This window comes from Sciurus vulgaris (genome assembly GCF_902686455.1).
Source record: "Sciurus vulgaris genome assembly, chromosome: 14".
Lineage (NCBI taxonomy): Eukaryota > Metazoa > Chordata > Mammalia > Rodentia > Sciuridae > Sciurus > Sciurus vulgaris.
The window spans coordinates 93,815,259-93,886,888 of record NC_136475.1 but is presented as its reverse complement, the minus strand read 5'-3'; the positions used below and the strand labels follow the sequence as shown (position 1 = coordinate 93,886,888).

At 50.7% G+C, this 71,630-nt stretch overlaps 1 long non-coding RNA gene across 1 annotated transcript; it reads right to left on the bottom strand.

Moving 5' to 3' along the window:
* Positions 1–50,994: 50,994 nt before the first annotated feature.
* Positions 50,995–53,042, bottom strand: LOC306643845. Its single transcript, XR_013759079.1, has 3 exons — positions 52,839–53,042; positions 51,357–51,407; positions 50,995–51,119 (listed from the first exon to the last, which is right to left on the bottom strand). It is a non-coding gene; the product is annotated as an uncharacterized lncRNA (long non-coding RNA).
* Positions 53,043–71,630: the final 18,588 nt, after the last annotated feature.

Below are 71,630 nucleotides of genomic sequence, written 5' to 3'. Positions count from 1 at the left end.
AAAGAATGAAGGAAATTGCTTGTGTTCAAGCTGAGCCTCTGAATCACAGGGTCATTATTACACCCACTAAAGTTCCTTTTGTGCTTTGGACAAGAATTACAGGGTTGTGCACAGCAGGGGCCCTGGGAGGAGCCCACCTGGGGTGCTTGTCCAGGACCCCAGGGCGTCTCTATCCGCCTCCTTGGAAACACTATTAGGTGACTGGGTCAATTCCAAATCTGGCTGACCCAGAGTTTCAACCAAATTAAGTCACGTTAAACTAACCCGCACAAAGGGGACCTCCCTGTGTACAGGGCTCTGGGCTGCACCATGGGAGCCATAGAGCCCTGAAGGCTTCTTGGAGAGAGAAGAAACTCACGGCGCTGAGAGGTTGAATAGCATCAGCCACAGGGCGTGGGCCAAAGGCTAACTGCGCAGGACACGTGCAGCTAAGAAGTGCGAGAGGGAAAGCCCAGAGGTGGAGCAGGGAAGGCTCCGGAGAGTGGGCTTGCACTGAGCCAAGCTCCTGAAAGCTGCTCAGATGGAGAGAGGAAATTAGGCTCTCCGAAGGAGAGGAGAGGGCAGGAGGAGGCAGGGGGACACTCGCGTCCAGCCAGGGACTGGGAAAGCTCGCCATTCTCTGACTCCACTTCCAGGGCGAGCCTTGGAGGCAGGGGGCAGCAGAGGCCAAAGGCGCCCGCCCAGGTCAGGACAGCAGCCCAGAGAGCCGGGACGGGCACTGGCCAGGCAACTCTCGGGGCCTCAGTGTCCCACGCGAGAGGAGGAAGGAGGCCAGCAGCCACCCTACTTCAAGGGGTCCTTGCACAGAGGAAGAAACGGGTGAGAGGGCAGTATGACAGCAGGCCGTGTGGCTCAGGGTCGCCACCCCAGGGGCAGCAGGAGGCAGAGAGTAGCAGGGGTGGTGGGAACAGAGCCGCACAGCGTGTCCTTGCTCAGAGCACAGCCCTGAGGCGGGCAGCCAGCCCACGTGGGGTTCCCTTTACCTCCCTGTGCCTCCCGAGGAGATGGTAACAACCCCTGGGCCTCAGAGGAATTGGTGCCTCAGTACCTGTAAAGCCCGGGCAAGTGGCCCTGGGACAGTAGCTACTGGTGTGGGCCAGGGGTCTTGCTTCCGGGGGGCTGTCACCACACTGCAAGCTCAAGAACATACTGGAACTGGGAAGCCGGGCTCGGCGCCCACTTCTGCCTAAGCTCTGCCTGGCTGCGTTCTCCGGGCCTCCAGGCCTCTCCTGGGCGATCCCTCGGGCTCCGTGCGCCCCGGGCTAGTTCTGCCGGTCCTTCCAGCCCGCCTGTTGAGATGTCCCTCCTCCAGGAGGCCCCAGAGCTGGCCCTCGCCATTCCTCCCGCACGCACCTTCGTGTTCCTGCCCGCCTCTGGACAGTCCCACTGCAAGGCCAGGGCTGCTAACGGAGTGCTCCAGAGACGCACCTCTAGGGTATGGAGAGATGGAGGAACAGACACACCCGGGAGCTGGTGCCATCTGCAGGCTGGAGGCCAGGGAAGCACTGTGGCTGCGGCTCCCATCCAAAGGCCATCGCTCCTTAATTCAGGGGACCTTGCTCTTCTTCCCTTAAGGCTCTTAGCTGGTCAGTTGCGGCCTGTGCACACCGTGGAGGGGTTTCAGCTTTACGCACAGTCTTCTGGTTTAAATGTGCCTCTCATCTGCAAAATCCCTTCGCACAGAACAGGGAGGTGGCTCCGTGATAGACCAGTTGCCTAGCATGAGTGAGACCCTTGGTTTGATCCCCATGCTGTGGAATTCTTTCCCAACCACACTAGAGCAGTGTTGGATCAAACATCTGGTAAGATGGTCCAGCTGCAGGATACACACCAAGAGGCTGGGCCTCTCCTCTTCACCTCCAGTGCCTGCACTACACAGAGCGCCAGGCACTTAGAGGTGCCCAATAAATATTTGTCAAACAAATGACTAGATGAATGGATTGGTAGTCCACTTTAATCATGTAAAGAGAAACTTAGAGTTTAAAGATAATATTTTTTCTTCTTTTTTAAATCCACGTTTAACTAGTTCGAGTGCAAAACAAATGGACTTTGGAAAAAAGCATCCATTCTGTTTTGCATGTCCCCTTATGGACCCCAGAGACCAGCAGGGTTTACAGTGGAGGCCAGCTGCCCCTCCCTGCCCAGGCGCACACCTGGTATGAAGCGCACCACCACATGGATGGAGAACAGAACGGGAAAGGGCAGGAGACACCAAACTCTTGCCAAAAATACAGCTGTTGCTGCTGTGCCTCAGGAAACAGCCAAGGCCGAGAGGAAGCCCCTGCAGGTGTCTGTTCCAGGGGCCTGTGTTTACGAACATCCCCACCAACCAGGAAAAACAATGGTGCAGGCTGGGGCACTACCCCGCGCCTGACAAGTTGTTTAGAAAACACACTTGTAAATGTCTGATCAGATCCTGCACATGATGCCGTTCCCATGCAAAACCAGCCTGAGCCTGTCTGGTGCAGCCCCCCCCCCCCCCCCACGGTGTCGCTTCCAGAACCTTCTTGTAACAGCTTAGAGATCACATGGGGCGAAGCTGGGGATCTCTGAGATGTGCCTTCCAGGGAATCAGACGATTACTCAGGATGGAATTCAGGTCAGAGGAATGTAAAGTGTCTGAATTGGAAGGAACACTGATTATTCAAACACGAGAGGGAGGCCAAGGGTGGCTCAAGGTCACAGAGCCATGGGGTCCTGGGGCCTCAGCTTTTCCCAGTCCTGGCCCAGAGATTTGCTGTGTGGGCTGTGGTTTGCCATTGTTCAGGAAAGTTCTGGCCTGGGTGGACTAGGAAGCAAGCAGTTGCCTGTAACTCACAGGGATGTTAAAATTCTTGCTGGTCTAAAATTTGAAGCTCAGTTTAAATCAGAGATAAATTCCATGATTTCCCCCTTGCCAAAGCCAGCGTTTATGGCATTTGAGTGAGCAGTAAATTACCAGTTGCAAGCAAAGACTGTGCTTTCTACATGTTCCCAAACAGATCGTCACCTCCAGCACTCCCTTACTACAACGTGGCACATGGCAAATTAACTCATTATATTTGGGAAAATTTAATCAATGGTTTAATATATATTGTACCAACCCATGTACATGGCTCATAATTACGGTGAATTGACTCAAATAAATTCATAATAATGAGCCAACAAACCCCTTCAAAATGAATACCAGCCTTATCTCACGTACACATACTTATTTTATAAATTTAGGAATGTGGCCTGCCACGGAGCTGAGCATGACTCCTCTTAGCCTTTAGAGAATTCCAAAGATGTGCAGCTTCGGGAAGAGGAGCCAAGGCCTGGGGAGGCGGAGTGTGCGAAGGTCACACACAGTTAGAGCCCCGCTCTTCAGACCCACTGGGATAAGGTCTTTGCCCATCGATGACAAGATCACAGATCTCAGAAATTCAGTTTCCTAAACAGCAAAAGCTGTGCAGGGGCGTGGTGGCAGCCGGAACGCTTTCCTTTTTTGGCATCTGCCTGCTGGAAAACATTTGCCTGTGACGTCCACACATGGACAGGACTGTCCGCTCCTTGCTCCTGCACGCTGGGTCACTGGAGAGCACTTATCCCTGCAGGGAGGAGCCCTGAGCAGCCCGGAGCAGGCGCCGACCTACCTCGGCACTAGGGCCTTGGGAAGTGGCATCAGGTCAGACTTGCTCAGGACTTCCTCTTGTGTTGGGAGGACTCTGTGCTCAGAAACAACGCAGCCTGGACTGGGAAGATGGGTGCCTGAGGCTGGGCCTGGCCCTCTGTGGTCCTCCACCCTCCACCCCCTATGGCAGCTTCCTCCTCTTCAAGGACAGCACTTAGGAACAGGTGGCTTCCCTCCTCCAGTCGCCCTGCCCGCCCATTTGCTAGTTGCCTCCCTCGTCCCAGCCCGATTCTCTTGACTGGTCTTGAATTCATCTGATTGACTACAAGGATCAGGAACTGCACACCCAGCTGCTAAGGAATTGGACTAATGGCTTTGCTACAAGCGAGGCCCGAAGGGGCCAGCACATCCCTCCAGTTTTCTCAGCCGCGCCTTGCTGGAGGGCAGCAGGACCAAGCCCAGCACCTTCTCCTGGTGCCAGTCCCCCAAAGCCCCGCTGCTCAACCAGGAATAACCACTGATGCTTCTTCGCGAGAATTCTTTCTCCGCTTTTCTCGGGAACTTTATGGTTCTGAGTGCCAGGTCTTAAGAAAAATCAGTTATGAGAACAGGGAAGCCAGAGTATGATCCGCAAAAAATACATTAGCAATCAAGGCATTGATTCAGTTGAAGCCACTGATCTACGACAAAAGCGGGAGTGGGAAATGCCTGCGATGTGGAATCCATGGTTCAGGTCCAGTTCTCGGAAACCTGAACAGGGCGAAGAGAGAGATATAGCATGATCTATGAGCTGCTCTGGCTTGTCGCTCTTACCATGTCACCAACTGTGTTCCAGGCTGCTCTGGGGCCATAATTGCTAATAAAATAAATACCAATAAGTTTATACACATAAAGCCTATGAGCAGTGTTCCAAGGAATAGCAAGTTTTGGAAACAAAATAAATCCTTAAATTGGCAATAGGGATGCATGATTCTGTGCTATGCTGGTCCTCGTGCCAGGAAATCTGAGCGGAATGCAGAATGCCATATATATATATATATATATATATATATATATATATATATATATATATATAAATAAAACCAAAGGCATGAAAAGAGAAGATGTCCATGACATGGGATTCTTCCATACGAAATCAGAGGCTGAAATAAAATTCCAAGTAGCAGATGTAATATTGATTTCAATAGCAAAACCAAAATCAGGCCAAGTAGACAAGATATTTTCACTTTTTAAACAAGAAAATGAGCAACATGTACCATGATGCCCCAATCAAAAGTGCTTTCTGGTGCACATTTATAATTCCACCAGCTCAACAAAAAATGGAAGAACCCTGCATCTGGAATATCTGTTACAAAGTGAAGATCAGGGCGATTGCTCTTTGATGATTGGGAGACTTTAAAATGTTATTGTTAAGAATGTAACTTAAATATTAAGTGGCTGTCATGCTATTTTTCATTTTTAAATGATTTTTTATTTAGTGTATATTTTGGGTTAAAATTCTCTTACTTAATGTCTTCTGTAATCAAATATGTCCATCAGGAGGCAATCACTCCTACACATCATCAAAGCACGTGACCTTATCACAATATGTTGGTGCATGATAATAGACCATGCATATATTCTTACGTCTTTTGTTTACAGAAAGTCTCTGAATTTTTAGTATAGCCCTATTACAAAAAGTTTCATCATTTATCATTATAATCACTCATAATTTAAATACATATGTAAAATATGCAAGATACATATAAACTAATCTAGGATTTCAGGGATTTCCTGAAATTCTCAAGGAATTCCAATTTCTCATTCTCAAACCCCAAATCCTAATATTTGTTGGGAGCTTGGAAACACTAAGAATACTGGTTAAGGAAGAAAGGAAAAATATTTGCCATGTAGATTTTGGCAGACATCAGCATTTGCCAAAAACAATATCCTGTATTGTAATAAAAGTTAATATGTGAAGGCATCCAGAAGAAGTTTACTAAAAGATGAATAAAGTTTATAAAATGAAAGGTACATTGCTTTGATTATAAAAATACAAAGATAAACATCTCTTACAAGTGTAGCCGCTATTCAGAGCTAACTCCTATTTCACTTTAAGGAAGAGCTGTGTTCTTAAGGAGAGTTAAGTTCTATAATAATAATAATAATAATAATAATATGGCTTAAATAAAACCATAAGTCCTTTGAAACTTCAGTTATAAACTTACAAAGTGCATTATTTTACTCTAAATCATATCCATGACAGTGAGAAAAAAATAGAAAAGAGCAAAGTCTTATATTACCTCAAAGAAAAATAGATTTCCTTGAACACTGTGTTGATAGAGAAGCCTTGAGTCTGAAATACTGCAATAAAATAAACACCCTCTGAGCTAGTCTCTTGACTTGATGGCAGCTGCAGATTGGATTCTCTAGGAAGCAGACTAAGCTGGAGAACACAGTGCGTTTAATAAGACGTGACACCCGTTAAGAAAGAAGAGGCAGAAGGAGGTGGGCAGGGGGATCTGACAGATCCCAATGGCAATGATGTGAAGATCTCTAGAGACACTCAGGGTAAACATTACCCTTGGGGGAGTCCCAGGTGGGCAGCTAAGCCCTTACATCACCACCTTGTGGCATCATCAGCTAAGGCAGTAGCAAGTCCATTTTTGAAAAGGAATCTGAGAAGCACACCTCCGTGTCTGCCATATGACGAATTTAGCATAAAAAGCAAAAAGTAAAAAGTCAATAACTGTCATCCCAATCTCCTCAAAGCACCATCAACCTTTAACATTAAACTTTTTAAAAAAGAAATAAAGTACACAATAAACGTAGTAGAGGTTTACAACAAGAAGCAGGGACAGATCAGAAAGTGGACTGTGGGAATAAGTCAGTCATGCAAAGGTCCAGGTCTTCAGGAAGTTCTCTCAAAAGTGCCAAGGATCATGGAAACTGTTTAGGAATGAGCATCACTGTGGATATGTGTGTCATAATGAATGGCACAAAACGTGGATGCTGGATGCAAGCTAGATTGCCGGGTATTGACTGAATCCAATATGGTTGAATTTTTTGCTATAATGGAAGAATGCATGAGTGTTGGCACCTGGTGACTGACATTGATTTGGGTGCAGCAAGTGAAACTATTTATTTCTTACTGGAGTCATCTTATTTTTGCAAAGGCTCAAAATGAGCTAATTGGCCAGCTTTGTAAAAAGTACTTTCCGTTTTAGCCCAGACAAGTAGATGGAAACACAAGACCCTACCACTGCCTGACCCCTGGTGCAGTCAGAAGCCGGCAGGTGTAATTAGACAGGACCCTGCATTCCGGGGCTGTGAATTTATCCAAGAGCAAACACAATGATTTTCACATGCTATTTTGTTTTCAGTGCTATTTATAGATCTCAAAATGGATAAATAAAGAGAAAGATTCATGAAAATCTCTTTCCCAAACAAATTTTCATTACTAAAGAAAAGATTGGTTTGATTTTAGTCCCAGCTTGTGAACTTGGGTCAACTAAAAGCAGTCCAAGCCCTGACTTAGCCCAAATTCCTTCAGAACCCTTCAGGAAAGGGAAAATTCGGGGTGATATTTGGACCTTTGAAGGCTGCCCCTGGCCTTAGCAGACCTTTAATACTCTGCCCATCTCTACTCAGGTCATTGGGGTTAATCCAAAACTTCCCCCATAGGCATTATTTACGCAGTAAAAATGGTTGTGTCCCGGCCTACGACATAAGAGGGAACAGGATCCGATCCCTGCCAAGGAGCTCCTACTGTCACAAGACACAGAGAGAGTCACAAATGGGCAGATCTGACAAGAGGAAGAGGTGAGAGATCGGAACGGATGACAAGGTACCTCACCCTGCCTAGAGCAGACTCAGGGGACGCCTCCGGGAGAGAGGCTGAGCAGGGATCAGCAACAGGCTTCAAAGCAGAGGGCTCTCTGAGCACTCACGACAGAACCAGCCATAAATCATCCAGGAAAAAATCTCCTCATTCCACAAGTTGCCTTTAGGAAAGAAACTCCTTTCTCTCTGTCTCTCTCTCTCTCTCTCTCTCTCTCTCTCTCTCTCTCTCTCTCTCTGTCTCTTTTTAAAGATTATTTTCCTCTATTAGGTTATCTAACTGCTTCAATAAATAAACCCAAACATGTTTTGGCTTAAATGCCACAGAAATCCACTTAACAAGACAACAGATTTCAAGACAAATAATCCATAATATTATTAAATATAAATAGAACATGTACTATAAGGAAAAGACAAAAATGGTCAGACAGCTTACAAATGGCAAAATTCAATTATACTCTGCCTACTGGAGACATACCTCAAATATAAGAATACAGAAAAGTTTAGAAGTAAACAAATGAAAAAAATAGATTCCACAGAAACACCATTAAAAAGAAGTTCATTCTAACATCAGAAATATCAGTAGACAAAGAGGTTCATTCATTGTGACCACAGGCTCAACCCAATGAGAAGATGTCGCAACCCTTAGTTTAAATACATTTAATAATCTCAAGATATATAAATTTAACAAATGGTAGAAGACCAAAAAGCAAAAAAAAAGAGAAATTCACAATCCCAGAAATTGTAAAACACCTCTCTCGGTAACTCAAAGAACAAGCAGTCGTAAATACCAGTAGACACTGAAAACAACATAAATAAGAGATGATGTAATTAGCTTGTCTAGAACACTAAACCCAACAACTAAGAATACATCTTCCTCTGGAGTGTGCTTACTCCAGGGCTTGCTAAGTTCCACTACTAAGAGGTGACACCTCCATGTCTCTTAGATGCCCCAGGCACTCAGCAGGTCTGCTGACCTTGGCTGGGTGGAACTTGAATGTGTCCTAGACCAGTGTAAGTCTCAGAGATCACTCAGCTTACGGCTTCTCAGTCCTCGGCTGGCATCACAGAATTTGCCATGCTCAGTTTAGTGGTCAGCAGAGCCCCAAGGGGCAAGCCAGGGCAGACCTCTGTGCCCTCTGCAGCGCTCCCTCTGGCACCCACCAGCTCCAGCACCCTCACCTCCCTGAACCCAACTCAGCAGCAGTGCCTTCTCTACTTGGAATACTCTTCACATCGTGGTGGAGAAACAGTAGAAATTCCAGGCCAGAATCTGGGGCTGTGGTTTTACCTCACTCGGTTGCATTACCTGAAAGCTGCTCTCTGGGATCTGACAAGACTTATTCCACCCGATTGGCCCAATCTCCTGCTTTAGTATGGAAGTGTAGCAAGTTTCAGCCCTGCTTCATCATGGCGGATTTTCATCCTATGAAAATATTTTATTGGGGCAGATGTTGCTGCCCCAGATGCCACTTCCCCAGACACCGCCTCTGAGGTCACCCAGAGGTCTTCTCTCAGGGCACAGATGCCATCTACACTGCTGCTGCAGCCACAGCCACCACCACAGCCACCACCACTGCTGACTCTGACCCCCAACCTGCTGACGTGGCCACTGAGGACTCCAGCTGCTGCTGACTCCCTCCCTGCTGCCACCAACCCCCACCACTACCACTTACACCACCGCCAAGAGGTCCCCTGCCAGGGAGACTCCAGGTTTGGTTGCACAAAGCTGCATCAACCTTGAGATGCCAGCCAGAACCTGGGGCTTGGTATGCCAGCGGGTTTGCTGCCACCGCCATCTTGGGGCACAGCCACCCCTGTCTCAGAACGCCAGTCAAGACAGGTTTGGTGTCGGGGTGCCTTCAGGTTTGACCATACCTGGGAGTGTTGGGTGCCACCATCTAGTTACTATCTCTCAGGATTGCTCGTCCCTGGTGGAATATCTCCAAATTCTAGTGGCACTGAGATCTTGAGATTGCAATGTGGCTGAACCCAGGACATTTGGGGCCCAGATTGGTGGGATAGTGACTGGGTCTGCCAGGGCCTGTCTGGGCCAGGTAGTCTTGTGGGAAGTCAGAGACAGGGCTGAGAAGCTTTCAGACACTGGCAGAGACAGTTGTTAATTTTCTGCTTAGATTTATTTTATTTTTATTTTTTCTTCTCTGGCATCTCTCTTGGCCATATTTGGAGCAGGGTGCTTTTTGTGCATCAGTTTGTTGAGGATGGTGATATATGCGTGGCATTTTGCAGTTCTGTTGTATATTCCTAAATTTTTAATTTTTTTCTCTTTGTAAGTATTACTTCTCTCAATTGTCTGTTTTCTTGGATTTCCTTTCTACCTTTTCTCCGCCTAACAGCCAATCTCTGTTGGTTCCTCTTTTGCCCTTCCTGTGGATTTTTGCTTCTGGCTTCTCTCTTTCTCCCTCATAAACAGCATGTCCTGCATTGTCTCTGTTCTATCTTTGTCCCTTATTTGAGATAGTAAATCCATTTGGCAAATTTTCTGTTTATATTGTGGACAGTGATTGAACTCATCATTGTTGCTTATAACGAGAGGGCAGTGGACACCTTGGTGGGAGCTATTAGATTTGAGGCTGTATATTGTTTCCACTGGGGACTGTTGATATTGGTCTCCCTCTTAAAGGTAGTATACTGGAAATCTTCAGAGATGAAATAGGTCTATAGGGTAGAATCTGTATCACCTCATACCCTTACAACTAGATGGAAAAACACAAGCAACATGAAAAAACAAGGGAACAAAGTGTCCTAAACAAACCAAGATGCCCCAATAAGAGAAGCCACTGACAACACAAAAGAAGAAATGTCCAAGAACGAGTTTAGAATGTACATAGTTAATATGATCTGCTAAGTACAGGATGGTATAAAGAGTGAAATCAAAGCAAAAACACAGGAAGTGAAAGATCACTTCAACAAACAGAGATTGTGGGAAGGAAAAAACAAGCAGAAATCCTCAAAATGAAGAAATTAATAAACCCAATTATAAATTCAATGGAAAACATCACCAACAGAGTAGACCCAAGACAGAACCTCAGACAATGAAGACAAAATATTTACTATTGAAAATAAAGTTGACCATGCAGAGAAGAAGGTAATAATCCATGAACAGAACCTCCAAGAACTACGGGATAACATGAAAGACCAAATTTCAGAGTTATCAGGATAGAAGAAGGAGCAGAGATGCAACTCAAAGGAATGCACAATCTTTTCAATGACATCATGTCAGAACTTTTCCCAAACCTAAAGAGTGAAATAGAAAATCAAATATAGGAGGTTTATAGGACTGCAAATGTACAAAATTACCAAGAATTTATAATGAGAATGACTAAAATACAGAATAAGGATAAAATCTTAAAGGCTGTGAGAGAAAATAAGCGAAGTACAGATAGTGGAAAACCAATTCAAATCTCAGCTGATTACACCACCCAGAACTTCAAAGCTAGGAGGTCATGGAACAACATATTTCAAGCTCTGAAAGAAAATGGATGCCAACCAAGAATTTTATATCCAGCAAAATTAAGTTTCAGATTTGAAGATGAAATAAAAACCTTCCATGGTAAACAAAAGTTAAAAGAATTCACAAGTAGAAAGCCTGCGTTATAGAACATTCTCAAAAAATATTCCATGATGAAGAAACAGAAAACAAACAAGTGGAAACCAGCAAAGGGAGGAATTATACTAAAGGAATAGTCAAAGGAGACTAAATCAAATTAAAAGCTACAAAGAAACCAAAATGATCAGGAATATAAGTCATATCTCAATAATACCTTTGAATATTAATGGCCTAAACTAAATCAAAAAACATGGACTTGAATATGGGGTTAAAAAACAAGACCCAATGATATGCTGTCTCCAAGAGACTCACCTCATAGGCAGAGACATCCACAGACTGAGGGTGAAAGAATGGGAAAAAACATATCACTCATATGGACTGTGTAAACAAGCAGGGGTTTCTATCCTATATCAGATAAAGTTAATCGAGGGACAAAGAAGGTCATTTCATTCTACTGAAGGGAATTATACATCAGCAAGACATAATGATTGTGAATATTTATGCCCCAAACAATGGAGCATCTATGTAGGTCAAACAAACCCTTCTCAATTTCAAGAATCAAAAAGACCACAACACAATAATACGGGGTGACTTTAACACACCTCTGTCACTACTGGACAGATCTTTTAAACAAAAACTAAATAAAACTATAGAACTAAATAATACAATCAATAATTTAGACAGACATAAATAGACTATTTCACCCATCAAAAAGTGAATACACGTTTTCCTCTGCAGCACATGATCCTTCTCTAAAACAGAGGCTTATGGCTTAAGGCTTATGGCTGCCAAGAAGCACCTGCATTTCAATGGGGTTTCCTGAAGATCCTCTGGCTGCAGAACGGAAGGGACAGGTATGATGGACAACGGCCAGCACCAGGGCTGACGGATGGGAGAGATGACCTGCCCTAGGCCTGCCTGTCCTCAGTCCCTACTCCCCCGGGCACTCTGAGTACATCCTCATTTCAGGAGAAGCTTCAGGTTTTGCTGCTATAATCAAAGTCATTCTCATCTGAAACTGTCCTAAATAGATCCTTCTGGAATTAAGCAGTATGAAATATAAGGCTGGACCAATGACACCCACAGAAGATGTCAAATCTGTAAAGCCCCAGGAGCTAAAGCCCTGGAATGCCCGAGTCAGAACTCACCGGGGGAGGTGGCAGACAGTGTCGTATAGTTGCCCCCCTTTCTTTGCTTATGGTACCCTAAGTGTCCCAGTGATTTGTTTCCACTGGGCTCCTGGCCGAGAGAAATATCTAATGGTTCCGCATATTAAGTAATTAGGTTATGCATTTATGTCCTAGAAAGTTAGAAACCACTTAAAAACTAGCCTACACATTGAAAGAAAAGATAACGTTTCAATTTCATCCTGAAATGGCTACTTACTAACAGTTGTGTGCGTCCTTTTGACCCTATGCAACTTCTTTACTCTTAAATATTGCTACCACCATTTCCTGTCTCATCCAGAATTTACTGCAATAGTGGATTTTTATTGTAGCAACCTCTGAAAACCCAGCTTTGAAAAAATGTCATCAAAAGGAATGTAGCCTGACACGATGTTGCAACTGAACTTTCTCCAGCTTGTAGTTCACAAACTGTCTGACAAGAGTATCACTGTTTCCTTAGAAAACTGAAAATTTAAAACATCCTACAGGGCCTGAGTTTACTGCAGTGCCCTGGAATGCTTCAGAGCACAGACTGAGAATCACAAGTTCAGTAAAAGTGTCCTGGACTGGACAGTGGAAGGCCTGAATTAGAGGTAGCTGTGCAACCTTAGATCAAGTCTAAACTTCTCTGAACTTCAATTCTCCATTTATAGAAGGGAAGTGAGAATCCTTAAAAACCACAACTTACTCCAGCATTCCCTCCATGAACGAATAACACCAAACATAATTCCAAAGGTTGGAGAGAAAGCATGAGCATTGATCTGCCCTCGGGTCCCCCACATCAGTCCACAGATGTGGTGAGAACAGAAGGCACGTGCTGTGTCCGCAGGAACCCATGTTCAGGTCTGACACGGCCCTGGATGTGTGATCTTTTTCAAGTTCCTCCAGATGATTCTGTTGCCTAGATTAATTTGGGAATCATTTCCTATTTCATTTACTGACAACACAGCAAAATTGAGAGCCTCATGCTCCAAACACAAAGTCAGCACAAAATGTCTGCACATATTAAAATCTATCTCATTATTTGTTTTAATGATACTTCATTATCTTCTCTTTTCCCTTTTAATCTGATCGCATCACTCCAGTGGCTTTAATTCCCAGTTTCTTGTGGAATGACCACAAGACCACCCTAGAGCTCAGGGAGGCAGCGAGCCCAGAGGCCCCCACCTGGCTGGCTCCAGCCCCTGCTGTCCCTTTGCAGAAGACAGGAGAACACTTTCATTTTCCTGATAACTGTTTTTGAGATGATGCTTCCAGATAGCCACTTTTTCTTTGAAGTTTGACTTCTGCAACACAGAAGTTCAGGGTCATATTTCCAAGATATGATGCGACAAGGGCAAGCCCAGGCGACTTTCCTGCTGGTTAGCACAGAGGGAGGCGCCTTTCTTCCTGGACTTAGCCGTTCATCGTGAGGGACATTTGGAAAGATGACCACACATCAGGGTTTTTTAAACCTTGAAAAAGAAGAGTTTAGCAGCACCCACCGAGTTGAAGCCAGTTCTATCACTCAGCACCCCTCTTCAGCAGAGGTCGGCAGCAGAGGTCAAGGTCTGGGTTTGGGTTTGAGGGACATTTCTGGCTTTGTTTATTGCTAGTATCCCAAGACGTATTCCATGAAATACAGCAGAGACCTCCTGAGCCTCGTTCTGCATGCTTGCAAACATTTAAAATGACACTTGTGGTGCATAAAAGATTTATGATGATCTCACCCACAAATATAAAATTTGTCCCACACAGGATAGAAAGACCTAGAAGCCTGAGCAGTGAACAGCTGAATGTGAACACAGAGTCATAAATCCATAACACTCAGGGCTTTTTTACAATCCCACCATAAACATGACTGATTTCAGTTGAATTTATAGGATTTTACAGCCAGGTCCAGGAATGTCCTTTGAAAACTAAAAATGTAGAAACCACAACATATATCTGGATTTTCAAAACAACATCTATGGCGTCAGATGACCAGGACAGGACAGCTTTCAGGCAGTCCTTGGTCATGCAAAACGACCTGGGGAAATCCTTAAATCCACTGGTGCCCAGACCACACTGCAGTCAAACTGCCCCACCCGACACCCAGGCCTGCAGCGGGTTTCTGGGGAAATCATCTGGTAGAGCAGGAAGGACCTTGTCTTGTTCAAGACGCGAAGCTGGGTTCCAGTCCAGGCTGACTTACAGATGGCCACTCCAGGACGGAAGGCTTTGAAGCCCACCTCTCCCTTTGAATAAGGTATTTAAGGCTAAGCACCTCGCTAATGCTGGCAAGTAGCGCCCCATTTCTGCTCCACTCCTATGGCATGGCGCTTTCTTAAGTCCCATTTTGCAGAAGAGGAAACTGAGGCACCCAGACTGCTTCCCTTCTCCAGCAAGCAGCGGTAACATTAGTAGTCTGTCTTGATCATGAAGCTTCACTGTAAAATCCAAGCTGCTGGATCCACTTCAGAGAAGTGAATCGATGGAAGAAGTACCCAGGACAGGGTTTCTTCCTCCCTTTTGTGAGATAGCATAAGGTCTCTTCCACCGTCTCTTTCAGTGGTGCCTTGCATCTGTCCAAGCTCATGTGAGCCAAACTGTGGATCCAACTATAATGTCTTCTTCCTCTGAACCAGGCATGACCTAATCCCAGCTGGGAACCAGCACGTAGTAGCTGTGTCTCAGGCAACCCCTGCGCAGCCCCCTCCGTTCTGGGAGACTTTCAGTGTTGAATTTTTCAGGTTTACACACAGGCACGTCTCATCTTCAGGAGAGTCGGAGTGTGTCTCCTCTGGGGACACCCAGGTATGTTCAGCCAGTCGTTCCCTCCCCAGCACGCAAACCTGTGGTCCAGCTCCACTCAGGGTCAGGTACCGTGTCACCTGCCAGAAACGCCACGGCCTGCCTGGCCCAGGTATTGCTCCCACAGAGCCTCTCCTCCTGCATGCCCACAGCCAGGACGCAGCAGGGAACCAGGGGACATGGGGCTGCTGTGGGTCGGGTGCAGGGGGACAGGGAAGGGGCTCCTGGACCACGGGTGGGGGTTGAAAACTAGAGAAGTCCTCCTGGGAGAAATGACCTGGGAGCCACGTGCACCTGGAGAGAGAGGCAGGAGAAAGCCCAGGGGAGCCCTGCAGGAAGGTGAGGAGGTCAGGAGGGTCACGGGCCAGGCTCTGGACTCAGAGGAAGGGGGACACATGTTAGGGATTGCCACGGGCTGGGTCCTGGCAATGGAGAGGCCAGCATGGAGAGCAGGAATGAGGGGGGAAGATGACCGCCCTCGTGAAGGAACCCACCAGGTGCCGGCAGACTGCAGCTTCACCACCGGCCCGGAGCGCAAAGAAGTCCAGGAACAGCACGGGTCTCCCGGCTCTGCACACGACCCAGGCACAGTGCGACACAAAAGTGGGGAAGGAATCAGGGAAAATGGTTTGCGTAGTAAAACCTATGCTTCCAAGTTTGGTTTGCCGCAAAAGTTAGGCACTTCCAGTGGTCGCTGCTTCCCGCTCACCCCAATCCAGCTCGCAGGGCGAAACGTTCTGTCCTCCAGCGACAACGTTGCAAACACCCGCACACGGGTCTGCTTGACATGCCTGGGGTACACTGTGCCCGTCCCAGTCCACTGAGCCAAAGGTGTTCCATATCTTAGGATAAAAAGCAAAGCTTGATAACTTCTCTGCTCCAAGGCTGGAGTTAATTTCCATGCTGGGCGGTTTTTAATAACGTTGGAAACACCGTAGGATTCTCGTGAGTTCCTCTGCTTTTGTGCCATCTCGGTTATCATTTCCCCCCTTCTCAGATGGATCTTTTATCTGCTGTACCCTTAGCACCCCTGCTAATCTTGGTACAGAAAAGCTTCATCATTTGAAAAGGAGAAGTTTAACAAGACACGAGGCTGATTGTCGTACAATCAGGACATCTAATTGGGCTATAGTATTCCGAGCCATGCTTGTGTGCAGGGAGATAATTTTTCCTTCATTTCCTACTTTATCAGAAAATTAACCTCCATTTAAAACACCGCGGTCTGAAACACTTTTATAGCTACATTCTCTCTGCAGTTCACACGAATTTGAATTTTAAATTTGCCATTCTGGTCTTTAAAAAGGGAAAAACCGTGGCTGCTGTAGGAGCCAGGTGTTTAGGACCAAGCCGCCAGTCAAGGGGTGGCCTCGCCACCTCTCTCCCTTTTCCTAACCTGGGGACATACCGGGCGGGCTCTGCAGGCAGCCCTTCAGGCTGTTTCACCGTGTGGATGTGGAGCGTTGATGGAGCGTCTCTCGCATGTCGACAGACCTGAACCTGAGATGCTGACACAGAGCTGGCTACCATGTGAGTGAAGTTGGCTTATTCTTTCGACAAAGAGTGCGCTGAGCCCTGACCACTCATGACACGCGAGTTCATCTAGGATCACCTTGTCTTAAATGTCCCTAAATGACAGGCAACAGGCACTGGGCCTCACCACAGGGCTCTGGAAGTGGTTTACCAAGGACCTGTCACATCAGACTGGCTTGAGGGCTTGAGGAAATAGATTCCTGGGTCCCCACCTGGCCACTGAGTCACGGTTGCTGTGTGACCCGCACAGGGACAGCCAACTTTAAAACGGTGGCCCTTCCTCTCCTTCCCACAACGTGCAGCAGCAAAGGGACTTCAGTCCTCCGCACCTCACCTGAGGTGGAGACCATCTCTTCTCTCCTGTCAGTCTCTCCCTCTCAGCAGGTGGGAGGGCTCCTGGAACCCACCCTGCTGCTCTCTGCCAGCCTCTGTCTCTCAGGCAACATCGCCTTCACTATTGAACTTGATCCGCATGCCCTCCTCAATGGGCAGTCTGGACAGTCCACATCAAAAGGGGTCTGCTCCTTCACCTCTGCTCCTTCCCCTCCATCATGGCCTTGCCAGGTCACTGGGACAGGAACCAGTCTGCACATGCAGACGGCAGATGCCAACGGCAGGCCACCTGGCCTCACAGGGCCGTCCTCTTTCATGTCATTTACCGAGCAGCAATAAGATCGCCGACACATAGCTCCCACATCAATCGAAAAAATAATTCAAATCAGAACATTTGATCTTATTGGAACTTAACACTCAAAATAATCCTCACACCAAGGTCTCTGCGCCCTGCTCTGACAAATGTGGTAAGTATACAGAGGACGTCGCGCCCCACGACAGCAGCCTGCGGGGCCCTGGCTGGCTGCGCTCCTCCTCCTCCTAAGTGAGGAGCTATCACTTTCATTCAGCAAACTCTTACTGCGCTCCTCTGCTCCAGCGGACAGACGTAAATAATCGGGGACTGTGCCCCCAAGGAAGCCCTAGACTGGCGAGGAGAGAGAAGTAAACAGCAGGCCTAGGGGATATATGGACCGTGTTCCAGGGGAGCTTCGAGGAGCGACCCATGGAACCCTGACGGCCTCACCAAGAAAGACACCACAGGGGCAGCAGAACCGCCTCTTGACGCTGCTGGCTGTGAGGCCTGGGAAGGAGGGTTCCTGCCAGTTCATTTGCTCATAAGTGACAACAACTGACAATGTGCTCGGAACTCTTCAAGGTCCCACGTGACTCAGGCACCAACACGCCTACCGCACTCACCCGAGGGACATGTGTCACCTTTCCAGGCCTCAGTTTCCTCGTCTGCCACCTAAGAGTGGCGTTGTACGTGACGTGTTTAGCAAGGCACACCTGAGCTCTCAGGAACCACTCGCTATTATTGAGGGAAAGATGAGCGGGGCCAAGAGAGCCCTCAGAATGGAGGAAGACCCCAATCCAAGCCCCACAGGACCCACCAGAGCCATCCCAGCTCCAAGATTTCATCCCAGGAGCCGGAGGACCCTGATCCAGACCCTAACCCTCAGACACTCTGCACCAGGTCCCTGCAGGCTAGGGCTCAGCCCTCCAGCCGACCTCTGCAGTACAGAGGGGAGAGGTGGCGTGACCAGCTAGGCGCAGGGGCAGGTGGCAGCCAGCAGGCTCAGCCATCCCACTCTTCAAGGAGGACCAGGAAGCTGGTGGGCCACAGTCCGGGAGCACTGGAGTCGGGGTTTGCAGGTGGGGTGGAAGGATTTGGGGTTTTATACTCCAGACCCTGAGAAGTGGCTGAAGGCAGAAGAGATGGGAGAACTGAGCACGCTCCCGGGGACCCCCACCTGGATCACTGCTCAGAGGACCCCGGGAGCTCAAGTCTGTGGGGAGAGACCATCTCTGTCCCCAACCCCTGGGGAAGGTCCCACACAGCAGGCACTCTGGGGCCCTGCAGGGGGCTTCTGGCCACGCCTCTGTCAATCCTCTATGTGCCTGGGATGAAACTGCAAGACAGCCTGGATTCAAGACACAGTCTCAGTCTACTTGGCCCCCAAATTCAGTAGGATTTGGATCTTTTCAAGTGTTTTAAAAACAATCTGTGCTAATGGCACAATGTTCTTACTAATGCCCTTTAAAGGCCAAATTTTCAAAAATGGCAAATAAATTTGTTTGTCGTTTCCATGTGTGGTTTTCTGAGTGGGTATAAATACTATAGTTAAAATAACAAGCTGATTTTTTTTCTCACAAACACTTACACTCAGGACCAAATTAGGTGCAGGTGGAGAAGGGTGCCTTTGTCCTCCTCCTCTCCAAAGCATGTGAGGCCATTGCTAGCCAGGGACACACCTGGCAGCAGAGTCTGCAGGGCCAGCACTCTGACAGAGCGCTGTTTTCCCTATGCCAGCATCACCAGAAACAGGTCGGGGCTGTCTACCCAGCAGGCACAGGACATGGAATATGGCTTGTCTCCTGACTCGCCTATCCTCCTCCAGCCCCAGACTCAGTACCACCCAGACCGGCCCCAAGACCTCCTCCTCACGCACACCTCCCAAGCTCTCTGGTCCCACGGTGTGGACTCCAGCTGCCTCAGGGAGCTCCAGGGCCACCGTGCTTGAACCTGACGCGGGTGCTACCTTCCAAGCTCAGCGAGCTTCCTCCGTACATCACCCCAGGGCTCAGGTGGTCTCTGCCTGGACCTCTGAGCAGCCCAGGGATCCAGATGAGGCCTTTCCCACCAGTCTGAGCCCCTCAGCACCCCACTGCTGAGCCAGGCCACACCGCATGCTCCTGATTCCACCCTGTCCCATTCAAATGCTCAAAAGCTGGGACCCCAGCGAGCAGATGTTCTGTGTCCTCACTGCTCCTGAACTTGAAGAGTGGACATGAGAGGCTCTGGAGAAAATGGCAGCAGTAAGATGGGGGTGTGGGTCTTCATGTGCCTCCTTCCAGATAGGCTGAGCCTGCACCCAGGGTTTGCCTCCACAGGAGGTCATTGCCTTCCCCGCGGGGCTGTGCCCCCTCAGCCTGCTGTGGCCGTTGTGAGCACACCATGGCCATCCTCAGCTGGGAGAAGGGGATTCGTGAGGAATCCAGCCAGCACCATGCCCAGTTGGGGTGACAGAGGCCTGTGGATGGAGGGAAGAGGGTCAAGGACCAAGCTCCAGTGGCCTGGGCAGAAGACGAGGAACAGCGGCTGCAGGAGTTGGGCCTCTCCACCTGCTGGGTAGCCCAGGCCAGCAAGCCCGCAGGGGCTGGGGAGCGGTGCGGAGAGCCCCAGTGCTCAGGAACATGCCCCGAGGAAACCCCAGGACCTGCGGCACCTTGGTCTTCCATCTGCCATCTGCCATCTGCCTCACCCTGTCCTCCAGCACCCTGGGCAACAGGTAGCTCCATCCTCGTCCTCCAAAGCCACCCAAAGCCACACATACACCTGCCTGCCCCTCCTTGGCCACACCTCGCCAGCACAGAGAGGCCTGACCTTCCCACACCCTGCCCATCCTTCCTTCCCCTTGGGCCTAGCACAGACACTCAGTGCTTGCTGAATGAAACACAGTTCACATTCTTAAAATATTTTTTTTAGTTGCAGATGGACACAATACCTTTATTTGATTTATCTATTTTTATGTGGTGCTGAGAATCCAGCCCAGGGCCTTGTGCGAGCTAGGCTCTACCTCTGAGCCACAACCCAGCCCCAGCGCAGTTCATTTGTAATCCAGTCTGCTCCCTGCACAGAACGCGAGCAAGAGGGACAGCCGTTCCTTCACCCTCACATCCCAGGACCTGAGCAGAGCCCATCAAGAGCAAGAGCTCAATGCATATGTGTCAACAAAATAATTGAATCATCTGCTGAGACACTGAAGCTTTCCTAGGAGCAGCAGAAGCAAAAGAAAACAGAACAACAACAACCGCAAATTCTCTCACACCGTCAACACCTGACCCTCACTTCCTGGTCACCAGGAGTGCCCCACTCACTTGCATGGCCAAGACTGGAATGTGCTGGATGCCTACGCTCTGGTCAGCTCACCAAGTTACTCAACAGAGGCTGGATGAGGAGATGTGTTTAATTTGGAAGTTCCTGGCTTCCCAAAGTTAGTTTCAGACACCAGGAATTTTCCAGTATATTTTTTCTAGCTTTATATGAAAGATCAGGTCTGATCGCTATTTTCCTCTTTCCAGAGTTTCTACATTTAACTTCAGGACTTAACCAATGACACGTTCTCCAAGTAAAAAAGACTTTTCATCTGACCTTGTATTTGTTTTAGAAAGGAAAATTTGGATTTTTTTTTTTGTTGTCCTTTTTTTAAGCCATGGGGGCAGTTAGGGCTCTGGGGCTCACCATCAGCTTTTCTGGGTAGGTTTTGGGGAAAACAGTGAATTTGGATCTCATTTGCTGCCAGATCCTGGGACAAGCAGCCTGGTGGAATGCTGCCAAGGGCCATCCGTCAGGCACCATCTATTCGCCCTAATTGCTGCGCCTGTGTGTAGCCGTGCTAGCACCAGGCTGCTTCTGGCAGTGAGCTGCCCTCCTCCAGTCGGGGCTTTCCCCAGTGACCTGTGACACCCAGGAGCCGCAGAGTGAGACGTGCTGATGGACACATCACAGCCAGGCACCAGGGCTCCAGCCAGGACGAGACGCCGGGCAGTGGCTGAGGGTGACGTCAAGTGTCCCTGTGGTGAGCTGGCTTCTGACGAGGCAGCAACTCGCCTGTGGTGGGAGCACTGTGTCCCTGCTAAGCCTCAGTTTGGAGTCCTGCTGGGGACTCAGCCCCTCACTGGGTTCCCCAGAGACGTGGATAATATCTCGCCCACTGCACAGTGCTTGAACCAAGAGGGTAAACTGTTGCCTAGAAGCATGCTCACCTTGACTCTCCTTAAGTTTATGAGGCCCAGTGGAAATGTTTCTTTTATAGTTTTCATTTTATAAATAAATACCTCTGTGGCAGGTTTTTGCGCAAGGTATTGTAAGAAAAGGATGATCATTACTTCTCGTGTTTAGAAAACTGTATTTCCGTAGCTGAACTTCCTTTGCTACTGAAACAGGAAACTAAGCATCTAATGACAAACTTCTCCAAGGAAAAGTTTCACCCAAAGACGAAACTGTACGTCCTTACCCAGAGTGAACTTGGAACACCCAGATAAGTGTGGACAGAAACTGGGGAAGCAAGAACTCAGTGCCCCAAAGCAAGGCACCCTTGGGAGCCTCCCTCCGGGCCCCTGGGCGATGGCCATGTGGCACCTCAGACAGTCGTCCAGATCAATATTTTCCCGCTGTGGTGCAAGGCACAGAAGGCAGCTTCTAAGAGCCTCTGGAGATGTCGCAGCTGCAGCGCCCCGTCTCTCGACAGCCCCCGTCTCTCCACAGCGCCCTGTCTCTGCACAGCGCCCCGTCTCTCCACAGCGCCCTGTCTCTGCACAGCGCCCCGTCTCTCCACAGCGCCCCGTTTCTCCACAGTGCACGCCTCAGGCAAGCACTCCGTCCCTGGGCAAGCTCCCCCTGACTTGGCCGACTGCCCCGACCCATCCCTCCAGCCTCTGCACCCCCTCCCCCCAAGACTCAGCACCTCCACTGTCCAACCCTCTACCTGCCACCTAGGCCGAGGGGCCAGTGGAAAAGACAAAAATAAACCAGGAAAGCAAATGAGTCTGTCCAGGTGCAGGAGCCAACAGCCACGTGCCACCTGCCCTGTTGCCACTGGTTCTCCTGGTGGAGCCAACGCTAGAGGCCTCGGCCTGCTGGTTCTCATCTCAGCCTCCCTAAGACAATAACCAAGTCTCGCTCTGTGTCATGATGTCACAGGCCACACACTCTGGATGATGACTGGTTAAATAATGTTAGGAAAATGTCCTGGGCTCTTTCTCTCTCTGCTCAGCATTTTTAACTGGAAAACCCCAGGTGGGACTTGCCATTAGATCCGGGAAGCCCCACACACTACAACTAGGGGCCCAAAAAGCCCAGGCACACGATCCTCTCCCCAGAAAAGACCCTAGTACGTGACTCTTCTTGGTAAAGCTGTTTGAAACAAAATACCAGTTAAGTCACGACCGGGCTGGAGACACCTGCATCTCTGTCCCCACCGCCTCCTTGGAACCCACGCTGCTGGGAGACAGGCCCCTTCCTCTGGCATTTCTCTGCAGCGTGACCTTATGCTCACGGCCCTGTCGTGAGTGTTGGCCTGAGCATCAGAGGAAGCGTGGACAGCAGTGCGGGCTCCCTGACTCCTGCCGCGTCCCGGCTGCTGGCTGCCAGGGCCCATGCTGGAAGCCACGTGGGCAGGTAGGGAGTGCGGGGCTCCAGACGTCATGGGTCTGGTCCAGCTCAGCTCCACCCTGCCCTGTGCGCCTTTCTCCTGAGGCCTTGCCCTGCTGCGCTCAGCAGCGCACTGCATGTCACTGTGACAAAGAGGACCGTCCGGCAGCGAGTGTGCCTAGGACGCAGTCAGCGCTCCACCAACAGAAAGCAAGCCGCTGCTGAGGAAGCCGGGGCTTCCCCATCTGTGGCTCCCCTTCATTCTGATCATTTAGAGGGACTCTGATGGTCGTGGAGACACTCTGGCCTCTCTGCAGTGGGAGGGGCACAGGCCCGTGGCACCAAACGCCGAGCCCGGGGTTGCGGCTGCGCAGGTGAGGAGCTGGCTCTGCTGTGGGTGTTGCACACGCAGGAACCAGAAACGCTGGCTTCCCTGGTCCTCAAGTGCAGCTCCTCCTGGCTTCGGGGCCCCGTGTGGCTCCTCAGAGGGGTCGTGTCTCCCTATTTAACCCACTGTCACTCCTGTGGCACCTCTGTGTGGTGGGAGGGCTGGGTGGGCAGGGCCCTGCCTTCCAGGGAGCCCGGCCTGGGCCCAGGTCTGAGTCTGACGTCTCCCCTCCCTGGGACTCAGCTCTCCCAACTCCCCTACTCCTTTCCTTGGCTGCAGTTGTCCCCATCTATTTCCTGGGAGTGTGGCCCTGCACACTGCCGGCTGTCCACCTGGCCCTGTGTCCAGACCTCCGCTTGAAGAGCACACCTGTCGCTGGATTAGAGCCGTCCACCCTAGACTATTCTAACCCATTGTCCCAGCAGATCCTTTCCCCAGGCCCGTCACAGGCTGAGGTGCTGGGCTGAGGCCTCTAACGCATGAAGTTGGGGAAACACTTCGGCCCAGAGTGCCCAAGACGCAGCCTGATCGGACCTTTTTCCGGTCATTTCCACCCACTTGCCTCCACTGTGGGAGAAGCGCCAGAGTCCAGAGCCTCTTGCTGTCCCTGAAGCCTGCAGTGGTCCTCATGCCATCGCTTCAGCCCTGCGTCTTCCTCCCCGGCCTCGCCTGCACCGCGGAGCCGCTCAGCAACTCTCTGAAGACTCAGACGGAGGGCCGCCCCCTCCGAGCTCTCCTCACTGCGGGGCTCCTGCTCCGGCCTTAGCCTCAAGGCCCTGGAATCCCCTGCCTTTGTGGACCTCTGGGCTGGGCCTCCTTCCCACTGGGTCACCAGCAGGCAGGAGCAGGACAGGCGTGTCTCACCCCATCTCCCTCTGCCTGCGCCGGAGGCCATCTCACAGCGTTTGCCGTGAGATGAATGGAAGGGCTCCAGAAGCAACACCCAAATAAATCCTCGAGCAAGTCTCTCGCTTTGGCTCCAGTTGCTAATGAACAGTCAGGGAGAGAGCGTCAGTCCTGGGGTCAAGAAGACGGCACGCTGGCCTCACTCTGCTGCTCAGCAGCTCTGGCACCCTTCTTGGGAATCACCTAGAATCTGGACCTAAGGGGACCAGGAGAGAGGTGCTGAGGAGGGGAGCCGCCCAGTCTTCCCTGGGCTTGCCCTCTTGGGCTCACAGCTCACTCTCTCTGCCCCCCCAAACCCGACAACAGCACCAAGGTTGTCTTTCTAGTCCCCGAAAGCACTCAGGAAATCTCTTTGGCATCACAGAGTCAGGAAAACAACCACTGCATTCCTAGAAAGAAGGGATATCCATGGTCCCCAATGGTCCCCAAGTCCCAGCTGCTCCCAGCCTAGCCCGACACACGTTCACCAGGTGCAGCTGCTCCTTCCGGTGACCAGGTGTCTCTGAGATTTCTCCCTTAGAAGTTCATGGGCACAGAGGCAGTGGGTTCCCTTGAGGTCCAAACAATTTCTTTATGACAAAGTCTAGATTTATTTTCACCCCAACCAAGTCCCAGGGAAGTCTGTTCACTATGTCGGTCTTCCCACCCTCTTCCCTTCACACCAGGCACACATGACCCGCCTGAACAACACCTGGGGAGCATGTGGGGTCCTGATAATAAATAAATTTTTAAAACCGTAATAGGGACAATATTAGGCAGAGGGGAGTGAAGGGAGGGGAAAGAGTATGGGGTAGGAATGATGTAGAGTGAAACAGACATTATTACCTCATGTACATGTGTGACTGCATGGCTGATGTGATCCTGCAACATGTACAATCAGAAAAACGAGGGATGACACTATTTATGTATGATCTATAAAAATTTATAAATGCATTCTACTGTAATGTGAAACTAATTAGGACAAATTTTAATAATCAAAAAGAAAGTATCAATGGGACAAGTGAGAAAGGCAAAGCAGAAGCTAGGGTAGCCAGGAAGCTAGGAAAAGCAGGCAGGTGGCTGGGCGCTCGCTGGGCACATGGCCCTGGAGACAGAGCCAACGCGATTGTGATCATAATCGGCCGTGAGCCTGTCACCTGAGGACCCACAGTCTACGGCAAGTCCGTCAGAGCTGTGCCGTTCTCCTCCTCGCTCCCGCTCTTCCCAAAGGCAGACATGTCCCAGTGTCCCATGTTCCCTTTCCCAGGAGCTGGTCACTCATTGGTCACCATTTTCTTGGAAAAGGTTCTTCATGCTAGGTGAGGTCACTCTCTGTTCTTGAAAGCATGAAGGACACAGGCCGCTTCCTCTTGCTTGCCTTCCTGTTTTCTTTTGTTTCTTGCCTGGGTGCTCTTTCCAAACCCATCTTCTCGGCTGCCCCACCTTCCCTCCCTCTCCTACTCCTCCCCAGCTCTGTCCATGGTGGACTGTGCTCTCTAGATATGAAGTGCTGATATTTTGGGTGTGGGCAGAAGTCCACTCTCCACAGCATCAACCAGAGCATACGTTAGGAGCAGGATAGAAAAACAGGCTTATAAAAGGAACTCATCTGAGTTCAGAAAAACCAGATTTATTCATAGCTCTATTATAGATGTAGAGACTTCTCCCCTCCCAAATCTGCCTCTGTCATAAAGAGCTATTTTAGAGGTCATTGTGAGGAAAAATACTGCTTTTTTCCTTCTGTATTCAAGGAGGCCACAAATCTGTTTTCTGCCGGGGGGAGGTCGAAGAGGGAGCAACAACACTGCCTCTTTCTATGGGGAAAAGGCAGCTTCTTATTTTGCTGTAAAAGAGTTGTCAAGACACTTATATTTTTCATAGCATTAAAAGTTATTTTTTATTCTACTTAATTGTTCATTGAGATTTCAAAACCAAATCTGCGTCCTTGCCAAATATCTTTGTATGTGTACACTTCACACTGGCTTATTATAATAGGTTTTCTCATGGGATCGAGCTTCCCGGCATCTGCTTTGTTATGATATTATAACAATAATTAACATTTCGCACTTACTGTATAGCCAGCCTCTGATCCATATTTTTAACAAAGTGTAATAACAATGCTCTTTCACATAGCAGCTTTCATCCCCATGCCTCAGAGTAGTTGGCAGCATCGTATTATAACCCGAGAGAGTCGCATTCACTCCTGAAACCCTGCGACACCCCATGGGGTCGGCACGCGGCAGGCGTCTTCCTTGGGAAGAGGGAAGGAAGGTCCCTGGAGCCAGGAGGACACACAAGGGCAGAGAGCCTGGGACAGACGCAGACTTTGCCTTCTTGGCCAGGGATTCCAAAGCTTCAATAGCACCTATTTGTAAAATTAAGGAGATGGGGACGGTGAAGCAGGAGGAACTGAGCTTCCTGTGACTGGGGTTCTAGTTTGTTCTGAGCACCATGATACAGCTTCTAAAATGAATCCTGGGAACCGTCACCATCCCTGACTCTATCACAAGATGTCTGCTCAACAAACTTCAGTGAGCACCTTCTTTGAGCCACACTGCAGGCTGGGAGAAGGCTCCTGAGACTCCAGCAAGCCTCACGCTCAGCGTCCCTGTTTGGGGCAGTCGACAGTCGCCAGGAGGCATGGCTTGTGCTCAACTTTCTGTTGAGGAGCTGGCCAGCAGGAATCCATTCCACACAAAGTAGTTACACACTTTCTAGGGACTCTGCTTTTCTCCAGTAGCCCCCAATTCCTACCTCTCAGGACCTTTTATAGGAAAAGGAAAGTATTTCACCAAGTTAAATTTTGAAATATTTTGGAGGATGAACAAAAAGAAGTCAGTTGTCCCTCTAAAATTCAGGAGGAGGAGTGCGGCCGTCACAGGAAACTTAACTTCCAGTGGATAGGGACATTTTCCATCCTTCTCAGCTTCATTCCAATCTACAAATCCTCAGGCAAATGTGAAGACTGGGTAGATGCAGCTGGAAACTAGCATGAAAGGCAGGAGCCCGCCTGCTTGGTGCAAAGAGGAGACTCGGAAACAGACATGGGGGCAGTGGTGATGGCGAGGGGCTGAGTGGGGAACAGAAGGCCGCGGACAGCACTGCTGCCAGCCCTGGCCCCTGCTCTCCGAGCGCTTCTGCTGTCTACGTCACCAATGCTCCAGACGCCCGGGCCACTGTCCACGGCGCCTGAGGGTGCAGAGCTGGAGTTGACCGAGTTCAAGCTGTCCCCCACGAAGGGACCAGAAAGGAGGTGAGCACTCTGGCCCAAGGTGCCCGGCATCATGAATTTCTCCAGCTTCTGGGGAAAGTGCTACAGCCTCCCGAGCAGCTGAGACATGATTGATGCCCACGGAAGAGGAGCAGGAGGAGAAGGAGCACAGCAGTTGGCATGTGTTTTGCTTTGTGTGCAGGTATCGATAACACCTATCGATTATCATGGCGACAGCCCAGCGAGGTCCTCAGCCAGTGCCCCAGCACGGCTGGAGAAATCACGTCCCAGAATAAAGCAGCTAGAGAGCCGAGCCTTGAGTGGCTACATTTGCATAAAACCTTCTGCTTTGCCCACCCCCTTTTCTTTTGTCAACAAGAAGGGGAAATAGGAAAACAAAACCACTTTGTTGGAGATGATTCTGCTGAAGAAGAGAGCCCTGTGTCTGCCTGCGGATTCTGCAAACCGCATGAAACCAGAGCCCATGAAATCACACTGTTCTCCGATCACAGGGGGCCCTGGTTTCCACCTCAACTGAGTAAGCACGCAGTCAGAAAATAAGTGACTCAATAACGCACTTTCCAGGCCAGTCCATAAAGAACACATTTGCTGTTAAAGTGGATCCAGCCCCATCGATATTTCACCAAGGCTAGTGCGTCCTGCTGGGCCTTCCTTTTGGTAGATTCTTTCCACATGCAAATACAAAGAATAGCGTCCAGCAGAGCAGAACTCTGGAAGGGACACTTCTCACACAGCAAGGGTAATGCAGTTGGCTGTCCTACCACGTCCAGAGCGAGGTGAGACTGAGAAGCCAGGGTCAGTGTGAACACCACAAAGTCATGATCCCCACGCAGCCCTGGCCCCTCTAGACTGACAGCGGAGAGAACACCATATTGGGAAAACCAACTAGAATCTCATTCCTCGTACTTTGGGGCAGTAAGCTCAGAGAAGTTATAAATACATCCATCTGCAGAGAACTATCCAATGAGCCACAGCACGCTGGCCCTGCTTGGGTTGCTGAATTGAACCTGCCTTCATTTTTACAAGAATGCTTCACCACTGGATACATTTGAAAATGATTCCAACCAGCCTCATGATAGTCCTCTCACCATGTCCCGGCGGATGACATTCTCATAGTCCACCACAGCACACAGTGGCATGGAGCAGAATTTCAGAGAGGGTCTGCAGACCACTGGCTTTCTAGAAAAGAAACTGATACAATGAGCAGCGCTCGAAATGAAAGGCTTTCCAGAAAAGCCAAGGGGGAGAGCATGGGCACCCTAAGCAAGAAGCGAAGCACGCGCTTCGCACTGATGGACTGAGGGGCCCAGTCCTCGGGCACACAGATGATTAACTCAATCCGAAGAAAATAAAGCGTGCTGCAAAGTCAGATGCCGGGATGTAGGTGGTGTCCTGAGCACTGAAACATCCGAGCATCAGGTGTTGGCAGCCAAGAGCACACTCACGGCCTCGGACAGGTGCTGAGATTCTGTCCCCAAACACACCCAGCCCAGCTTCCACATGCAGTGGTCTGCTCCTTCCCTGGAGCCGCTCCCTGGGATGGAGGAGTGGAAAGATTGCTGCCGAGAGCACCGGAAACACTCAGGGTTTCTCTGACTGCTGAAAAGTTCTAGGGAAAAATGCTCCGTCTGCAGCAGGTTCTGCTGGTGATTCTACCCTGCAGCCTCCCACACCTGCCTTCCCTAAACCTCCTCTGGCATCAGGTAAAGACCCTGCAGCTTATTCCGGCAAGCAGGAAAACTTCTTTTAAGTGAAGGATGCTGCTCAGCTGTTCATGTAGACAGTAATCCGCTTGGGAATCAAGAGTTCTCCCCATGTCCCTCCTAAGCATTCCAAAGAAAAAGTCATTTGGGATTCCGAACTCCACTGCGCCACATTATTTGAGATAAAATATTGTTTAATCAAATTCATTAAGAGCTAAATGATAGAATAAAGGCAAAATCAGTTACACAGAAGCTGTCCTTGGTTTAAAGCACGCTGATCTGTAAGAAACGGGGTTTTGGCATCTTTATAGCTTCCTAAAGTCCCTTTGTTACAGATCACTGAAAACTCACAGGGCTGGGGACGGAGCTCAGAGGTACAGCATGTGCCTAGCATGTGGCTGCCCTGGGTTCGATCCCCAGTACCACCACAAAGCGAAGGGAGCAGCCCACACTGTACGAAGAAAGTCTAAGCAACCTGCAGCCCTGCCCCGTCAGACAGCTCCTCGGGCAGAGTTTACACCTGCAATTCTGTGTTCCCTCCTGAGCAGCCACGATCAGAAAGCTGAGACTTAGCTCAATATTCTGATTCAAGGTGAAGCTGCATCATTCACGTGACTTGAGATTCGAGAAGGACAAACAGACAGAGTTCCTCCTCCACCTCCTGGGCAGGTGGCAAATCTGAAGAAGCGGGTGTCAGGGTGGAGCATCGAAGGCAATCCCACCAGCTCTTCAGCACAGAACTTATTAAAGTGAAAATTAACGAATCGTAACGGGCCACTTCTTTTGACGCAGAGGAAAGAGAAGCAAGAGAGATCTTCTGCAGGATGATAAAGCTTCCCTATCTAGTTCATAACCCAAGGGAGATCTGTAAAAGTATGGATTTCGATTTGAACAATAATGAACTGGTAAGCGATAACAGCTTTCGACTGTATAATGACTGTATTAATTTGCCAGCTCTGATGTTAAACCCAAAAAGAAGCCCTGAAGAGATAGGACTGTTATCTAAGTCACAATTAATATGCTGAAAATGCTATTTAGAAATAGCCTCATAGTTCACTCTGCTATCACGGGCATGATTCTCATTCCTGGGGCATCTTCATAAATTCTCATAAAAATTTAATAAACATGGTATCTATCTCTGAAGGAGGAGAGGGTTGTGATTTACAAATAAATGCCAATTTCAATTTGAGTTTGAGATCTCAAACTTGAAAAACACATTGAAAAGGGGAAATCATTCCCAATTCCACCCTGTATCATTTCCCTGGTTTGGGAGAAAGACTTCACTGTGATAAAGAGATTGAATTTTTACCTCTGCCTGGCACAGTATGGGCAGGGAAGACACTTATCTGTTAATTGGCCAGTGAGATGATTTTTCTTTCCAACAGTACTTTTCCCTCCCCACCGTAAGAAAAATACACTTTCAAGTTGAATTTGAGGGTCGCAAGGCAGCAGAGCTTGCAACTGAACCTCACCTACCACAAGGCTCTAGCACCTGGCCAAGCTTACAGCCAGTGCAGATGGTGCTCTGGGGCCGTTTGAGATTATATAGAAGAAAGGCAGCCTGGCCAGCACAAGGGGCTGCCTGACCAGCACCTGAATTGCTGTCATAATGGTATAACTATTCTATACCGGAAGAAGAATGGGTGGGCTTCTGGCACTTTCTAGAGTGCCCTTGTATTATGTCCAGGACTGGCCTCAATAGCTAGAGCACCGTTGTGGAGAGATGCCAGCTAGGAGTGCTGGGAGGTGAGCATGAACTGGCTGACCCCTCAGCTCCTCGTGCAGCCCACCCTGGGCTTATGGCCAGGGTGCAGGTGCTTCCCCAGGTATGCTAACCCAGCCTTCCTGCGCTGTCTGAGAAAAGACCCCCATGCTAGCCTATTTCCAACGTGCCAGGTATAAGGAAGGCCAAACCAGGGGGGCCCTCAGTCTGCCAGGCTGTCCTGACCAGGGACACAGCCAGCCTCTCATCCCTTCAGTCCAAGCCCACATCCCACCCCAGAATCTGAAGCGCCAGAAGCAGGAAGGACAGGAAGGGAGGATGTCTCTCCAGGCAGTTCCCTCTCTGACTGCAGGGCACACTCTCCCAACAGGACCTGCCCTACCAGGAGCGCTGCAGCTACAAAACTCAGCAGACAGCCCCACGACCAGGACGGATCGCCTGGGAAACAACCCAGCTGCCTCTTGCTAACTGTCTGACCCGAGTCCAGATGATTTCATTTCTTCATCCTCCACTTTAAAATCTGAAAATAGGAACAGGAAGAGGATCCGCTATACAGGGCTGTTAGGAGGTGTAGACACTCAGAGGCTGCTGAGCAGCAGGACCATGCATGTCGGCAAGTTCACGGCTCCAAGGTCTGCACTCGAGTGGCCTTGGCCTTGTGGCCTTGGGATAGTGGCTATGTCTCATCTTCACGGGAGATCTTAATAAGCCCTGGAGGACCTGGCCACGGTGGCCAATTCAGACACAAAGAATCAGAACCGGGGTGGGTGGGTTCTGTCTCATGAGCAAAGTATAAACTGTGCTTCCTTCCTCTACCTCCATTTAAATCATTTAAAAAGGATATTAAAGATGGATACAAATAATACGAGCACTGAGGGCTGATGAAAGGATCCAAATGAGGCACCAAAAAATAAGCCCGTACGCTGGAAAGCACATTGCCAACGTCTATTCCTGTAACTACCCAGCCTGCAGACAGATTTGTTACCTGTTCAGATCCATGACCCCCCCTCCCCCCCAGGCAGGGCTCTCCTGGAGCCAGGAGAACGTTGCTTTGAAATAGGATACCCTCACTAAAGTCCCTGCCCAGAGCCAAACACTCAGCAAATGCGAATGGCTTCTCCTCTTCCTGCTCCTCTGCCTCCTCCTCTCCACTCTGCCCAGTCCCTCCCTGAACACTCTCACCAAGAGCATTCCTACAGAGGCACCTGAAAAAACCTCTCTCAAAGGTTTCTCACAAGCCACTTCTAGTTCCCTTGAAAGGACACACTCCAAGTGTTTCAAAGAACGTTTAAAGGAATCAAGCAGGAAAGCAGCTTCAGAGAGAAGGATCCTTTGTCACATGCAAATCAGTTCTTCTGAAAAGGCCAAAGGCATCCTCAGTCAATGACCTCGGACCCCCACCGCAAACCTAGGGGCAGAAATGATCCGCATGGCTTCACAGTGGTCAGACTGAAGAGAGGGGTTGCACGACCCACTGGTCTTCATCCCACAAAGGCCTTTTTTGTAAACTAGGAGAAGCTGATCCTGCGAACCTGTCCAGGATCCTCTGGAGAAGGGAGAGCAGTCCCTGGAGCTGGTGGGCCACATGTCTCTCCCCAAAAGTGAACAGAACAAACCAAATCTGTGTAAGGAGAGCACAAGGAGAGGGAGGAGCACGTTCCTGAGCCAAACGGGCTGTCAGTTCTCCAAGAAGAAAACAAGAGCGTGCTCTGCGATTGCAAATGGCCGTCAAGCGCCCTGTTTGGGAGCACCACTGGGCAGGAGGCGCCCTCTCCTCCACGGATGCCCCCTGGCCCGTCTGGACTCTAGTCCATGAAGCACATCTCCAGGGACAGTCCTCTGAAATAAATGTGACTTCTTTGCCTTGGTAGGCCACAGGGACTTGCCACAGCTCCCTGCTGCCCAGGGAAGCACAGGAGAGCTGAAAGGGAAAGTCGGGCCCTCGTCAGCTCCATCCCACCCAGCAGCACTGCACCTGCACCGCATATTCCATTTCTGCCAGAGAAATGGCAGAATTACCTGACCACTGCTGCCCAAACCCGTCACTCTGATTCTGAATTTCTTCTTCCAGTGGCTAAAGGAGTACCAAGGTCCCATGTTCTGCCAGGCATGCTCGATGGGAGGAACCTGCTCAGATCCTAGGCACTTTCCTGCGGCATCACAGACGATGCCAGCTCTCTTTGCGTATCAAATGCCTGCATGTGGATAATGGCACCTCCTTCCTTTGACAGCCAGGAGTCCTGGATGGCTGGATGGAGAGGTAGGGTAACGAGAACCAAGGTGGCAACAGAGCTGCAGCTCAGCATGACCCAGCAGTGGCCCAGCCACAGGGACCCACGGTCTCTCCTGCCAGGGAGCCTGGACCTCACCAGTTACAGCTCCCAAGGTGGCTGGCTGCCACTTGGCCTGCTCAGGAGCTCCTGCCTGGGTGCAGATGGACTATCAGAAACATTAAAATCACCATGGTTTGGTCATGTTGGAAGCTGAATTCAGCCATTAGAGGGGCTCATTTGGCACCCCACAGCAGGAAGGCTGTGATTGAGGGAACTGGCATCTTTCAGGAAGGTCTTCATGACTGGCATTGGATGCTTGAGATCTGGTCCGCATCTCCACAGTTCCCTCTGCGTGCAGTCTGCAGAAGACTTCCCAGCATCACACGTACAGCGCAGATGGTGGGAAGAAAATTGGCCCAGAAAGTTCTCTGCCCACAATTGCCTCCCTGTGGGCCTGGCCCCGGCTGAGATTCCACTGTTACTAACAATGCTGGGGATGTGGCAAGACGCAGTCTTCAGAGTGTAGAGGGGTTGGGTGGGATGCACCCACACAGTAAAACAAGGGACACAGTGGAAAGGGGATTTGGGGGTGACATGGAAAGGCACTTGGGGGCACCGCACTGGAGGAAGGCCTGGAATTGAAGCTTGTGCTCCTGACAGCATCAGCACCCATGGGTGGTCATTGCTGGTTCCCTTTTAACAAGGTGAGAGGTGGGCCTGGGCCGGCTCCCCCCACCCGCTGCCATCCTACAAGGTGGGGCCCACCCTTCCCACATTCAGCTTTCCCGCCTGCTGCTACTGGCTTCCGTTCCAAAACCTCGCTCCCCATGGGGTACAGCCCCTGTGTGCTCACAGCCTGGGGCCGTGGGCAGCCTGCACCCCTCTCGCTCCCTGTGCATGCGTCCCGTCCCCCCGCCAGCTTGCTGATGACCGCATGTGAGAGAGCCCGGGCACTGCTGGCTAGAGTGAGAAGGGGTGGCGGACGCTATTCAGTATGAAGCCGTCAGGACCCAACCACCTAAGGTCAGGATACCCCAGCCTCCTGGCGGCCTAGCTCAGTAGCACAGCACACCGGAGGGTTGGTGTTCCCCTCGAGGCCACGGGGCGCACAGAAGCTGGCGCTCGATGCTGCCCGGCCCACAGGAGCATCACACGGCATCACGGGCCAGGGAAAAAATGTAGGATTCAAAACATGAAGTGCAGTTTCCGTGGACCGCAGACAGCCCTCACAGCACCGTCAGGTGGGGAGTCACGGCAGGCCTCTCCCAGGTCTGCACCTCGACTGCCCGCTCAGGCCTAAGACAGGCAATGGAGCTGCGCTCCACGAGGCTCCTCTCCAGACGCTCTGATCACGCCAAGAAACTCGTCTCCCACGGTGACCACTGCCTCCCGGGGACAACGTCCAGCACTGGGAGCGTGGGGAAGCCAAGTGGGCACTCACTTCTTCTTCTTTTTCAGTAAAATGGGCTCAGAAGGCATTGTTATCTTTACCACAATATGCAAAATATACGTTTAAGCTCTAAATGAACTTGAAGGTTTGTCATGATATTATGGTGCTGATACAAGGTGTCCCCCTAAAGCTCATGTGTGGGACAATGCAGGAATTCTCAGAGGTGAACCAAATGGGTTTTTTAAGAGCCTTAACCTTACAAGTGGATTGATCCACTGGTGTTGGATTAACTGGGTGGTGGAGAGTAACTGGAGGAGGTGCATCACTGGGGGTGAGCCTTTGTGATTGTGATTTATGTTTTGTCCCTGGTGAATGGAACTCTCCCTTTGCTTCCTTGTCACCATGTCCTGAGCTGCTATCCTCCACCACACCCTTCCACCATGATGTTCTGCCTCACGTTAGGCCCAGAGCAATGGAGCTGACCATCTATGGACTGAGAACTCTGAAACTGTGAGCCCCAAATAAACTTTTCCTGCTCTACATTGTTCTTGTCCAGCTTTTTGGTCACAGAGACAAAAAAGCTGACTAAAACACATGGAATCTCAAGTTCCTCTGCCACTTGTCCTACAAGGAGAAGCCCATTAGTTGGGTCAAAATACCGAATCATCAATAAATACATGTAAAAATATGCAACGTCTCTAGCAATTAGAGAAATGCAAATCAAAACTCCTCAAAGATTCATCTCACTTCAGTCACAATGGCAATTATCAAGAATACAAGTAACAAGAAATGTTGGTGAGGATGTGGGGAAAAGGTGCACTCATACATTGCTGGTGGGAATGTAAATTGGAAAACAGTATGGAGATGCCTAAGAAAACTTGGAATGGAACCACCATTTGACCAAGATATCCCACCCATCAGTTTTTACCCAAAGGACTTAAAATCAGCATGTGATGATCCACACCAATGTTTATAGCAGCTCAACTCACAATAGCTAAACTATGGAACCAAACTAGGTGTCCTTCAACAGATGAATGGATAAAGAAAATATGATATGTGTGTGTGTGTGTGTGTGTGTGTGTATGATGGAGTAATACTCATCTTTAAAGATGAATGAAATTCTGGCATTTGCTGATAAATGGATGTAGTTGAAGAATATCATGCTAAGTGAAATAAGCCAAACCCAAAAACCAAAGGCTGAATGTTTTCTCTAATATGCAGATTCATAATTGGGGTGGTGCTAGGGAAGAATAGAGTTACTTTATATTAGGTAGAGGGGAGTGAAGGGAGGGGAAGGGGGATGGGGTAGAAAGGATAGTAGAGTGAAACAGACATTGTTACCTCATGTACATACATGATTGCATGACTGATGTGATCCTACAATATGTACAACCAGAAAAATGAGAAATTACACTCAATTATGCATGATTTATCAAAATGCATTCTACTATCATGTACAACTAATTAAAACAAATAAAAACAAAATAAAATACCTCCAAATAAAGCATAAATGGTGTTTCAATAAAAATAAAAAACAAAAAAACTCCTGGATCTTCATCATTTTCCAGAAAGCTGTCAGTTTGTTATATCTCAGAGTCTCAAGACTCTCTCCCACCCACTCTGGGGGTCAGGAGTATGGATTCTTTCTCCTGGGGTCAACCGGTCTAGTCCAATGATCATTCTCTACTACAAATGTTGGGTTTGCTTTTAATTCATTAATTAACTTTGGAAGTTGGCATGAAACCTTCAAAAACCAGGAAAGTAAATCATTGGATGAATATAATTCAAGTGCCAAGCAGAGCACAAATGTTCCCTGAAGATGGTGACAACGTTGGTTCACAACTGACCTCTTGAGAATGAGCAAACTACCACAGCAAAACACTCCTAGCTAAGCAGTGTCATCAAACACGCAGCACGCCTGTGTCCTGCAGACCACCAGAGCCTGAAGTCACTTACAGTCAATGCGTAAGGAAAGCAAAGCCACTGAGTGTCTTCCATAAGAACTGAGGTAGGCCAAGAACATCATTTTCTCCACAGAAACACAGAACTAAACAAGAACCTGAGACCACTCTGTCTTGGCTGCGTGCACAGCTGAATCGTAGGAAAGAAAAATGTAACCAGAATATGACGCTGTCAGCAATCGACTTCAGGTGCCATCTGCATACATTCCTGGCACTATTAATTTGCAATTAACAAGGGCCTTATGTTTTATCCCTTGCAACTCACTGTCTTAAAGTCGGAGGGAGGGGGCTCAGCGGAAGGGACACGCAGGTGGGTGGTGAGCTTCTCAAAAACAAATAATCCAGCTTTTCCATACTGAATCACTGGTATGTAAGCCGCTCTCTCAAACTAAGAAAAGGTTACTTGTTGAGAAATGGAATCTTTCCAGCATGCTGTGATGGGAAGCAACTCCTCCCAAGGTGGGTAGTACATCAGGGTCAAGTGCTCTGTCCTGCTATGCTGGGGTCTGGCCATCCATGTCTACACTAGACATAATCCCTCTCCAAAGTCTACACAGGGTGTGCAAACTCCTACCCTCTTGAATAGGCAGAGCAGAGCAAAATCTGCCAAAGGCCTGTGGGCACTAGAGAAAGAAGAGTGAAGATCTAGATCACCCTTCCCTGGCCTCTGAGCTCATGAACTGTATGACAAGACCCTTAACCTCTCTGTCCTCAATTTCTCATGCATATTAATAGAAAAAAAAAATTACCCCGGATTCATTGTGAGGATTAAATGAGATAATTGTGAGGTGTCTGGCAAAAAACGTAGGTCATCACCAATCAGGCACACGGCTAGACCCTTTGGTTGCCTCAAAGTTTACTCGTGGTTCAAAACATACTTCAGCCACATTTGAGGACAACCATGCCATTCCTGCCCATTTTACTGAGAAAGAATAAATTGTCTAAGTGACTTCCTCACACTGTGCAGTGTGTCCCCAGTCAGGCACAGCCTGTGGAAAACCTGGGTTTATACATGGTGGAGACGCACCTTCCTGGGCCAGCTCCTAGGACAAACTGTTTCCAGAGAGTCAAAAAGACATAGGTAGTTCCTGTGCTTTGGTGCCACTGATCACAAACTTTGTCTAACTTGTTCCTATTCTTAAAATGAACAGTACAACTTTGGGGGTAACAAAATTTTAGAGAATTCTAGGCAAAACCCAGCTAATCTATGACCTAAAACTGGAAAATAGAAACTGAATTTTTACTTTTTTTTTTTATTTTTTGCTTGACATTTGGTCATATACATAGCAACAGACAACTGCTAGAATGGATTGAATGTGATATAAAGTGAAATAATTATAAATTAGAAAATCATAACTCTATGGTTTAGACCTGGAATGTCCCTCAAGAGGTCATGTGCTAAAGACTTAGTCTCCAGTCCAGCAGGTTCCAGACATGGGGATGTTGGAAAGAGAGTGAATCTTGAGGGCTTTGACCTCATCAGTAGATTAACCCATCTGCTGGATTAATAAATAAATTGGATGGACTACGGGAGAAGGTAGAAACTGTAGGCAGGTGGGGCATTGATGGAGGAAGTAAGCCAGTAGGAGTGTGGCCTACTTGTCCCTGGCTCCTCCTCTCTCTCTCTCTCTCTCTCTCTCTCTCTCTCTCTCTCTCTCTCTCTCTCTCTCTCTCTGTCTCTCTCTCTCTGTCTCTCTCTCTCTGTCTCTCTGTCTCTCTCTCTCTCTCTCTCTCTCTCTCTCTCACTCTCTCTCTCTCTCTCTCTCTCTCCACTTCCTGTCTGCCATGAGCTGAGCAGCTGTCCTCTGCCACATCTTTCTGCCATGATGCTCTGTCCTGAAGCAGCCAACCATGGAAACTTCTGAAACCATGAGCCCAAAATAAACTTTTCCTCCTCCAAGTTATATCAGGTATTTTGATCCTAGTGACAAAAAGCTGACTAATTCAATAGCCTACACTGAAGCAACAACTAGAGCTCCTTGATAAGGCCAAAGAGCTAACCATCCAACTTCAGGCCCCGGCCCTTGGCCTCTGCTCTGTCACCATCTTGTATCAGCTATAAGCAACAACCCTGACCGCTGAGTTCAAGCTCTCTGTGACTCTCAGGAAAAGAGAGGTGCCTCCAAAGCCAGAGAAGAAATGCAGGTGTTCCGCATCACCCCCCAAATCCTACCACTTCCACAAAGAGGGTTGTGGTTGGTGGAGGCCAGGACACAATCCATGGAACACCCACTCCAGGGCCAAGACTGAGAGGCGTGACTCATCTGGAGTGAACAGGCAATTTTCTGTGGGTAAAATGTCTCTCCACCCCAGATGTCAGCCAAGTTCTGCTTAATTAGCGAGAGTCTGTGAGCCTGCACACGTAGTAGCGAGGGTTTTCAGTTCTCCTCTGACAACCGTGGGAAAGACAGTGGAGAGCCTGGGCAGCTTATGTGTTTGCACACTCACTGGAACAGAAAGCAGTGTAGATTTCAGTCATTTGCAGATTTCAATTATTTGCATGAAAATAATTGATCTGTGAGTTGCCATTAACTTTATTAAGGATTTTATACTTTGTAAAAAGTTCAATTTAATTCAAGATGTTCTGATTGTTCATCTACCCTATATAAGAAGATTCTAGAAACAAAAAATGTTTGGGGCTCGTAAGTGGGAAGGTAGGGAGTTGGGAGGAAAGGAAGTGAAGAAAAGTGTCAATGGAAACATCTCTTCCCCGCTAGGCTTTCAATTTGTCCAGGAATCTGCCATGGTGACCGTCATACAAGATAGAATAAATATGAGCTGAAGGAAAGTTAGTGAAACTTCCCACAGAAGGGCAGAGGAAGAAAGGATTGATTCTTGCTGGAAAAAGTTGGAGGAGCTTCTCAGAGAGCAGATTATAAACAATGCCTCCAGCTTTGGACGGCAAGCAAGTCACTCACTGCCACTTATTCAGACACAGCTGCTTAAAGCAGAGCAGAACCCATGACCAGGTGTTATGGTGTGAATTGTATCTCCCCACAAAGACATGTTGGAGTCCTACATTCCAGTACCTCAGAATTGGACTGTCCTTAGAGGTGACAGAGATGACGCACTAAAATGAGGTTCTCAGGGTGGGTCCTCATGCCATAGGACGCTGTCCTTGGGAGGGGGAAATCCAAAATCCACACTGAGACAGAGATGCTCAGAGGGACACACAGGGGAAAGGACACAAGAACAGCTGCTGGAGATGAAGGCAGAGACCAGGGCTGCCCCAGGTTCCAGGAACCCCCTTTTGCCATTTCTGCCCAGGTGCCCTCCGGACAGCCAGGACACAGCCCTCGCTGAACACATCCCAAGACTTTGCAGAGCAGCAGCCAAATTCTTCCCATCCTTCCTTGTCAGCCCGCCTTACTGCTGCTGCACAGGGTCACTCTCCAGCACCGCCTGTCCCCGTCCAGGCCCTAAGTACACTGTCGGGCAGAGGTCAAAGCCCTGACCAGAGCTGTCTCAGTGCCTGAGGGTTCCATGCACTTTGAATCTACAGTTGGGACCAAAAATGCAGCCCGTGGTGGTGACATGCTGGACTACTACCAAATGGGTCACAGTGTCCAGCCACATCAGCCAGATGGCCACTGTGCCCCTTGGGAACAGGGACAGTGGAGTACATTACATTTTCAGTGCTAAGCCAAGGTGAGCCTCATTCACAGGGGCCACTACAGTCTACATAGGGTCCATACTGAAACCAGCTTGGACTTGGCTCCAGGTTGAGCTAGATTCAAATTGAGTCTGACACTAATTTCATGACTTGGAGCAAGTGACCCTACCTTTCTGGGCCCGGCTTCCTTACCTGTGGCATGTGAGAGGGCTGGATGAGCTCACGTCTGTGGGCCATCCTAAGGGCTCCACGGACCCCTGACACGGGCTTTGGATATTTACCTCCAAGTCTGCTCATCATCCCCATCCCGGCCTTCCTGCCACCGAGGACCATGCTCAGAACACAGCAGTGTTGGAAACAGTGCTGGGTGGCATTTGGACAGACAGCTGTTTTTACGAAAGGAACAAAGTTTGTGGCTTTCTTCTCACGGCTTCTTCCTCCATGGTCACTGCTTTAATGACCGTTTACAGAAACAGATGGAGGCACTGCCCTGTGATCGCAGCTCCTTCCCCTGCGCCTCAGAAGAATCAGGGAGAGTTGTCTGCACCCCTGCACCTCTGATGTCAGAGCTCTCTGCCTGCACAGAGCGGTGGAGCGCAGACGCGTCAGTAATGGCAGGGCGCTGGGAGCTTGCATGGCCAGAGCAGGAGGCAGAGGGTAAGAAGTGGGAGCTCGCTCCAGCCACCAAGAAGCCAAGCATCTGAGGAAGAAAGGGGCCTGGGACTTGCCCTGGGGCCTTCGCTCCCCTGCTGGAGGGGAGGAGGGCCAAGGCTCTCTCAGAAAACCAGCCGAAGGTCTGACTCCTGGTAGCCCTTCCAGATTAGCTCAGGCCTGTGGGTCTCCTGGGGAGGGAGGTGCCTCTGGGCCACACCTGGAACGCTCTTCCTTAGCGCTGTGGTACCCACCTTAAGGAGACTGGGAGGCGCTACAGGGTGCCATTGAGTCTGGAACCGTAAGAAGACATGAGCCACAGAGTCCGCCAACAGACTGCCAAGAGAGGAAAAGGAGACAGGAACGTGACAAGTCCCACCCACACGACGAAGTTCCATCTGCACCGGGGCACCGAGTTGGCACATCCACAGGGAGCTGCTTCTCTCACCTTGCAAGGAGCCTGCCTGCCCTTGACCTGCCTCCCCGGCCGCCGTCCCTTCCTCTGCTCCCCTTTCGGGCAGATTTTCCGGAGAGCTCTGGACAAGGGCTTCGGCCCCTCCAATCCCAAGTCATCCCCTAAGTGCCCCGCTCTCAGACTCCCACCATCACACAGCTGCAGCTGCCCTGCCGGGGTCACCAAGGACCTCAGGTAAGGAGGTCTCAGGCAGCGTGTGCCTGCTGGCCGCACCCACTCGTGGACACACCTGGCTCACCTGCCCCAAGAGCTCGCATCTCGCAGCCTCCTTCCCGTCTCCCTGACTGCTCTCTTCCAGTCTCTTTTGCTGGTTTTCAATGTTTTCTCCAACCTCATCGTATAGTAGCACCCTAGGGCTCCCTCCTTGGACTTCATCTCCCTTCAGTCTACACTGGTCTTGTCCCAAGTGCAAAGGGTTCTGAACTTGTGTCCACTCTGGCCCTCTCCACAGGCTCAGAGGTGTCTGTCCACCCACCTGCTCGACAACAGAAATCTCTGGCGTAGTCTACCCAAACCAGAGGACTGCTCGTCCCCCCTCCAACATTTGATAATTTCCCCTTTGGCCGGTGGAAATTTGTCTTCCAGTTGCTCTGGTCAAAGGATCTGGATTCTCTTTCATCTCCTCTCTTTTCCCTTTATCCTCCGACCTGGCCTGGCACCAAATGCCACCTGGCATTACCTTCAAAGCACACTTACAGCAAAAGCAGCCCTCTCTGAAGGAAGGCAGCCTAGTCCAGAACTTCCACATCCTGTGGTAAGCACGGCAGTAGTTTTCTCAGGTGTGCCCCTGTTCAGTCTCCCTATCCTGTTCTCCTGGGGTCCCAAAGTCAAACACAGGAAGTCTTGTGTCAGGCCCCTATCGTTCTTACAGTCTGATCTGCTCTTTTCCTATTTTCTGCCTACTTCAGTCTGGAAATATCTTAATGACTTGCTTGGAGGACTTTGAGTCTCGTCTCTGCTGTCCCTGCATTGCTGTGGAGCCGACCGATGAGCTCTTGGACGAAGAGGTCGCCTTCTGCACTTCTAAAACTCCCATTTGACTCTTTTTTATATAGATTCTAATGTTCTCTTGGAAAAATCCCTCTCTTGATCCAGTGACTTTGAAGTCCTGTGTCCTACCTCATCCTGTGACTTCTGTGGATCATTTTCTAAACCCTAACTTTGACCCCTGCTGCTTCTCACATTCAGGAATGGGTCCCCGAGGGCTGCTCAAACTGGATGATAAGCAGGGTTTGACCATGCGTCTTCCTCGCACAGTGGGACTCGCTCTGGTAGACAGTTGATCACCAGCAGCCCGGGGAGGCTGGCTGCCATGTTTGTTGGAGGCTCCAGTTCCACTTTGGCTTTGGCAGAGAATTTGCCTTCTTTCCTAGGACATGCCTCACTGATCTTTCCTAGATTTCTGGGGTGTTCGCCAGGTCCTTATCTGTAAATTAAAGTTAACACAATCTACCTTGCACACGACAACAAAACGTAATGGGTAGAAAGATTTGTTCTAAGGCACCAGGGTCTCCAGGTCCCGCTCCCTGTTGTCCAAGCACCCACTTCTCCCAGAGCAGACACCAGCCTTCCTCTTCTGCACTCACGTGTTCAATGCTAGAGCCTGTTGGGGCTGCTTTTATAGAAATGAGCAGAGCGTCTGTGCACTTCTTCAGGAGGATCAAAGGACAGACTGCAGGATGGTCCTCGACTTCCTGAGACTCGGATTCTCCATGCAGCAGGCCGGAGTGATGCCTCCCCAGGATAAGCGTGAAGAGAGCGCATGTGAAGTACCAAACGGGGTCTGATACGCCATCGGATCTCAATTAAGGAAAGCCCTTTTAATGTGCCTATCACCCTGACAGGACATAAACCCAAAGAACAGGAAGCATGAGACTCTGCCATTAGCAAGAGATGGTTCTGCCACCTGCCCCCAAGCTGTGCTTGTCCCGGGAGATGAAGCTGAGGTCTGACAGTGGCCTGTGGCCTCCCTCTCCACTGCCTGATGCACATTCAGATGGTCCTCCAGCTTTGTCACCAACCTGTCAGAAGCGGGATTGCATGTGGGTCAGAGGGTGGGGCTCTGCATGTTCAGATCAATGTGCACTTTCTGCAGAAAGTTTGCCATCCCGAGGATATTGACGTCCCCTTTAAAAAGCTGCATTCACAATGTTCTCTGAATTTGACGTAAGTGGAACTGAATTGTGTTGTTTTTCAATGAGATTTTGGGCCAACTCATTATTTGAGAACATAAGCAAACTTTGAATTAGTTCTAAAAGACACAAACGAAGTCTTAGATTCAACATCTCAGCAGTTGCCGAGAACTGACGCTGAGCTGCATCCTAGGGAATCAAATCCGTGACTCAAAAACGGCAAGATGTAGCAGAGTAGGCGCGACGGTGACCCCTGAGGCACGCAGCTGGTCAGGGGCCGCACAAGGGCGAGAGACCTCAGGTGGCTGGAAGAAGGGGTGGACATCCAATGAGGACGATCTACCCTGAGGATCCGCTCCTAGAATGACTTTCGAGGCGAAGCCAGCTGGATCGTCAGTGCGCTCCCACCTTCCTCTCACCCTGGGGGTCAAGGCTGCCTCTGCTCGTCCCTGGGTGGCACCCACAGTGCCCTGTGACTTCCAAAGGCTGCGGTGGCCCTGGGCTCTCTGGGGAGGAAGAGTCATCAGCTCATCTCAGGGCTCCGTGGGACTCAGAATGTTCTAGACCTGTGCAGCAGCACATGAGCCACCCTGAAAGGTGCAGAACCAGTTTGCACAAACGCCTGGTGGAGGGAAGCAAGTCCGCAGCACAGGCCACGGGTCCCCGGGAGTGACTCCGGCTCCCGCAGCCTCCCTGCACCCCGCCCTCCCCTGCGCCTGGCCCACTTTGCCCGGAGCATCCATGGGAGGGTGTTCAGGGAGGACTGAGAACGCCCCTCCTGCTCCCTGCCAGGGCATTTGCATTTTTGGAAGAGATTCTTACTTCTTTTTAAGGCTCAGAGTGAGAAGCTTTTAGAAAAGCTAAAAATATCTGTTAAAGAAGAAGGCGGGCGACTATCCAGCCTTCTCTTCTTTCTGTGCAAAAGGCTCAGCCGCACCGGGGCGCAGAATCCGCTTGCAGACCCTCGCACAGGCTGGAAGTGGCTGGAGGGAGAGGTGCTGCTGGGGCCTGGATGTTTTAGGAATAAAGTTACATGGGGAGAAAGGTAAAAGAAACCCAGGAGTGCACAACAAGATCGTAGGCGCTCACAGCCGCAACGGCCTGCAGAGCTCACCAAACACAAATCCCTCCCGTTACAACAAAGGAAACCAAGGAGCAGATTAAACAGCCTCCTGAACCACAGCACCAAGGAGCTGCACCCGCTGAGAGGACAGGCTCCCTCTGCCCTGCTGGGAAGGCATCCTGTCCCCACCAAGCCCCTGTGCCCACAAGTCCACAGAGGAGCTCGGGGGCTCTGCTCTGACCACCGTGAGGATGGCGCCCCTGGTTCAAGGATACGCTGGGTTTTCTGCAGCCTGAGCCTCCAGCAGCCTGAACAAGCTGCCACCACCTGCAGCCAGGTCCAGCTTGCGTCCCTCACAGACGGGATGCTCTTCCAAGGGAGTCCCCACCGAGACCCGCAGCATCAGAAGAAGGGCCTCCAGCTCATTTGGGCACCGAAGAATCCAGTGCTCAGTGGATTTCAGAGCCATGCACAGCCTCTACCCTCCATTCCAGAGGCAGAAACAGAGGACACAAGCAGGCACAAGACATCCGTCAGCACCAGCAGGCCACTCTGCTTTCACCTCCCCCACCATTGGGTTTTCCCTTCATGTGTGGTTGTTGCTGTCACCATTTATTCTTCCCATCAACACCCTTAATCGAGGGCCCACTGTGCTCCAGGCCCATGCTATCGAGCGGTCCTTGATAGCAGAGGACCAGTGCTGAGCAGGACAGGTTCCAGCTCGGGGACTTGACTTTCCACTGATTCTATGTGGCCAGCGTCACGCATGAGACATGGGAGTCCTGCACAAATACAGGGGATGTGACTGAAACCTGGCTTCTCTTCCTTCAGCACGTGAACACCACCCTTCAGCTCCGGTCCCCCGCGAGGTGAAGCACAGAGTCTCACCAAGGCACACCACGGCCTCGGTGGCATGGCCTCGCCCCCTTCCTCGCTCTTCTTACTGGGCACAGAAGCTGGGGCAACCAGGATCCATCTGGGTCTGCCTGCCGCCCCTACTCGGGCCACTGCCTGCCTGCTGCCTCCCCCGGTCCCCTTCTTCCTCTCCCACCCTCCTGATCACCTGGACAGCTGTCATCACTGCCTGCGCTGGGGAACGCCGTGCAGATGCTACCTCACTCAGCCTCGCGGTGCCCTGTGCCTGAGCCACCGCCTCTCGGCCTTTCCTGCCCAGGAATCACCCGGGCAGCTTTAAACTATGACACCTGGCTTCCCGCCTGAGTTCCTGATGTCACTGGTCTCAGGTGCTGGAGCGTCAGACCCCTACCTGGCCCCTCAGAAGCAACGAGGCCGAGAGGCACTGCCTTAGGTAAAGTTTCCTCCACTTCACAGAAGAAAGCACCAATGCTAATTCAGTCGTTCCTACTTAAAACTAAGAAGCCATTTCTGTGTGCATGAGAGTCCCTCTTGGGCAGGTGACTGCTGTAAGCTCATAGCTCTTACCAGTACAGGGTGGCCAGATTTGGTCAATAAGCCTGCAGGATGCCCTATTGCGTTTGAGGTTCAGATCAATGACAAATTTTTAGTATAAGCATGTTTCTAATACTGCATGGCAAATACTCAGAATAAAACCTATTGTTGGTCTGAAATACAAACTGAGCTGGCGGTCTTATATTTTATCCGGTGACTCTCCTCCAGTACATCATCGAACACAGAACCGAAGAGTGCACAGTCTTATCGGGAGGAAACTTCCTACATCATATTTTCAAGTTATTACATACAATTTTACTCTTGCCCTCAATTTGCCTACAAGGTCAACACTTGCTGGGACTCACCAACAGAATGTCCGTAGTGCTAACAGTAAAACAAGGATGGTGGGCTTCCCAGGCCTCTGCACGCCTCGCCCTCCGGCATTCCTGGCAGCAGACTTCCCACCTCTTGCTTCGCACACCCCTCCTGCGAGGCTGGTATTAATTTTCCCAGGGCACAGGTGGAGGAGCCCTGACAGCGGTCACAAGGAAGCCCCATGAACTGCCAGTTAGCCCAGCCTTCAGGGCAGACACTGAGTTTTGGATCACACAGTGCTGCGGTGGGGACAGATTTACTCTAAGGTTTCAATCTCTCAACTCTGAAGTCCACAATTCTAAAACTGCAGCCAATGAATGGCTAGCTGAATGGTTAGCTAGATGACTGAACAATCCCATTTCACAAAATCCCATCCTCAGGAAAGGCAGGTCTTCAGGAACCCATGGTGGTGACCCGCGTTCAGCCAGCCCCACTCAGACAGATGAAGAGGGGCCTGGCCTTCTGCCCCCACCCTGGAAGCCACTTTCCCCCATCCAACGCCTGCATGAGAAGCACCCCCCGAGGGCTGGGGGGGAGCCCACTTCTTCCAGCTCTGCTCACTTCTCCTTGAGGCGTGATTTCTCCATACAGTTAGTTTAACAATTCAAAGGATCTCAGCAGCTCCAAGTGATTATTGAACCCCCCCCAGCCCACAACCTTCTAAAACTTCCATATCAGCTTTCAGCAAATTGTCCCACTACCAACACCAAAAAGAATAAACAAGAACGACAGAGATATAGGCAAGTTCTCCTGCTGGTCGCCTCCCCATGAATGCCAGTAACCTCCAGTGTGAAAGCATATCTTCGTTCTAACAAATCTCATGGAGGGAGACCCTCCACGAGACCCTCAGTGACCGCCCTCTAGTCAGCCTGCCCTGCCCCACCTCATCCCAGGGTCAGGGGACACTGGTCCTCTGGCTGCCTCTCCAGCATGGATGGGCAGCACTGGAGGCAACTCTGGGGTCCCACTGTTTATCCCCCTGTGTCCTCTGGCCACAAGGCTAGCCTCTCAGGCACACCACACTCACCCAGAGTCCTGGGCTTCTCCAGAAGAGACATGTGGACATGTAAGAGCAGGTTTATGATGGGAACCGGCTCTCACAACCACGGAAGCCACGAGTCCCACAGTCCACCATCTACAACCAGGAGAATGGTTGAAGTGATTCAGTCTAAGTCAGATGCTCAAGAGTCAGAAGCACTGTGTCAGAGGGCAGGCCAAGATGGAAGGCCTAGCTCAACAGAGAAAGAGGACCTTGTGCTCTCTCCACCTCTTTGTTTGATTTAAGCCCTCCACAGAGTGAATGAGGCCCATCCCGCTGTTGAAGGTGGACCTCTGGATTCAGATGCTAATCCCTTTGCAAACCACTCTCACAGACACACCTAGGAATATCTTACCAGTTATATGGGCAGCCCGTAGCCAAGCCAAGTCGACACATGAAATCAACCATCCATTCAATTATGCCTCTTGGTCCCAAGTAAGTTGGTAGACCCAGTCCAGGGGCTTCCTGCCCTGCCTACCCATTGCTGCCCTGAGGTCAGGGGGCACTGGGAGCTTGAGCAAGGAGGGAGTGACTGGGTCTGTCTACGGCCCAGGCACCCACCACCCCGCTGCCAAGCTTATCAGACATGGCTTCCTCAGGACACACTGGCACGTCGCCCACGCACACACAGCCATGCACAGTCACGTGCACACACATGGGTTAATCCTGCATCGCTCCCTGCCACTGACTTCCCACAGAGCTGAGCGGGTCGTGTTCTGACTTCAACAATGACTTGCTAGGTTTTTCTGTTCTCTTCAGTATTGTAAGCCCTCTCTGTCCCTCTAATGGCCTAAAAAATCAAGGAATTGAGGAGACAGTGAGAGGATGAGTGAAGGGGCACCAGAGCCAGGGGCCCCATACGGTGGTCTCCAAGCCACATGCAGTCCTCGGAAGCCATGGCCAAATCTCAGCTTTCACCAAGAGAAATAAAGTCCCAGATCTCCTGGCAAAACCAAATGTCCTCCCATTTTACTTGAAAGAGAAGGATGCACCCTATACAGCTGTGATTTTGCTAACAGGAAAATGCTCCTTCCCACTGAAAAGGCTGCTCAGGAGCCTCTAAGGCAGCCCTGGGGGCAGCTGGCAGCACGTGATCCTCCAGTCCCTTCTAAACTGTGCACGTGCAATGCATGCTCTGGGCAGAGGTTCAGCGTGAGTTACCACTGAGCTTACCTCAAGTTCTTTAAAAGGCTTGTAATTTACAAATCTCTCCAGATTCTTTCCCTCTAAGTTGCAAAACTACCCATATATTTAGTTACATGCATTGTCCTATTCCTCCCTGGCTAGGGACATATATGATCAGCTGCCACCTTCTGCTTAAACTCCTTCCTTGGATTCTTATTCCGCCTAAAGGAACAACAAAAGTCCTCGTACTGTCCCTCTGTACTTCCCCTCCTTCCCTTCCCACCCCACAGCACCTGGACCACGCCTGCAGGCCCAGGGCGGCCCGCCCTGAGGCCCTGGTTCCAGGGACGCCTCCCGACCTTCCTGGTGTCTCCCTATGCTGTCACCTAGAGCTGTGCCCTTCTCTTGCCCGTCACTTAGGGCCCTGTGGCTTTGCATTCAGACAGTGGCCCTTTGATCAGGACAGAGCTTCTTCCCTGGGCAGTCAGTTCCAGGCTAGATAGCCCTAAGGTCCCCCGCAGAAACCAGCTCAGCAGCGCACTTCCTGAGGGAGAACCCCGCTGCCCAGGCTAGTCCGAGGACAGGAGGAATCTTACATTGTCTTCTAGTTGACCTTCTCAGCTATTGCCCTGCCCATTGACTGAACCACCCCAGAAGCCAGATCGTGGCTAGTGGCTAATGGCTCTGCGGCAATTGTCCTCTCAGTTCCCTTTTGTTCTGAGCCTGGGCTCCCCAGCAGGGTGACCGGCTTCCCTGCAGCCACCAGGTTGATGAGCCCAGGAAAGGCCACTCAGCACTGCAGGGTCGCCTCCCCCAAAATGAGGAGCGTGAGCTGAACAGCGTCTCAAAGCGACCTAACTGCTTCCCTTCAGTAAGCTGCGTGGGGAACTCGACAAAACACACACACACCACCTTCTCTCACACACTCAGGGGTATCTCCTCCCATAACGGAAACACTCTCCCTCCCCGTGAAGACAGGGCAAGGTGCTCCTGAGGTGGGGGCTTCCCCCCCTTCCAGAGTCAGAGTCCAGTGCCCCTGGGCAGGACTCCGTCCTACACTCCCTGTGAAAGTGACCAGTAAGCTGAACGACAAAAGTGAAGACACAAACGCACTCAGGAGACCAGGGCCAGGGAAGAAAGAGGAAGGGAAACAATTAATGTCCCTGTGCGCTGGGAGTCTAGGCAGCAGCCTGGGGAGAACTTGGCCAGATTCAGGGCGTCAGTCCCCAGGAAAGGGTCTCAGGTCCTGGGGTAGCTGCTCAGCCTGCCCGGCAGGTGTTTTAAAATCCCAGGTGAATGTCCCCGTGACCCTCACTCCTGCTTTCTGCTCGGGCCTGCCCTTGCTCCTTCCCAGCTCTCAGGACAGCCCTGGCCACTCACTGGAAGGCTGGGGACCAGCAGTCCTTCTCGGGAGCTGCCAGGCAGTGGCCCTACTGGAGCTCAGACACAACACTGAGGAATCTCTCGGGGTCCCCAGAGTGGCAACCAATCGGCTCCCGATCAACTGGTCAAAAGCAAGCTGGTAACTAGCTGGTGACCAGGTATTTTGCCTGACTGTCTGCAGTATGTCACAGTCGGCAGAAGCCGCTATGTCCGTGAGGCTCGTGAAATGCTGTGGTGTAGCATCCACAGAGATGGTCGGTGTCCCCTCTAAGGGACTCACGTTCTTCCAGGCAGCCCCTGTCCACACCACCTACCTGCCCTCCGCGGGTCCCTTCTCTCTCATGACAAACCCATGGTGGCTGACCTGCCCCCAAGCCCCATCATCTCTAGACAAATGCAAAGGTGCTTGCTGTGCACTGAGCTGAAGATGTGGAGTAAAGGGGGTATTGTCACATCGGGGAGCTTTGCAGCCGGCGGCACAGACCCTGGCTTATAGAGCTCTCCCCACCCACCTTCAATTACCTATTTGTTCAAAAGTGTGTACTTTAATCTCTTTTTTGTTTTCTTCCAAACTATGACTTTCATTCTGAGCTAGGATTTTGCTTTAAAGAAGATGGCATATATGAAGAAGAGATTTCTCTATTCTCTTGAGGGAAAAACACATTGCGATTGAGGTTTGCATTAGGATGTTTTTGTTCCTTCTGCTGGACACATGGATTGAGCTAGAAAATGGAGAATCGCTCATTCTACTGGTTTCTAGTAGATGACCTTGGGCAGGTCATTTCAACTCTTCATCTGCTGCTCACCCACAAACTAAGGTCAGGCATGCCCTCCTCACAGGTAGTTGTGACACTCAAAAGTTAGCATGGGAAAATGTTAACACATGACCTTGACCCCTTGACCTTTCCACTGCCTGCTTCTGCCCTACTTTCCACAAAATTGACTTTCACAGTTGTTTCCACATTAGCCAAAGTAGAGCAGCAATCCCGGTGGAGTGAAGGGGAAGGTATAATTTATTCTAGGCCATTGGTTCGTTGGGATTTTCCATGCCACACCTTTAAGCAGTGGATAATTGAAAGCTGACTGTACCATTAAATTAGCATCAGCCTTCACTTCACTTAAACGTGCATCGCATTGTCTGTTAGTACCAAGGGGTAAATTCCTTCGTGGCTAATGAGTCGATACTGCCAGCCTGGGAGTCAGCCTCTGGATGAAGCCAGCCCATGGAGGAGCAGCCTGGGCAGCCCTTTACCAGAGGAAGGCCTCCTAGCTTCTACCCTGAAAGCCCTGCACCGAAAAGCTGAAGGCAAAGCAGAAAGAATCTGAAAAGAAATTCACCCCTGGGTGTGACTCCAAGCACACTGGTAAGGACAAGTCCCTCTGTACACAAACAGTGAGAAGACAAACATCCCCAGGGAATGTCAAGAGTGCAGTGGCATTAGCATCACAGAGCAGGGGGGGACTCCCCGGTAGGAGGAGCATCCCACGCTGGAAAACAGGCGGGGCAAGAGGACAGGCTGGAGAGGGCCCTGGTTTATAACATCCTTCCCAACTGGGCCACTCGCTGCACCATGTGCTGAAGGGCTCCATCCGGCTCATCATGATCTGCAGTTTGAAAGTGAGTTTTCTTTCAGTTTTTGCTCCCTTTGAACAAACAAAACCAGAAATTGGTATTAATGCAACTGATCGCTTTGTAAGAATTCCAGCTGTCAAATCAGAGCAGGAGACTGTCAGAATGACAGGGATCACCCAGAAAAGACCAGGGCCCCAGGGGAGGGCGGCTCAAAGGAGGTGCAGTGGACATTTATGGGACACCAGCCACAGGCACGTGGGCAAATGGAAGGAGAAGACGAAAAGAACAGGGAAGGGAAAGGAACTCGCAGGATTTGGGGAACTGATCGTCCCAACTCACAGGGTTTCACTCCAACCTGCAAAGAGAACACCATGTACAGGATTGCAGCCCCAAGACCCTCTGTGCAGAAGGAAGGAAACCACATGGCGCAGCCCCTGCCCTGCTCTGCAGGTCTGCAGAGAAGAGCTGCGCCCAGCAGGCCCTGCAGGAACGTGGCTGGAGAGTACCAGCAGCCTCAGCCACCAGACTGGCTTCTCCTTCCCAGTCCTGACCATGTCAAAGCAAGGGCAGCACCTCACATGCGGAGGTTTGAAAGGGATCCCAATCTCACTTCAGGCTAGCAACGGGCTGCATGCAGGCCTCCGGTGTAGTGGGTAGCCACAGCAGAGAGGTGCCCCAGCCTGGCCTTCTAAGCCCCAAAAGCCAGGGCTCCTGGCTCCGGGGCTCGGGCACAAACAGCAATGGCTCTCTTCAGCCGATCATTGTACAGTCGGGACTCCAAACCTGGAGTGCTAGTAAGACGTCCATGAAGGAAAAGACATGGCAGGCACCCCTTACAGTTCCAGATCCTGGTAACAGGCATTGGAACTAACCCGAGTCTTTAAACATGATAGGACATCTCTGCTTTTCTACTAGACTTTATGATGATAAAATACAAATAGATGACATAGATTAACATCATCTTTATGTTAACTTTAAATTGAAAATAATAGTAACTTCCTTTCTCATCTTGTTTCGTAAGCAATGGGGAGTGAGAATTGAGTGCTTTGCATTCACAGAAATACTTGACCAACAGCTTCTTGAGGATTTTGCTAAAGGAAAAATCAAAATACTTTCCAGAATTATGTTTCAAAAATCAATGCTAAATTAAGACATTTAAGGTTTATAATGAATTTAGTTCTACTATGATCCATTATGAATTATCCTAGGTAAACAAGGGTGTTTCAGAGTCAGGGAAGCTATTAGTGTAGTGCACCACATCCACAGATTTAAAGAGAAACAAAATCAGAAGATTAGCTCAATTGATGCAGGAAAAGTATTCAACAAATTTCAAAATGCCTTTGAGATTAAGAAAAAGGCTTCCTGTCATTACTCAGTAAAGCTCCTAGCTACATCAATAATATTCACCCATGCTTTCAGCAAATACATTAAATATTATAAACTGAGCCTCCTCCTCCAAGTAACAAGGCGGGTGGGCGTCCTGAAGCCAACCTCCGCTCAGAGGTGCTGCGACCCCGGAGCCAACCTTCAGGGTTCCAACCCGACTCCACCCTCCCTGGCTATGTCACCCTGGGCACGGCCTCAATTCTGCCTCAGTTGTCCACTGACAGACCCTGTCCCTGGAGGACTTCTCCCGGCTTCCCTGGACCTCATTCCACCAGGCCTCATTCCTGGGCCTGCCTTCAGCTCACCTTGTCCAGTTGAAACAAGAATCCCGCCGAGTCCGTTTATTGAGAACCCCCACCCCTGTATCTGATCTGCTTCCATATCTGACCAAGTTCCTCACCCGACACCTTTGATGTCCAAGTCCTCGGCTGCCTCCGCTCACAGCCAAGCCCCGGTGTCTCCTTGTGGTCACTTTCCACCCACTGGGCTCCGTCCTGCTTCTTGGTCTCTGCCGGCTGCTGTCCTTGCAGCAGCCAGTGGAGCTCAGTCTTGCTCCTCTGTGGCTGCAGTCCTGAACAACGCCTTCCCTGCAGTTTGAACAAGCCACAAGACTTAAACAAAGAAATACTTTAGCAAGAATTTTCCTTAACACTGCCGATAAGGTGAAAACTACTAGAATTTGCGTCCCAGAGCTGTCAGGAAGATGAAGAGTTAACACGTGCAAGAGTATCCAGCACTTAAAAAACACCATAAATTTTGATGATTATGACTGCACAGTTATATATTTTTCAAAAAGAAAAATAATGAGTGGGAAGCAATAGACAAAATGTCAGGAAAAGAATCCTAGGAAACCACAAATAAATTATCAGATATGAGATTTCTGGAACATAAAACCAATTTTAAAAATCAACAACCATCATTTTATGCTAAAGTAAAAATTTTTGTCTTGTTCAGTGAAAACAAAATAAAGGAAATAATGTGACAAAAGATGTGTAAAATATATACGAGGGACAACATAAAGTATTGTCAAAGACCCAAGGATCAAAGCAAGTTGAGAATTGCATCCTGTTATACCTGAAGAGAGACTCCACAATGAATGTCAGGTCTCTCAAATTGTTCTACAAATGCAATACTGTCACCATTGCAATCTTTGAATCGCTGGCAAATAGTTTCTGTGCTTTCAGATCTCAAATTACCATAAAGTCACAGTAACTCAATTTCTTGTGGTTGACGCAGGTGTGGTCTACTGAACCAGTGACACTAAGCAGAGATCCCCAAGATGCACTCACACAGCACAGAAGTGCAAGTTGTTAAGCGCTACGTCCATTCGCTGTGGATGTGTTTATTCCACACCAGATTCTACGAAGGGCTTGAAGCACATTATCGTCCATTCAGTTCTCCAAGGCAGGCACTGATGTCACCTCCTTTTTATGGATGAGGGAAACAGAGGCTCAGACCCAGAGACAGTGGAACGGCCTAAAGACCACGCACCTCATAAGTATTGGAGTAGAAGTCGGAGCCCAGACTGCTGGTCCCCATAACCACTGCCACACCACGTCCTTTAGAAACCCCGGGCTCAGAGGAAAGAGCAACAAAATTCATAGGTAGAGACTAGAACCTTCTTCACCCTGTGATGGCAGCTGGCTACCCACATCCAACACGCACAAGCACACGCTCCAGAACTAGTAATCTAAAAGCAAAATATTGGGAGAAAGTACAAGCGAATGTCTTGTATTGTGAATTGGGAAGAGTTTTCTTAGACAAGTTCCGAGAGCACAAGCATTTTAGTAAAAGACAGATAAATTTAGCTACGTTAAAATTTTAGACTCTTTTTGCTGTTTCTCACAGTTGAACCAGAAGATGGAGGTGCAGAGATGTTGCTGCGTCGCGAGGTGTGGCTGTCCCGTGCCAAGCTCTACTCTGGTCGTGACATGCCTACGCGGCTGTTAGAATGCGTGGCCCAGGCTGTGCGCTGCCTCAGGGCAGACCCCTTTCCAATATCATGCTAACAACGCTGTGTTGGAAACAGAACGTCTAACACTTGCGTGGAGCCCGAGGAACCCTCACAGGATGCCTTCAGGGGCACACCACAGTCCGTGGGGAACGCAACGCCCCAGGAAGCAGCTTCCCTGGGGAGTGGAACCCCACAGGGGCAGGCAAAGACTTCACAAGCGTGCAGATGTATTTCTTGAAAAAGATGACCATTCAAAACATGTTCTCAGGTTAGGCCTGGTGGAACATACCTGGGCGTCCATTTTATTCTTGTATTTTATGACTTGCTTGAAATCCTGGGTAATTAAAATGGTTAAGGAAAATTCTGTCTTGGGAGGAAGATGGAGTCTGAGGGGAAGAGCAAGCAGGAGGAGGCGCTTCAGGAGGGGCGTTCAGCAGCCCAGCTGGAGGAGCAGGAGGTGTGGGCTGGAGACGTGGCCGTGGAGATGTTTTGCTAATAGATCAGAGGGGGAGAAGGGCAGAACAAAGAAATAATACAGAAGGATTTTGAGGTTTTTGTTCAGATGACCAGGAAGATGGTGGAGGCTTTGCCAGTGGGGGGGGGGGGGTAGGTGCAGAAGAGCGAGTTCGGGAGAGAAGTCGTGAGCCTTGTGTTCCCGCTGGATGTCATCATCAAACTTCCGATGAGTAGTATAGACGAGGCAGACGGATCGGACGAGGCAGACCTGGAGCTCAAGGGCAAAGTCAGAGCTGAAGACAAATTTGGAAGCCCCTAGCTGAGGGATGGCATCTAAAGTTGGGGAGAGCCCTTCGTGGGGAGTGCATGGAAAAGAAAAGTGGGTCACGTGTCAAGTTTCGGGTGTTCTAAAATGGCAGGTGGGTCAGGGGGAGTGTAGCTGGCTAAATATGCACAAGTCCTCGCCCCGGAGCCCATGAGTGTGTTCTTGTTATGCTTTGGATGTGAGGTGATCCCCAAAAGTTCCCTAGTGAGACAACGCAGGAAGGCTCAGAGGAGAAGTGACTGGCTGGTAAGAGTCTTAACCCAACCAGTAACTAATCCCTGGTGGGATTAACTGAAGTAGTGGGTGTGGCTGGAGGAGGTGGGAATTGGGTTGTGGCTTTGGGGTAGATAATTTGTATCTGGAGAGTGGAGTTTCTCTCTCTCTCTCTTTTCTTCCTGATCACTGTGATGTGAGCTGCTTCCCTCTGCCACCATCTCCCACCATGATGTTCAGTCTCACCTGGAGCCCCAAGGAATGGAGCTGGCCTTCTATGGACTAAGACCTCTGAAACCGTGAGCCCTCAGATAAACCTTCTGCTCCTGCAGAGGAAGAGCTTACCACCGGGTTCGTGACAGTGAAAGGTGTTGACCTGGACGGAGAAGCTGCAGAACGTGTCAAACCTGCCTTAATGGCAGGGTGAAGAGAGGACAGGAGGCGAGGCCTCATGGGGGTGCGGGCAGCCTCCGGGGTGGCTAGAATAAGGGCTTGAGAGCCGCAGGAGGTCCGAGGGACCTCCTGTGTTCAGTCAGATGAGTTTGACCTTGAAAACATCCCAGTAGAAACTGACGAACTCACCACCCAGGGCCAAGCCCAGGGCCACTGAGAGGGGAGGAGCCCCAAGGTGCAGCCACGACATGCCTCCGGAGAAACCAGGCAGGAAGTGGGCTGTGGGGCAGCACCGGGGGGATGCGATGAGAAGTGACCTTCCCCTCTGAGCACCCCCACCAGCTTGGGGTTGGGGGTTCAGCCAATCAACTTAGGAGAAAGGAAGGGGAGGGGGTTAGCAGGTTAGAAGAGTCCAGATGCGAAGGTGTCATTTGGCAGAACAGAAAAGTGGGCCCCATTTCCCAGGTGGAAACCGAGTGGGGGCCACCTGACCTCACTCAGTTTCTGCCCCTCGACTTCCCTGGTCTCTCCTCAAGGGGTTGCTGCTTAAGAATCCATTCCAGAGTCGAGGGATCAATAGTCCCAGGCAAAAGAAGACTGGAAGAAATCATGGTTTTCTCTTACATTCCCTAGTGAAAATCTTGCAAATTCTCCCAAATGTCATGCTGCATCGAGTGCTGGAAACAAATCCTAGTTCTAGAACTTTGACAACAGCAAGGGCTGTTCCAAAGAACACCGTGGGGCAGCAGACCCAGGCTCCTCTGGGATGGCTTCGAAGCATTGAAGCTCGTTTTCAGATTAATTGCTTTTTTAAAATTCAACATAAAGCATTATCATCAGCTGTATGAAATCTGCTGTCATTTCTTAGTCTTTAGACATCAGGATTATTTTAATTGTGTTGCAGTTTCTGTGGGTCTACGACGCTAACCTTATGTTCCTAGAGAAGCTGCCTTCCCTGCCTCCCCTACTCAGTGAATGATTTTATAACCATGAAAGTGTTACTGGTTTATTTATATTTAATCAAGACAAACTACAAAAACTTGATAACTTACTCCCAAGAGCTTTGCCTCATTGATGACAGATGAGGGGAAAAAGCATTCAGGAACTTAATCTGATTTACCCTCATAAATATTCAAATTGTACATATTTGCTCCACAAAACAGTTGTTTAAGTGGTTTTAATTTATTTTCAATTTTATTGTCTCAACTGTATGATTCAAATCAACTGTTGAATTTGTTTGGTAACACTTTTCAATAGATGTTGAAGTCTCTCTCTCTCTCTCTAAATTAAACACACTGCAACTTCAAAAATCCTACAGTTCATTCTACCAATTTCAAGCAGCTATTTTATTATATCAGTTAAAACAATCCCTGTACATGCAGCAAGAGTTGATGCTGAAATTTATCCATTATCAATAATTTTTTGGTTTAAAAAAACTGCTTCTGAGAGTTCTATTTCCGGTTATATGGAAGGCTAAGTACTCAGATTAAACATAAGAACAAGTAAAAATTTTGATTAATGTTTTTAATTTTTTTATTTCTTTTAATTGGTTATACATGACAGTAGAATGCACTTTGATAAATCATATATAATAGTGTGTAATTTCTCATTCTTCTGGTTATACAGGATGTAGAATCTCACTGGTCATATAGTAATATATGTACATAGGGAGATAATGTCTGATTCATTTTACTATCCTTCCTATCCCCACTCCCCTCCTTTCAATCTCCCTCTACCTAATCTAAAGTAGCTCTATTCTTCCCTAGCCCCGACCCCCATTGTGAATTAGAATCTGCGTAACAGAGAAAACATTTGGCTTTGGGTTTTGGGAATTGGCTTATTTCACTTAGCATGATATTCTCCAGCTCCATCCAGTTACCAGCAAATGTCATCATTTCATTCTTCTTTAAGGCTGAGTAATATTCCATCATGTGTTTATGTATATATATACACACACCACATTTTCTTTATCCATTCATCTGTTGATGGGCACCTAGGTTGGTTCCATAGCTATTGTGATTTGAGCTGCTATAAACATCAATGTGTTTGCATCACTGTAAATATGCTGATTTTAAATCCTTAAAAAATCTTTATGACAGAATATGGAATGATTAGGCCAAAATCTAAGGGAAAGTTGGAAAGAAAAAAGTAAGAGCAGCAGAGAACAACTTGGGCCTTGAGAGCGAATCTGGTGAGCTTTCGTTTCATGACCTTTGTGAAGAATCCCAAGTCCCCAGTGGAATGGAGAGTCTAATAGGAGACCCTCCCTCTGTGAGTCTGAGATTCCCCAGGACCCTAGTCTCTTTGTAAAGGCCCAGGGGAAGCAGGCCTCACGCTTACAGCCCCAGGGTCTGGCTTGGTGCTGAGCTCGACAGCAGGGGAAGACTTTGAGAATCCGTAATGAAAGGCAAGCTTCCACCCAAATCAACCCAACTGAATACTAACTAAGCAAAAGTCATCGCTGGAAGGGTTTTTGGACTTTTTGACAAATACTACCGATAAAATTGGAGGAGCTATATTAATATCAAACAAAAATGCATCATAAAGCAGAACTTGATTAGAGACGATAATAAAAGAAGATTCATCGGGAAACATTTCTTCTCGGATTCTGCTTTTCCTTTGTGCCTAGTTTCATTTTTGTTTGAGGATCTGCTGTTCCTCTCATCCATGATTTTTACCCCAAAACCTTCCGTACTCTATGAGACCTTCCCAACATGCTAAAGGCCCGGGCTTTGACACTTAGAAATGGTCCCCAGAGAGAGGGCCTGAGATGTGAATCTGCACGGCAGGGTTTCTAGGGGTGATCTCTAAGGACGCCTCACAGGGGAGGAAGGCAGAACCGGGCCGAGGGAGAAGAGGCTGTCGATGGGGTTGCACCTGAGACCTCAGCCTCCTGTAGAAACTCTGCAGAGGCAACAGCCTCTGGTTTTGTCCCAAGCTGGGACCTGGGTTGGCCTCCGGATGCCCCTACCGGCCAGCAGATCACCGCAGACCATCCTTTGGGAGGTGATTTACCCTTGCCCAGGGCTGAGGGCCGTTCCCAGTGAGAGAGCTAGCCACCAGCAGCCCAGTCTGTCACCATGGCACAAGACATGTGGCAGCCCAGAATAGGAACCTGGGCATTCACTGCAGGCCACCCTCACGTCAGACGCGCGGCTTCTTCTACGCGTGCCCTTCACCTCCCCCGGGATTTCCGTCAGACAGGCTGCCTGGGAAACTGACCGGGAAGGTGGAAGCAGCGTCAACCCTTCTGCCGCAGCGGGGTGCCAGGCTACACCTGATGTGTCGCCCTTCCCCTCCACTGGTCCAAGGTCCCCAACCCTCCTTCACTGTGCTGGTCTAGGTGGCTTGCTAGCGGGTGGCCCAGACCCTCATCTCTGGAGGGTCTGGTCCATGGCCGTCACTCCCTTCTCGGGCTGTGACTCCTGCACAGGGCCATCCGCAGGTACGCCCTGCCTGGGAGCACAAGCCACACGCCATGTGTGTCACCTGAGCACCAAGCACACTGCTCCTGCAGCCACGCCCGCCATGATTAGGGCTGATGGTGCTGCCAGGAGATCTCCTTTTCTTGTCCAAGTGTTCAAGTGGCTGGTGTAACTTAAAGTTCAGTGGGACTTACTGTGTCCTCCTGGGAACGCACTTCCGACCGGAAGCTGGGACCTCAACACCCACAGAACCTAACTTGGCAAATAGATACAGCAGATTCCCTAAGTGGCCCTGGGTGGTGGTGAATAACACCACTCCCAACACTGGCCTTTGGCTCCCCGACCCACCTGGTCTCCATGCCAGCCACACAGCGTCATCGACATAGCGTGTCTGTGTCCTGGAGGACACAGCCAGGATGGCACCCACTGAACCTGCCCAGGGGTGGTGAGGGCAGCTGACCAATGCCTGCCGTCCAGGTCACTCTCTGGACGTTCTCTGCAGGATGGCTCCACGTGATGCACAGATCCCCACGCCCGTGCTCACATCTGTGGGCCCATCCACACCCCTTGTCCCCAGATCTCTTCTTCTCCCATATTCCAACTTTCCCTTTTCAGAACATGCACTACCCGTGAGTTTTGCCATAAATGTCACATGGGAGGTATTCTTATCTCAGATCACTTTGCTTCCCCTACAAAGTGGATGACCAGATGACTGTCCCAGATATTTGACCCCCAAAAGATCTCCCCTCGGTGCTGCCTTCCAAGGCCATCTCTGACAGTGTTGCCTGCAGCCCATCTTTAGGTGCACAAATGAGTCAAGTCATCCTGGTCCCGCAGAAGACCATGGGTGAGAGCTGGTGGGGCAATACAGAGCAGGCGGGGAGGGCGCGCGTCGCAGGGCAACTGCTTGGGCAGCTTCCTGGTTCATGCAGGCCCTGTCCCTGCTCAGTCTTGGAGACCAGACTTCCCTTTGTGATGGGCCCACTCCACCTCATGAGTGTTTCTGATGGAACCCAACCAGCCATATGCTTCTTGACCTTCCATGGTGACATGCTGCATTGCCACCAGGCCAGGAAGCATGCCAGGAGCCACTTCTCAAAGTGGGTCTACCTCTCTCGTATGGAGAATATGGCCTCTCTCCAGAAAGCGAGTAGTTATCTGGTGGTCCCCCCAGGCCTTGCCAGCTGCATGTGTGCCCTTCCCCATGAGACATGTCGGTGCACAGAGATCTGCCACATGACGCTGCATCTCCCCACGGGTACCACAGAGTTGTCCAAGTTTATGTTACAATGGTGGGTTTCTCACAACCTCGCCTGGGCCTGCCCAGAGAGCTCCCTTCTCTAGTCTTACTTAAGGATGACACCTTCCATGTGTCTCAGATAATGGGCCAAGGTATTGCTAAGGGCAGACTGTGCTTCCTGCTATACCTACCATCTTGCTGCTGGCTTAACAGCCAAACGCAGGAGATGCTGTTGCTCCTCATTGTGTTGCACTGTACTAAGCCCTGAATTTCTTGGTTCCTGAGAAACTTGCCAATGTGGGGGCTTCTGAGTCTTCACAGAGCTGGTCTCCCAGCCTTTGATGCACTTGTGTCTTACCAAGGCCTCTGCGCTCCTTGCCACTCCCTTGCTGATCTGGGCCAACTGGCAAGACACAAGGATGTCGTGGGTGAGTGACTACAATATCCATTCTTTTGTCCAGACAGACCAAAAAATATTTTTCTGACCAAAAAATAACAGAGGTTATCAAGCTTAAAATCACTGCAGGCTTCTGAGAGCCACAGAGACAAATGGAGTTTGCCTCGTTTAAAAACCCAAGACATAGGGGCATTTAAAAATGTACAACCAATACATTGCAATCTATAAGTTAATATTCACCAGTAGCAAATTGTGACTGTTGTGTAAAGAATCTGATTTGGATTTTATTTTTTTAATGCAAAAAGTGAGAGAGCAGGACAGGACCACAGACATGTCCTTGGTGTGTACTGGATCAATCTGACTTGCTTCTGACTGCCCTCACTTCTCAAAGATGGAAAATAATACCTTCCAAAGCAATAGCTTCCTTGCACAGTCCAAAGACTTTGTTAACCTCCTGTGGCATCCTGCTAAAGTCAGACTCTGATGGGCTTCTCTAACTTCCATGACTGAGTACAACCATTCCTGTTCTGCTTGAGGACCAGGGCAACCTGGACTGTGGGCTGGAGCTGGGCCAGGATTCCACTGATTGCCTGACCCCCTCGTCTACAGTCTAACAGGGACCATGTGGTCCCTGGGTCTCCAGGTATCTGCGGCTATTCAATAATCCTTGCAAAACTTAGGTACTCCTCTTTCTCCAGTTTGCACTTGCCTGAGCCAATGCCCAGAGCCCGAGGTCCCTCTGGGGAGGTCCTGGGGCATGAGGGCTGAACACACCTGCTGTGACGTTATGGCTCCTCCTCAGAGGAACTCCGCCTCTCCCTCTGCCAGTGGGTTCTGGGTTTGAGAATTAGCTCAACTCAGGACACAGGCAGCAGACGCTGACTGGCCTCCTTGGTGATAGGCCATACTTGGTCTCTTATAATTGCATCAGTTCAGCCTCCCCCTCATTGGCTGTCCGTCCATCTATCTTCCATCTCCAGCCCCGTGTCTGCTGGCCATCTCCAGTCCTCCGCAAGGCAGAGGCCCCGGCTCTCCGACTGGTCTTGACTCCCATAGATCCTTGCCTGCCCTTGCTTCTGATGGGAGCTCACCACCAGGTCCCAGGTTCCTTCAGCCGTTGCCCCTAGGGAATATTTCCTTGACGTCCTCATCCCTTACCAACTCTGACACAAGTGAGCCAGTCGTTCTGAGCTCAGGGACGTGGGGGCCTCTCTCACCTGTGCATTTCTTTGTACACGGACAGTCTTCTGGGCCATCTGGGCATGTAGCTGGCATAGTGGGCGCTAGCAGGTCCACTCTAGCATGCCATTTGGCACTGCCCCCACCCTCTGCCTTGGAGTAGGTCCCTGCTCTCTCCAGTCCACCAAGCACCACCCTGGTGGAGTGTTAGCTGTGTCTCCAGGAATTCTGGCCGAGATGTTCCGGTTCTGCACCAGCCAGAGCATCCCCTAGCCAAGAAGCCCAGCTTCGTTCAGTTGGACGTCCATGCCCTTTAACCCAGTCCCAGAATCCACCCCGGGGTCCTCTGGAACCTGCCAGCAGAGCACACAACCTCTTCCACTCCTGCCAGCCCAGCTGGTCCCCAGCGAGGCGGAGCTGAGATTTCGCTTCTCCTTACTCAGCTAGTGGTCAGGGGAGGAGGTTCTGAGGGGAAAGCATTGTCCTGCAAGATGCCCACTTCATTCAAGGCCTCTGTGTGATCTTCAAGAAAGGGGAGTGGACACTATCCCACAGGCGTGAGCGTCGGGCCACTTCTGCAGGCCTCGAGGGTTCAGGGCTCTCAACTGTCCAAGCGCCAGCGCCCCCTCCTCCCTGTTAGGGTGCTGACCTGGGAGGCCGAGAAGGAACCTGCTCTTAGGAGGAAGCCCTGCCCCCGTGGCCCTGCTCTCAACTGCGGAGCACCGGGGTTTCCTAGTGCTGCCATGGAGGCGCTTGGGCTTCCACCGTGATGAGTCACCCAGCTTCCGCTACTGTCTGCACTCAGCTGCAGACTCCGAGCCCACAGACCTTCCTGTCAACGCCCCTAAGGCCTCTCAAGCATGGTCCCTGTTCTGCTCGGCACCAGCAAGGGGTCCTGGCCATCAGCCTGCGGGTTCTCCGTCTCCACTTTCCCACTGAGAGTCCCTTTCTCAGGACTACTTCTGCCATCCCCATCCCGAGAGATGTCAGATGGCAAACGGTGTGCAGAGTTTATCCAGGAGCGTCCTTGGAGACTCACCTGTCAGGAGGCAGGAACCTCAGCTGCTGCCGAAAGTGAGGCTGCCTCAGAGCCTCCCCAGCAAGTCCTGGAGCAACCTGGAGCCAAAGTGACCCATCCGAGTCGTCTCAAGTTGAGGCAAAGGAGCAAAACTCTGTGTCACTGCCTTGCTAGTTACTCAGCCACCTATAGCGGGACCGTCTCCTGCAGCAGAGGGTGATGTCGGATGTGTAGCTCAGCTGAGCCAGCAGCAGCTGTCCCCCTCAGCAGGGGCCAGCCAGGGACATCGGAGCACCCAGGATTCACTGCAGCCACAGTGGCGCTTTCCGCCTCTGTCCTTGCACCCCTTGCCTCGACAGGGAGCAGAGGAAGGGCCCGTTGGAATGGGAGGGACCACAAGGCAACAGGAGAGGCCAGGGTAGTGGAGACCTCAGGGTGTGCAGGGAATCCTCGCCTGCCCACCTGCCCTGCACGCCCGGGTCTCCTTCGCCTTGGGTCCCACACACTTCCCCACCGTGCTGGAAACGCCTCAGGGCTGTGCCAGTGTCAGACACATCCCTAGACCCTCAGTGTCTAGCAGAGTGGCACCCAACAAGGTTGACTAGGTAAAGCCCTTGAGAAGATGGTTCATATTCATGATGATCACTTACGTGGTCAGCCTTGACCTTCTCCGAGAACCACTGCCACCCTGGGCAGTGCAGTGTACACCACAGCCTCCACCTGGCCCTTCTTCAAGAGCCACAGACTGCTGGGACTTTCCCAGCTGAGCCAGCACACATCAGACACATCTGACCCATCCCAAAGCCAGTTTGAACCCCACTTCTTGTGGCAAGTGACAGGAAACCAAGAAGACAAACAGGCCTTGCTGCGCCTTGTCAGGGCTAACAGGGAGGGTCCTGCTCAGCAGAGAGTCGAGTTTCTGTTCCTCCCTACTCTTAGGAATCGCGAGGAAGAGAGAGGCAGGGGACAAGCAGAGGCTGCCCTGCAGGGAGGCCAGGGCTGCACCCCGCACCCTCCCTCTGGGTCCCCAGGCCTGGTCCAGGGGACATGCCGCAGTCATGAAGAAACCACCAGGGGATGTTCTGGAGAGGAGCCCCGTGCAGAGCGGGAGTGGGACCTGAATCGGGCATGTCGTGGAGACCCTCAGCAGGCACTTGGGTAGCCGGGGGGAGCAAGGTCGGCACCGCGGCCTTGTCTGTGTGGCTCACCGTCAGAGGACCCTCCCTGTGCCGAGCCTTGTCTGGGGCCGGACACGTTCAGTTCCCGCTCGTGGATAGAAGCAGGTGAGGCGTCAGAACTTCGCTCTCCGGAATATGAATGGAAGGGCTGCAAACTGCCAAAGGAAAAGGAGAAAGGACCCGAGCTGCCACTTTATTTAGAAACAAAATGGCAAGTACCATGAAAAACAATGACCAGGTTCTAAGAGACCACAGGCCGCTCACCGGGAGAGCCGGCACGAGGAGAGTTGCTGCTGCACCCATCACGCTCCAGGAGGCAGGGAAGCTCAGGGAAACCTGGGCACGCGGGGCGAAACAGACAGACAGACAGACAGACAGGGCAGTGGGAGTGTGTGCCGAGTGCTCACAAACCCTGCTGTGGGTTCCAGCTCAGCACTTCTGATTCTGTCATTCAGACAGTCTCCGGCCATGCTGCCGGGGTGATCCTCCTGCTGGTTTCAGGACTGTCACCAAGGCTTAGCACCTTGCCCTCCTGCTGGCTTACGGTCACGCTGCTCAGTCAGCTCAGGGAAGCTGCCGGTGGCACCCAGCACGCAACCAGCACTTATTCCCAGCGTTCTTCCGGCAGCGCCACCCTGAGCAGCCCACGTTCCTAAGCCGCACGGTGCGAGGCCTGATCCCCAGCTGGATGCAGAGCCTGGGGCTCTCCCCCTGACCTGCCACAGAGCCACAGCAGACTTGAGAGCCTCGGCTTACCATCTGGGTGGTTTCCTGCTGGCTGTGCCCTGGACTGCCCTCCAGGAGGGCGGCTTGGCCACAGGGCTCCCATAAAACCGCCTCTCCGTGGAGCCTGAGGGTGTTCTCTCTCCTCAGGCCCACCCGTCCCCAAGCCCCCTCTTCAGGTGGAAGGCACTCGTCCCCTCTGCTCTGGGTCCAGCTGATCAGTAAACAGACGATGTGTTTGAGTATTCCCGGGCTTGCTGTCTGCAAGGGGCGAGCATCCAGGCCGGAGAAGGCTTCCCGGGCCTGCGCCTCCTCCCAAACCAAAGGCAAGAACCCAGGCTCCTCCCCTCCCAGAGGCATTGCTGTTGGCTCTGCAAGGCTGTCGGCAGGTGCACAGTATGGAGCATCGCCCTGGCATGATGATTCCCAGGGCCAGGGCAGCGACCCCGGGCAGCCACACGGGCAAAGGGCTTAATGGTATGGACAGGATTTTCTGGGCCGTCTATGGGACAAAATTTCTACCAGCTGCCAGAGTAAATCACCAGGGGAAAAAGTGAGAACAAGGTCCTTTCAAAGATGCCTGACCTCCTGACTCCCTCTGCACAGAGACGCCAGGCCTCCAGAACTCAGTCGTCTGCGAGAGGAGGAACGACAGAAGGTGCAAACACTCAAAAGTTGAAATAAAAATCAAATTTCTGCCCCTGGGTGTCATGCTATTTTGTCACATCTTGTTGCGTGACCTGGAGAAATAATCACATCTCTCTGGGCCCCAGGTTCCCCATCTATGAAATGAAATTTCCAATCGAGAGCCATCTCTGTTCCTTTCCAGTTCCAAAATCATAGAAAATCTTCAAGGACGGTGTCTTCACTCCTGTGGGATCTGAGATTATGACGAGAATCTGATGAAGACGTGGGCCTGGCCTCCAGAAAGACACAGGAAGACTCAGGGACAGGGAGGAGTGTGCACGGAGCGGAGGGAGGATCCCAGAACCACACGCCCATCTCAGAAGACGGGCTCAAACTCCAGCCTCGAGATCTCTAGAGACGACCTCGCTGGAGGAGAAACAGAAGATAGAGCAGCTGGGGAGGCTTGGGAATCTGCAGCCTCAGTTCAGAAACCAACACAGTTATCTTGTGAGCTTTGAAAAGTTGAACCATAATTCTGTATAATGCCTCTGATACAAAGGCAGAAATTCAAGCTATCCATGGCTCTGATGTGCTCCCTCCGCCCTCTGTGAAGCCCAAGGGAAGCATGGAGTCAGGTTCTGACGGACCTGGTACCACAGGGATGTCCAGCACTGTGGGTGATGAGTTCAGTGCCTTGCCAGAGGTTCCACACAGGTTCCAGAACAGAAGGACGCTGGCTACAGACCAAATCCAATTTTTGTGATCCCTTAAGATGGTGCCAGGAGCTCAGATTCCGCCAGTCCTACGTTGGAGGCGTCTGAGGTGCTGCGTCATGGTTGGGCAATCTACGTTCAACCCAGCTCACTGAAGACGGCACAGGCTAACTCAGAATCAGAGCACGCAGTGACTCCTATCAGAGGTGTATGCTGGAAGCCAGCGCTTGTCCTGCATATCAGCTGACTGCAAAGGCGTTCATAATGCAGAATTCCCTACCATCAAACACCACCGCAGCTTCCTGAAAGAAAAACTCCAAGTGTGTGTCTGTGTGTGTATGTGTGTGTGTGTGTGTGTGCACTCTAGACAACCCTGCCTGTGCTGGGAAAGTGGGAAAAGAGAAGAAAACAACTCAAGCTATTGTTTTATTTAGAAACAAACTGCAAGAATGATTCTCAAAATGATAGTAGACATTGTGATTTAAAGTTACTTACTTTCCAGTGCATTTGCTGTGTGTGTGTCGGGAGCTGTGCACCACCTCTCTGCCCACCTCTCAGCATGCTATCTGGGTCCTGGTTCAAATACTACTTCTGAGAGGAGCCTCTGGGTTTGGCAGCGACCCGTTGTCTCTGTCTACAGCGATGCCAGTTGGTATCACATGGGGATTTCAGCCCCAGTGGGTAACCTGCTTAAAGGCCGAGGCACTGCAGCCTTACTGGTGAAGACCCAGGACTCCTCTGATGCTTGTCAAGTTCACGACCACAGCATTTCATGTATTGAATTAGCAGTGACTCCCTGAGACATGCCTGGAAGGCTGGCCTTGAGGCTGGGTTAGACGCCGAGTTCTAATCCTGCCGCTCTGCAGCCGCTTTAACAAGGGGACTTCCTTTACTTCCCCCACCCCCAGTCTCCTCACCTACAAACTCAAGTGCAAACCAGACTCACACAGCCCAGTCCCTGCTTGCCTCCATGCCTCTGTGTGAGCGCAGCCTCCAAAACCCCGGCTTCTGAAGGGACAGGCCCTAGGTCCCAGGTGGCCACTTGTAACCACACAGGGCATAAAGGGTGGGAGCGCTTCAGGCCATGGTACTGGACCCCACATTGGACATGGCAGGTCAGATCTCAGGATGCAGATTTCCCAAACCTCTGCAGAGGACCATGTGCATCCTAAATCCCCAGGATGGCATTTGAAGCTTGTGATACCGACACACGTGGCCTTTCAGAGAAGCAGCCATCACTGAAGCCATCACTACCCACCTGGTAGTGAAATGGCTTCTGCAGGGATGGCATTTGGGGACATCGAAGGCACTGGGACACAGGCGTGGCGAGTGCCAGGCCCAGACACAGACGTGGGCCGGTTTTCCTGAGCCTGCTTAGAAGTTGCAGGCAGGGAAGAAAGAGGGAGAGAAGAGAGAAGGGAAGGAGCTCTGCTCTTCCCCCTGGGTCGAGACCACCCAGAACCCAGAAGCAAAAGTCAGCCCTGGGGCTGTCCTCCCTCAGGCTGACTTCCTCCCCTCTCTCCCCTCCTGGGGTCTGCCCGACCCTCCTCCACTCCTCGCCCCGCCCCCCAGACCTGCTCTTCTGAATATCTGCCTTGTCTCCTCTGTTGCTCTCCCTTCATTGCGAGGTGCACATCCCTCTTTTCCTTCTCACTATTAGGAGGAGGTTTCTTGGAGGCTGGTGTGCAGCTAATTGGTGTCTGTACTTCCAATGGAGAACACAGTTGGCACACAATTAAAGCTTAATGAAAGACTAATTAAATAAACGAATGGGCAGACCTGGGAAGGTGAAGAAAGCATTCACTCTATGAGCACCAAGGGCCAGGGCTGTGGCTAGTCTGAGGAGACGGGCCCAGAGTGGGGGAGACAGGGACATTCCCAGGCTTCTCTTTGGAACCATAGCTCAAAGTTTCAGTGGGAAGAGGCATCAGGGCTGACGTGGCCTGAGGACAGTTTCCCAGGGCCAGGGCTGGAGAGCGGATGGGGTTGGGAAGGCAGGTCTGGTGAGGTCTGGTGAGGCCAGACCACCTACGGCCGTCAGAGGGCTGTGGCCAGCATGCGGACGGCCCGATTGTGGCCTGAGCTCAGGTGCTGGCCCTTGGGCTCTAGGACAACCGCCAATGCAAGCCTGGGCAGTAAGCCCCAGAGAAGGGGAGCGTCGCCACGGGCACAGCCACAGGGAGGGCAGGGGTCCTTCAACGCCCCCGCATCCGCTGGCCCTCCAGAGGTTCACTGGAGTGGCGTGCAGGCAGACGTGGGACCTGAAGGACCTCTGAAGTACGCAGCCTCCTTTGGCAGGGAGGGCGTGGGGCGGGAGGAAGTGGAACTCTGGTGGCTTTGTGCAACTATTTTCCAAGACTAACAGGATGCCTTTCTCTTCAGACAAGTCAGATGTCCTTGTGCCCCGTGGCCTTCGCTGAGATCAGCTACAAAGACGACCTCCGCAAGGTGACCTGGCCCGGGACGCCCCTTTCCAGCCGTCCTTCGGCTGCCTTTGATGTGCTGGCCCCGGCTCTCTGCTGAACGTTTCCTTGACTCACTTGACTATCAAGCAGTTTTTGAAGTCATTTCTTTCGAAAGTGGTTCTTTCAGAAGTGGCCTTTTTGAAGTAGTTTATCAGGAGACGTTTCAGCATCGAGCTGTACACACGTGTGTGTAAAATACCACTGCGCCGTGAGCTGCCCTGGGGACCAGACCTCGCAGTGATGGTGAGCTAAGTGTTCCGCCCCTTTGGGAGGGAGGGCAGCGTGGATCAGGATGGCCATTTCCACAGTCACTTGTCCCTTCACTGAGGAAATGCATACTGAGTCCCCATCTTGGGCTACATTCCATTCTAAAGCTAAATGACACACAGTCCCTGCCACCAAGTTCTTGCAGAATGAAAGGAAAGGCAGACACAAATAAGAGCCATGAGAGAAAAATGCTCTGGGAAGGTTGTGTAGGAGGCTCCAGAGAGAGGCTGGCATTCGAGGCTGGAGGCTGATGAGAGGGGACTGGGGAGGGTCCACAGGATTCTTCTATGTTCCCATCTCTACAGTGATGTCCACAGTCAAGTCCAGACGAACCTTGATTTGTAAAGTTAGCCAGCGTTCTTGGTGTAACACTCCCACTTAATCACAGCGAGTTTCAAGCTACCAGTGTAGAACCGGTGCCATGGCTGAACGCAGAGCAGAGATGAGCAGCAGCCAGACTACCCAGTGTGTCCACTGTGGAACCACGGACGTAGGTACCTTCAAGAGAACAGACAGGAAAATCATCAGGAAGTGATGAGTCTGAGTATCTTCTTTGACATGACTATGATTTATTTCATTGTAAATTTTGTAATTTACTTTAACTAGGACTGTGTTTACCAACCAGCTCTTCGGATTCCTCAAAGCAATCAGCTCTCAGGGTCTGGTGGAGCCACTCCCACACTTCTGGATGATTCTGTCACCTGCCTCCCTGATGCTGGTTGGAGCAGCCTGCAGGCCTTGCTGGGGGCCCACTGCCCTCTCCAGCTGGCCAACTTAGAGGTAATGTTGCTGCTCTGTTCCCCAGACTTTCCAACCTGTTCTTTAGGTGGGAGCCAAGGTGATCTTTCTGAAACGCAAGTGTGATCCTGCTGAGAGCCCTCTCCGGTTCTCAGGCCTCTCAGGGTGTGGAGCCCTCCTCTCCACCCGAGCCCCTGCCATGCCTGCTCCCGAACCCTGCACCACAGGACAGCCAGGACACCCAGCCCAGCCACCTGGAACTCCCTTTCCCCCTCTCTTGATGAAAGACCTGTACCATCTTCAGGTCACCTCTTAGACTGGACTTCCTGGGAGATTTTTCCAGCCCCCAAATCAGAGAAGATCCCTGCTTTACACTCCACCAGGTCCTGGGCTTGGGCTGCAGAAGCTCCTGTCCACTGGGCTGCAGCATGGCGGCCTGACAGCGCCCTGCTGAGTGGAGGCCTGGCCCAGGCTGCCCGGGGGGCTGCCTCTGCCCCTGCTGGCGCTGCCCTGGGACAAGCCATCGCGCTGCTGCTGAGGCTCTTTCTTTCTCTGTAAAAAGAGGCACCAGCAGCCTGGCGGAGTTAGCCCACAGGGTTACTGTGATCCTGCATGACTTCCTGGGCGGGGAGTGCTCAGAAGAGGGCAAGTGCTCCAGAAGAGCGAGCTGACACTGGCCTGGGGCCTACTTCCATTTTGATTGATCCCAGGTGCCCGGGGGCTGTCTGTCTTTGCTTCCTGCTGTTCACGTTGGAGTTTCAGGGTGGGTGTGCACTTGGATTCTGCTGGGCTGAGGAACCAGAGGCCGGGTGGACCCATGCAGGGGAGAGCATGCTGGGCCCCGGCTGCGGAAGACACCACCCAGGGCCAGGGCTCAGAGGGGCCAGGAATAGGGGCATCGGAGGCCATCCGAGCTCCTTGGAGCTGATCCCGAGGCCTCAGGTCAACAAGAAGTGTGCAGCTTTGAGGGTCTTTCTGAGCACCCCGCCACCCTGCCACCTTGGGTTAATCAGCTAGGGCTTCTTTAACAGAATACCACACACTGGGCAACTGAACCCTGGGGAGATTACAAGTTCAAGCTCGAGTTGCTCCAGGATAAGTTTCTGCTGGAGAAGAAGACCTCCTTCCCCCTGTGTCCTCACGTGGCCTTTCCTTGGTGGGGGCAAAGAGCCCCCATGCCGCTTCTGAAGACGGGAAGCCTCTTGGACGGGCCCTGCTCTTAGCCCTCATTTTACCTTAATTAGTTCCTGGGAGGCTCCGTCTCAGTACAGCCCCTCCGGGGTTAGGGCTCAACATAGGAATTTGGGGGAACAAACATTCAGCCCATGGCAACATCCTGACCCTAGATGCTGGCGGCTTTGCATATAGGAAGGACAGTGGGGCCCTCATCTCGATTCTCTGTCATGGGGAGAGGAGGGGAGTCATCTCGCCAGGCTCCACCTCAGCCAAGTGCTCTGCGCACGGCTGCCAATGGCTGCCTTGTCCACCGCATCTGGCGCCTGAGAACTTGGTTTTAGCTTTTCTAACTAGGGACCTTATTAGCTGCTCACTGCTGAGATGAGAATTGTGATCAGACCTTTCTGCCAAAGTCCCTCTCTGGGACCTGTCTCTGCCTCTGCATGTTCAGAATTTTCCAGCCAGTCCCATTTCTGTCAAGTAATCATTTACAAATTAGATTTCCAGGGAATACATGATCAGACAGTGTGAGCATTTAACATGTAAATAACAATAAATGATTTTTCAATAAAAGGTAAACCACTCTCCAAATGAGCAATGTCACTGTAAGTCTAAGACCAGCCACAGTGCCCACCCACACCTGAGAGCACGTGACAGGCCCGTGTCCCATCTGGAGCTGTGACTCGCAGTGGAAGTGGCTGCTCC